The sequence below is a fragment of the Sciurus carolinensis genome, chromosome 5 (assembly GCF_902686445.1).
Source record: "Sciurus carolinensis chromosome 5, mSciCar1.2, whole genome shotgun sequence".
NCBI lineage: Eukaryota > Metazoa > Chordata > Mammalia > Rodentia > Sciuridae > Sciurus > Sciurus carolinensis.
Window position 1 is genome coordinate 161,009,448 of NC_062217.1, and position 66,470 is coordinate 161,075,917.

Consider the following 66,470-nt stretch of genomic DNA (forward strand, 5'->3'; position numbering starts at 1 on the left):
CAACACTCAGAAACTGCATAGTTGTTCACACCACCTAGTCCGTGGCATTTTGTTAGGGCAAGCCTTAGCAAACACATAAGCTCAAAGAGATCCGCAACTTACCTGCGGTCTCATACCCAGTGAGAGCTACAGTGAAGGTCAGTCCACGTGCCCCAGTTTGAAAATCCTTTGTCGAACAAAGCAATTTAACTTAGGAGGAAAACAAGGTTGTCTCATAGCTGCTAATGCATAGTTGGTCTTGATCCACTTACTTCCGCATTGTTTAATTGCCGAAGGGGTAACACACACACAAATACCAATTATTATGTTCCTGTGATTCCAGATGACTTTGATTCGATTAGTATTTATAGCAAAATGTTCCTAAGTAGCACTGGCAAATAATGCAGAGTTCCTTGTCCCTATTTCACGATCCCTGCACAGGAAAGCTACAACATCCCTCTAGCTGCCCTTATTTGTCTAATATCCATGCGCCCTCTTTGAGCAACAACGCCGGGAATGACAGTCATTCTGAGAAAAATTCGACTTTGTTAGGTAGATCTAATTCCAGCTAAAACCGCCCTTTGACCGGGACTTGTTTCCCCGAGATGACCGCAGTGCACGCCCCTCCCGCCCAGGCCGAAGGCTCGGCGCGCTGGGAGAGGCCCCTCCTGGCTCTGCGCTCTCCCTTCGCGGCCGCGCACTGGCGCTGCGGCGTTAGTGTGTGGCGCGGGGCTGTTCGGCTTTGCATCCTGACGCGGAACTGAAACTTGGGCGTGAGCGAGGTTTTGCATTGCGAACCCATTTCCCCTTTCCCTCCTTGCCTCCGGAGGGAAGGCTCGGGCCGTCCAAACTGGGCTTGACCTCTGGGGGAAAGTTCTTAAATCAAAGGGAACAAAAGTGCTTCCGTAGTCACGAAAATGGCCAAGGAGCCACCCTTTATTCTGGGCAGGTCACTCCCCCTACTGAAAGGGCTGGAAATGCATTTTGTCCCTGCTGAAGTGGGGCGGGGACAGGAGGTCGTGGCTGATTTTCTCAGCAGGCAGACATCGCAGCACGGTCCGGTTAAAATAGTAACTGCTGAAAGTGACAGTGACAGAGTCCAAACGTGCAGCCACCCGGGTGGTCACGTTCTCGGCTCTGGAGCCAGTCTCCGCCTAAGGACGGCTCTGGAAGACGGTTTTGCACCCTGCCCTGCTCCAGGACCTGAACTAAACCTTCCGAGAATTCAGGGTCCTGTTCCTTCATTTAGACAACGGATTGCATTCATTAAAAGTGTGCGTTGTGTCTTCATTATTGCCATCTTTGTAGTTTTCAGATGATCATTAGGTCCTTAAGAATCCCCGCACAATTGGCAACAGTTCCAGTCGTGTCAATAAAGGCCAACTTCAAATCTGTGATCTTCGTGCCAAGTGGAGGGGTTGGCGCCCCGCCCAGACTGTGGCATGGTGGCTCGGGAGGTGTGTGAATCTTAGGTATGTCTGGCTGCAAGTGATGCAGCCCCTACCTCTCTGCTAGTGACCTTCAAAGTAAGGCACGTTTAAATCTGCGGATCCCCAAGCAAGCATCCTAAAATGAGGCACAGGGATGGGGTGGCGGGTGACCGCCCTTCTTCCTACCCCAAAGGACAACTCAGTTCTGGTTCCCACTGCGCCACAACAGGGCCCTTACAGAAAAAGAAAAAAAAAAAAAAAAAAAAAAAAAAAAAAACTGAATTTTTCACTCAACATTAAAAGCAAGCCTGCAAATATCTATACGGATCCCTTGCTGCTGCTGCTGCTGCTGCTGCTGCTGATGATGATGATGATGATTGAATCCAGGGCAGCAGGCACATTAAGCATGCTCTCTCTGAGCCGCACTCCCAGTCCCCCAGACCGGTATTATTATTAGTAAAGCTACAGAAACTTACCCTGCTACCAAACCAAATATTCTCCTACAACACATTGCAATGGCTCCGTGAGAGAAATTGCCTGAGTATCAAGCCAGAAACCCATCTGGAGGGGGAGAGGACGAAACTGGGGGCGGTTTTCCTTCCTGGAGGGAAAAGCTTTGAGAAGGGACAAGTGTCCCCAGGCAGGCAGAGGAAGCCTGGCCCAGCCTCCCTGCAGGCTGCCAGGAACCCTGACTGGGCGAGGCGCGGGGAGGCAGGAGCGCCACCGAGAGAGGCGGTCCCCCGGAAAGTCCTCAAAGCAGGTGAAGTGTGAGCTCTGGAAGGAAAAAGGAGGGCAGCGCCGTGGGTCACGCCCGGGAATCAAAGTCGGCGGGGGAGGGGAGGGCGTGCCGCGCAGGGCAGAAAGCAGCGGCAGGAAGCTCCGAGGGGCCTGCTTCCAGCGCGCTCTCCACTTCGATGCACCTTTCAAAGCCGTGCCTGGACCCTGGGATAAAGGGATGAGAGGCCCCGCGACGAGGGTGCGCTCCTCCCCGCCTTTGAGCTCTGCGAAGCCCAGGCTCCCGCCCCGCGCCCCCGACCGCTGCAGGCTCCGCCGCCTCGCTGGCCGGCCGCTGTCGTTTGATTCATAGATGACTCGGGTTCCAACAACCCTTTCGAAGAAGCCAAAGGAACTCAGCTCCCAGCGTGCGAGGAAGTAAGAGCTCTTCATGAAGGTTTAAGTCAACTTAATTAATTCAATTTGACTTAATTCGGAAGCCGTGGAACCTGGAGAAAGCTGGATTTTCCCTCCCACTTGGTTCCCAAAGCCCTGGAACCCGCCCTTCGTGGAAAGCTCCCCTCCCAGGTGCGGCTGATGGCCCCGTGCCCATCACTAGCAGAAGGGCCGGATGCTGACATCCGAGGCCAGTGGTTCATCGTTGATAAAATCATACCCACGTCAGATGGAGACCTGAACAGCTGCCTGACTAGACAGTGCCTACGGCCCAGATGGGAGGAGAGGATCCCAGATAGGACAGTACCTCCCAAGGTTATCTGTAGGTGTCCCTTCAGACTGTGCAGTCCTTATCCTGGCTCCTTACTTGACTCTTTTCCAGGCCACAAGCCTGTGGTCACTCTTGACCCTGCCGTAATCTTCAGTCAGCATCTGTCACATGGGGATGGAAGGGGGACTTTGTTCTTAAGCCAAGGGCCTCAGCATTAGCTACCTTGGTTTTTCTAGAAATCAGAACCATTGGTTGGATGGTTACAAGTGATAGGGAAGAAAGGGAAGAGTTTTGTCATACTTAGCAAATTATATTAAATATGATAAAATTCTGAATCATAAAGCAAGCCTGCTGGATTTCTGCTTCATGTGGTGGTAATGTGACATCAAAGCAATTCTTTTTTCTAGGGGGACACTTCCTCTCTGTTTACTATACTGCTTGATCAATCCTATCCTGAATTCTCTCCAGATAGGAAACAGCCTAACCAGAACTCAGAAATAAAAACAGCAGCTTCCAGCTCAGACTCAGAACCTTGCCTTTTAAAAAATGAAAAATAAGACTTTTTGAGAAGATCACTCAAGTTCAATCCAAACTAGCATCCCAAATTTTGGAGGCCCAACAGATATACTCGATACCAAAGAATGATTTTTTCATAAGAAATGACCAATTTAATGACAATCACCTCAGACATCACAACATCCCCAAAAGGAACCTAAGATTTTCATTAATAAGTTATCTTCAGGCTTCTTTGATAAAATTCCCCCTACATTTTCAAAAGCAAACTCTTTAATTACTTCATATGATAAAGTTTGGGGAATTTATTCCATAAACAGAATAGAAAGATAATCTAGTCTTACCTCTACAATGACTGATTAAAATTTTTTTTTTTTTTAAACATTTTCCACACTGGGTGCAGTGGCACACGCCTATAATCCCAGAGGCTCAGGAGGCTGGGGCAGGAGGATTGTAAATTCAAAGCTAGCCTCAGCAACTTAGTGAGGCACTATGCATCTCAGCAAGACACTATCTCTAGATAAAATATTTAAAAAGGGCTGCGGGGGCAGGGGTTGTGGCTCAGTGGTAGAGCACTTGCCTGGCATGTGTGAGGCAGTGGGTTCAATCCTCAGCACCGCATAAAAATAATAAAGATTTAAAAAAAAAAAAAAAGGGGCTGAGGATGTGGCTCAGTGGTTAAGTGCCCCTGTTTTCAATCCCTGGTGCAACAACAACTACAATCACAAAAAATCTGCATCTTTTATTGGTGCATTATAGTTGTATCTGATGACTGGATTTGTTGCTACATATTCATACATGCATACAATATAACTATATAATTTGGAAAATATCACTCACCAGCACTTTTCAAAGACTGGGAAGCTCTTGATGTTTTCTGGGTTAGGGGTTTGGGCAATAGTGAAATCATACTAGGCCATGCTATTTTTTTGCTAGTGCCTGTAGCCAGGGTCAGACTCTTCTGGGGACAGAGTGTGTGCCTTTCACCTGGCACTGGAAAGGGGGCACAAGCTCAAGTCACAAGAAAATCTCTCAGGATCCTGAGGGCCAGTGGGCAGGAGGCTAAGAAGGAAAGGGCCATTTCTCAGGACTAGTCTGTGATGACTGGTTGGTTTAATAACATTCCTCTGCCATCTAGTGGCAATTAGAGCCTACACTTAAATCCCACCGAAGTTTCTAGGAGCTCCTTTGTAGGGGAGGATCAATCTCCAAGATTTAGGAATTATCTCTTTCACTCAAGCATTAAAAAAAAAAAAAAAAAAAAAAAAAAAAATCCATCATGAGGCTTATCAGAAAGAAGAATTTCAATGAGAACTGACTTGGAGTCTCCTGTGATGTTGGATGATGATAGGAAGCTGCTTTATGGAGGACACTTTGCTTGATGGTTTGTAGTAGGTGACAATTCGCTCCATCATACAAATGTGGTCCACAGCACAAAACATACACACACACACACACACACACACACACACACACGTAGAAGACATCCTTGCCATTTTCATTACTGGAGACAAAGAGTTCTACAATAACTCTATGCCTGTGTACTTACTCTTTATGCTGCTTTTGAAATTTTTTATAAGGAAGAGGTTAGATCTTTAATTACATCATGCCATTTGCACCTCTCATCTCTGCCAAGTGCCTGTGACCTTGAGCTGTCCTCAATTCTCGATCTGCCCTTATAATACCTATCACTTACTCAGAGCTTCCACTACGTGACAGGGACACCTACAGTGCCTTATGCTTATCCTCCCACTTGAACTTCACAATACCATGAGGACTGTCCCTATTGTCACTACCATTTAGCATATGAGGACAACAGGTCAAGCAATTTGATCAAGGGATGATGGTGTCAGGGCTCAAACCCAGGTATTCTGCTTCCAGAATATCACTCCTAGCTTCCTTCAAGTTCCTATTGTACCCTCGCCGCTGGAGTCTTGGGTGATCTGAAACATCTCCTCTCTGAATCTTCACTACATATAAAAATATGTACGGTCTCCCACCGTAGAATACACAAACGTACAAACGAAGTCCACCGGGCCTCACTCCAGGAAGGTGGGTGGCTGTCCCTTGCAAGTTGCCTTGTTCCATTGTGTCAAGGACTTCTCAGCAAAAAAGCAGAGGCCTGGAAGAGAGTGCCACACGTGACCTGTCGCACATCTCAACTAGCAAAATCCTGGTTGTCGTTTCCCAGAACCAGTCCAGAAAAAGAACTTGTCAGTGATAGATGGTGTAAGTGGAAACAAGCCCAGGTCCGGAGTCAAGCGCTGAGCCCCTTGGGTGCGATCAAACCAATTGGTAAATAACTAAAACCCATTCTTTTGACGACCCCTCCCAAATAGAAATAAACATCAAAACTTTAAAAAATCTTAAGCAAGAGGTGACAGCACAGGAAGAATGTTCCTATTTACATTTTCAAGGGAGCATAGAACGGTCTGTAAAGGATTAGACATGAATGCAGTTTTGTGGCTTCTGATTTTTAAAGCTACTTGAGGTTTTCACCGTGAGTGCTGATAACATCATGTCATCCCAGGGCGACCTTAAATCATTTGGTGTTGGTTTGCATTTAGAAAAATATGCCCTGCTGAGAACAGGATCATGAAAATCGAGAGTGTTAAGGGGATCATGCTCCTGCAAACCTTACATTCATGTCATTTGAGTTTATTTAAGGATTGTTTTCAATTTGTTTTTAATGATTATACACAAGGCAGTGATCGGTTACACCCAAAATGATTAATTCTACATAGCCCTACTTGAATATTTCTTTGTATCTTATGTATACATGTCTCTTTCTGACCCATGCCAATTAATTGGATTAGAATAAGAAATGTCAATAAGTCAATTGTACTTGGTCTTGAAATCTTGGATCTATGTGGGCAATATCTTTATTTTATAAGGTGTAATGGAATTTTAAAATGATAAACTATAATCCTTCCCCCTTCTAGACACTGAGGCTGGGAGAGCTTTTACACTGGCTTTTGGTACATTAGTTGCCAAGAAAGAAGTTAACTACAAACATCTCTTACATGTCATTGGATTTTTAGCAAAATTTCTGCCAAGGGAACCAAATTGTTAGTTCAGGTAATGAAATTTTTAAAAATAAAAAAATATGTTTATAAATACATTTAAATATACAATTTGAAATTGTCCAGTACAATATCTAAGCTCTGCTTCCTTTCAGTTAAAATGTGGCCCAATATCAAAGGGCAGCCCACTGCCGGACAGTTTTTGTCTTTGCTGAAGCTGAGGCCAACGTCTGCTCCCTTATCCTGCTTGTTAAAAAGCTGGCAAAGAGCAAAAAGCTTTCCTAGAGACTAACATGCTGGCAAGAAACACATGCCATTTTTGTACATTATAATAACCCAAGCCAGGAATATTTTTTTTTTCAGTGACCTGCAGAGTAAATTGTATCTTGGACTGCAAAATTAACCTTAACAACCCAGGGAAGATGTAATCAATAAAATATATTGTGACACTGCTTATTTGCACGTATTAATTTTTTTTGGCACTGTGTAATTTGGTCTTGCGACTCTTAGACAACACTTAGACAACTACTTAGGGAACACAGAAGTTTAGAACTTCATAAATGATGACCGTCCATTCTCTTAGTTATGCCTGGCACTGTGTTGGGGCTGAAGTTCCTGACGACTAAGAGCCTAAACCCCAGAGTCAGGTGACCTGGGTTCAAATTCTAACACTTCAACTAATAAACTAGATGCTTGTTAGTTGGTGACTGCAAGCACATTGCTCAACTTTGCTTAGATTGTTCATCTCTAAAACGGAGTTTTGTTTGCAAGAATCAAGTGAGTTAGCATGAGTCATCTAAAAGAGTGCCTGACTTACTAGGCATCCGCCATTTTTAGAATTACCTCTGTGGGTTAACACAGCTGAGCAAGGGGCATTGCCTCTGTCCTTATCACCGTCAATAAAGGAGACAGGTAAGTATGGAATTGCTCACAATCCATTGTCAGTGGTGGGCTAGGGTCGGGTTGTTTGCTAGTGTTGTCGTACTTTCTGCTTTTTAGAAAATTTCCCTCTCCAGAGCCATGATCAATGCCACTGAAATCCTGATCCACGTTAAGCCTCTGAGTGCCGCCCATGGACACTGCTATTATGTCCTCCTTGAACTGACCACCTTTTGCTTGCTGATAGGTGTTTTCTCAAGTTGGCCGACGGTGCCCTTGTTCTGACACCCCTTTCTGCCATTGCTTTGAGACACAGCAGTTGCCAGCTCTCTTCTGTCACCAGGTCTCCATTTAGCTCACTTGCTCTCTGGAATTATGGGATCTTCCATCATTCTCCTCATGGTCCTAGAGAAAACTGTGAGATTGAAGGGTGCTTCGTGGTAGATGGTCGGAGTTGAGATTTGCTAGCCAGCCCTCTGGAGTCTCTCACATGTCCATGTAGCTTAGGCCTGAGTTCCTTGGTCGCCATCTTGTCTGCTACCTTACTTATATTTTGTGCTCATTTTCCTCATTCCCACTCCCAACTATGTGCCGCTTAATTTATGTAATACACCAGGCATTCAGAGCTCAATATTTCTCGGTGTATTTGATAGTAACTGAAGGTAACTCACAGGAGCGCTCAACTTGACCTGGATGACAATTAGTTTGTCAACTCAATTCAGAAACACATTCCTCTCTTTTGGGAAAGACATTTCAAAGTGACTTCTCAACCTATTTTGAAGTTTACCATTGCTATTATGACTAGATTGTCACTACCCTGGTAGGGGCGAGACCCTCATCTATGGCCTTCTGTTGAAGTAGCTTTTCTGGAAAATCCAGCAGTTTAGTGTATGCAACATTCAAGGCTATTCACAGTCAATTTTTTCTTTTTTCATTGTGGGAGTGGGGATTGAACCCAGGGCCTCACACATGCTAGGCAAACATTCTACCATGAGCTACACCCTGGCCCTAATTAGTTAACTTCTGAAGTTCCCTCCATTCATACATGTCTTACCTTTCTTCCTGAAGACCATCAAGGTTGGCAATGGAAGAGGAGACGCAATCTTTTTGTGCCAAGTATGTGATCCAGATGAAGTTCTAGCCAAACAACCACTACTATACATTTCATGTTACCACCTCTGTACTGCCTTGAGCAAAGGCATCAAAATTTCTTCCGTCTGGACTTCCTCATTTTCCTCCTATATGTTCAATTTCTACCTATTTGTCAAGAGCCTGCTAAGATGCTGCTGTCTACTCTAAAATCCAGGTTCCTCCCACCTCATCACTGCTATCTTTGCACACGATTCTCTTCGCACCTCCTTCCAAGTTATGGATTACCGCACATAATGATGCTGTATGAACTGGTTCAATAATGGAATGTGAAGAATGTGATCTTTACAATTTTTAAACACTAAGCTTTTGAGTGTCAAATAGTAACCTCTTTTCAGAAGGCTGCCAAATGCTCTTTACACTTAACTCCAGCAGGAGAGAGAAAACACACAGTAGGTCAAAGAGAAGTTTAATATGAAGAATTGTTAACTATGATCCAGGATGTTCTATACAGTAGCTAAGGAAGCCCAACTTGGAGAGAGTCCAGCCCCCTGGATAAGTAGAGGTGCTGAGTTGGTCCAAGTTGCTAAATAAGCATAGGCTGTCTTCCAGAGCAGGGCGGCCACCATCAGTGTGGACATGCGAGGGCATCTAGACACATCAGGGCAGAGGTTTTCTGAGCACTGGGCTACTTGGAAACTTACAGATGGAGTGACTACTCTTTCTGTGAACCTCTGGAGCATAGGTAGCTGTGTGCCAGATGCTTTGGTTTGCATGGTTATCACCAGGTCGAGGCTGTGAGGTCTGTGAGGTTGCTGAAGGTGAGAGTTCTGGGTCATGGCTGGCCAGATGTCCTCAATGTACAAGGCTGATGTCCAGTCCCTACAGAAATTCCGGAAGCTTCTTCAACCTCTCATGTCCTCCATTGCCTTCTCCTGAGAAAGCTAAACATCAAGCTTTAATGGAGAAATGCTTACGGGAACTCTGGTCCCAGAGCAGACACTGAAGAGGGCATTTGGAGCTGGGAGGCAATAAATCCATAACCAACACACCTTCTGTCTTCAGAGAACCTTTAATCCACTTGGTTCCAAGGAAGGGTGCTGTGCTATAGACGCTATCAGGGTCCTCAGTGCCTACAGAGCCAGGAAAAGACTGGCCAGGTGTGATCTCAGGCAGATGGCTTCTTCCTGTAGGGCTTTTGCCTCCTCATATAAGGGCTGGGCAAGGTCAATGGTTTTCAATTATCAGGTCACAGTGAAGTGAGAAAAATACAGTATTTCCTAGAGCTAAACTCAGTTTAAAAAGTGAATCTCTGAACCTTTTCTCCTCCATAGTGCTAAAACATCCTGTCTTTTATGAGGTTATGGTGATAAGTGCTAATTCATTTCTTAAATCTTGCAAAATAAAAGCAAGTTCAGAATTTTGTTTTCAAAATTTTCCTCGTCTGTGAATCCCGAGAGTCTGATCACTCTGCAACTGTAAGTTCCCCCTTGAGGGCTCCTAAACTTGAGACTGGTCTATAGGACCTGTTGGTCTTTGTTTCTTGTCATCCAGCAAGAAAGCAGGTAGAAGATCTAGAATGAGGTCAGTTTGGGTCTGTCACAAAAGACCAGCATGGCCCCTTCCCTGTAGTGGCTCATAATGCATGATCCAGTTCAAATGATAAAGACATTTCGTAAACTCTAGGACAAACACTAAGGCAATTTCAAAAGAGACACAGCTCATAAGTCACAGTGGAAATAAAATCCAATTACATGAAATAATCCAAACAGAAAAATCTAGAAAAAAGATGGAAAAATTATCCTACCTGTGTATCCTACTTATTAGCATTATGACTGAGTTTTAGTGGAAGCAGCCACTCTAAATTCTATCAAAACAAAAATTGAGGTAGAAGCAACTTATCCATATTGCTTTGGAAGCAACGTAGAACCTAAGCAAAACATTGATGAGGAAGCTTTATGAAAAGTTAAGAGAACGGCAGCTAGCTGCACAGCAGGGGACAGGGCAGAGATGTCAGCTGCATGTCTGCTTTTCTCTGGTTGGAGAGGCAACACCTAGACCTCCTTCACCAAGGGAACTGGTAGGATGCAACTCATACCAACACCTCACTTTTCCTGGAATTAGTAGGAATCCCAATCCCTTCAGTGCTTTTCCCCCCTTTCCTGCCCCCTTTCTACAAAGGGGTAAAGCATTCCCAGTCTGTTTGCAAGTGACCCGGGCCCTGAGGACAGAGCTGTGGAGAACGTCCAACATTATTAACGTAAGAGCTCCAGCCATCTGAATGTGCGTCCTGCTACACCCGTAGTTATGCAGAGGGTGGGGTGGGGTTAGAAGTGAGTGGTGCGTGCATGCAGGGTGCTTTCATTCTTCTAGAGCATTCTCAGGACCAGCTGCTGCCCCCACCACTAGTTCACTGCAGAAACAGGAGTAGGCCACAGATGTCCTCAGATTACTGTTGGAAAACCAAACAATGGTCTGAGGCTAGGACTGGACCCTTGGTCTTTTCAGAGGATGCTGCTTAAAGGAGTGCTGCTCGCTTTCAGCAAGGGGCAGCACCTTCTCCTACTTTCCACTCAAGTCTCTGCCGAGGGAGTCAGAAAACTGAATGGGATCTTTTCAGAGGACAAATACACATGTAAAACATTCTCTCCCTCCCCCTTCCTTTTACTGTGCACTCCTAGGGTGCCAGGCACAGGGTATGATTCTTAGAGAAAAAGTTTCAAAGTTAACTATAACAAAAATAACTACTCATTGAAGAATGTGAGGTGTGAAAGTCTACCACTCTCCAGGAGAAAACACCGTTGCATCGGCATGTAGCCACCGAGAACTTTTTCTTTACATATTCACAAACAGCTGGGCTTGGTGGCACACACTTGTAATCCCAGTGACTTGGGAGGTCGAGGCAGGAGGATTGCAAATTTGAGACCAGCTTCAGCAATGTAGTGAGACCCTGTCTCAAAATATGAAATAAGAAGGACTAGGATGTAGCTCAGTGGTAATATGCCTCTGGATTGAATCCTCAGTACAAAAAAAATAATGTAGATACACACACACAAATATATATAAATGATATTTTTCACTTTGTCATAAAGGTTATGCTATTAAAGCAACAATTTTTAAAGTACACAGACATGTGCACCCTACATTTTAAATCATCTTTTAAAATTTGCAATGCTAGGGATCAAATCCAGACCCTCACATGTTATTCCCCTAGTCATATTTACCTACAGAATATATATCGCATTGTATAGATCTGCAGAACGGAAAACTAAAGCTCAAAGAAATGACTGTGTCGGGGGTCACAATAGTGGCAAGGTGGGGTCTTCCAAGTCCAGAACACTTTGCAGCCCTCTGTGTTCTCTGGCTGCCTTGGATGGAGTGGGCAGGACAGGGAGTCTCTGGGCATCCTCAACAGGGCAGGGCACAGAAAGTGTAGCCACACTGTATTCATTGGCCAGACTCTCAGGAAAATTATAATGTGATCTATTAATTGATTCCCCCTTCCAACATTTACTGGCTGGTTTTACTTCTCTGATTGCAGTAAGAGGAAGAGAGAAGTCGAAGGCAATCGGGAGGAAGAGAGGAAGCAAGTCTCCCGTCAAGAGATGGCTCACGTCCCACGCTCAGGGTGTACATCTTTAAACGATATCTTGGGCTGGGGACATGGCTCAGTGGTACAGGGCTTGCCTGGCATGCCTGACGCACTGGGTTCAATCTTTAGCACCACATACAAATTAAGTAAAATAAAGGTCCATTGACAACTAAAAAAATATACTTAAAAAATGGATATGTTATTGGGCTTTATCTTAAAACCATATTACTGCAAAGGAATCTAAATGTGTCTTTAACCCACTTACTGAGATAGTAGAACTTTTGACTTTGGGGAGGCAACAGAAACCAAGACCAAGTTCAAATTCCAGCTCAACAAACAACTAGCAATAAGATCCTGGGAGGATGACTGAGCTCTATCAGTTTTAGTTGTGGGGTTGTCTGAGTCTCAAAGCAGTTAATTAGGAGTTCTCTGTCCCTCTTGATAGGTTTGTCTTTTTAATTGTGCTCCTTAGCATCTCAAAGGGAAAGCAAACATTTTTAAAGTACAAAAGCAATAGTCTGCTGCATTTAATTTTTGACCAGAATAGCTCCTAAAAACTACTTTGCTTTCTAAGTAAATATAGCATTGAGTAAATTTATAAAACACATAATAGCATCTCCAAGGACATAGATGACCACAGATGTAGCTACATTTCTTATGCTGAGAACAATACCCAGAATTACTCAGGGTGCCTTTGAACTTCACTGGGGGACAGAATTAGGTAGACAGCTTTATTAGGAAGTGTGAACCACGGCTCTCTAGACCTCACCAGCATTTGAACTACGACCTTAGCCCACCTACCCCCAGAACAAAAACAAAAGAGGCCTCTGCTCCCATTTCCAGAAACTATGATACTCTTTGTTATGTATTTATCTGTTAATGAGTATCTGAAAACTGAGGTTAAACTGAAAAAAAGGAAAAAAAAAAACTCAGTATACTTTTAAGTAATGAGCTCCTAAAATGGTTTTTTTTTTTAGCTTTCAGAAGTCAACTTTATATTATGTAATGTGTGAATATACTCAAAAAATTAGAGCAACCATTGCATAAAAAAGCCCTGTCCCTCCTACCCCATCTACCCAACACTCCTCCACCACACACCAAGTTGACCACTGATGGGACTTCAGCATAGCAACCCTTTCCTTTTAAAAAGCTTTTACATACGCAAGCGTTTAAACTGCTATTTCTCTGGTTTAATTATACGAAGGTACAGAAGGAAATTGGAGTCCCCGTGGAACATCCTCTACGGAGCACTCCCCGTTGCCAGCTGCCAGCCCTGCCTCACGTGGCAGACAGCACGAGGCGGAGCGCTCACCGTCTAAACTGGAATTTGACAAAAGTGAACTTGACAAATGAGGATTTTTGTTAAGTTTGGTTCCTTTTCCATTTCATCTCTTCCTCACTTGTCTGACCTGGTAAAGCCCATTCACACGGGATAAGGAAGGAACTGGTAAACTCCGGGGACCCAACACAGCCAACCCTGCTGGAGACCGATGAAGTATTCTGATTGTTCCTTTGAGTGTTAAGTCTGTTGCAGGGGCACAGTTAGGTGGGTCAAAAGGAAAATGTGTCTTCCTATTATATACCAAGGTGTTGCTGGAACATGCTCATTGAAAACCACCAGCTCACATGCTTTGCAGCCATCCAAGTGCCTGGTGTTGACCACTTAAACCTAAGATCAGCTGTGAGAGTGGATCATTCAATTTCAGGAAAGGCACCTGGAACTTCTGTTTCAACTTTTTTTTTGAAAGTTGGTGCCCTGCCTGGGACTTAGAAGTCATTCAACTATATAAAGGAAAAAAGGAAATACATGTTTTCGAGCAACCACACAAAGCTTCGCGTGCACGCACAAGCATGTGTTTGTGTTGTGTGCTGTAGTGCTCGAAGTCAAACTCAGGACCTCATGCATGCCAAGCAAGCCCTCTATCACTCAGCAGCATCCTTGTCCCTGGAGAAGTCTTTTTTACATCCACAAACTGCAACTAATTCTTAAGAAAGCATCCGCTATATATAATGCTATTTCTATGAGTTCTGAATTTCAACTAGAGACACTAGGAATGGACCTTTCCAACAGCCTGTTCCACCCACAAGCTCTCCCTACAATCCTCTGCACCCTCGCCCAGATTAACACAAAGCACAAAATTCAGGAACAAAGTAGTTGAGACCCAGAGAAGCACCCTCCTTTGGCATGGACCCTTTAGACTTGGTTTCTGGGGAAGAGAAGGGATTTATTCCTCGGGTTCCACTGGGAGCCAAATGGACACTGACCAAGCTCTCCTATGGAGGTGGCCAGCGGTGCAGCTCCAGAACTACATCAAGGGCAGCAGGGCTGGGGGACTTGTGTTAGTGTTCATAACAAGAAAAGGAAACAAAATTAAGTAGCACGGCAGGTTTAATGGATGTTTATTTCTTGGGATAAGCAAGAGGTAGGGTCTGTAAACATTACAACTCACTTTCTGCCCTTGAAATTTTTACTAAAGACAAAAATTACAGTGAAGTATATGATATGGAAAGTCAGTCTAATATTGAATATACTGAGTTACTGTACCTAGAAATTGGCCATCCTAGAAACTTGACTATCCACAAGTGAGTCCTAAACTTTCAATAGAGCTACTTTTGCACCAGGTTAGATAGTAGAGACACTGTCTCTTGAATATAGCATCCCACAGCGTTCACTGGCATAGACTAGAGGCAGGCAGCCTTGCAAAAAGCATGGCTCTTAGGCAATGAAGAAAAAAAAAAAAAAAAAGGCCTGGAAATTGTTTGGAAATAGAATATTTCTTGAATGTATTCTTCTACCTCCAGTTTTGGGGAAAAAAAAAATATCAATCTAGTTTCTCAAATAAGCAATCAACAGAGCACCTCTACAGACATCATGTGTGGGGACATTGTTCTCAGAATCACTAAAACTCAGCAATCAGCACAGTCGGCCAGAGCAACCCTCCTGAGCTGCCCACCCTAAAGCAGCATGTACTCATTCTGCATTCATTAATTTAAGGTGACTCCATTAAGAAAAACCAGACTTGGATATAAGGAGCTCATTGGAGTGAGCTTCCAATTGCTTGACTTGAGCTTCTGCATACTATTTAATGGGACTCACATAGTTAGCAGAAGGGAGAGGCATTGGTAAAGTTTCCTTCCTTAACTACACCTCCAGTTCAAGTTTCCTCCTGCTCCATGGCTTAAATTACCACCCACAGGCCAGCAGCACCTTCCCCAACCAGTACTCCTTGCCTGGATATTCCTTTCTCTTGCAAGCAAATCCACAGGCTCCTGAATGTAAACTACCAGGATGTTAGGAAAGCCTCCTTCACTCTATTAACTTTGCTTGTATTCCAGATTCTGGTTTCTAAGAATGACCTCATTAAGGAATGTGGCATAACTGAAGTGTACCTAAACTGTTAGCAAAATGGAGACTAACACCCTGTGATGTGAAAAATACATCACACACCATCACACACATTAACTTGATTAAATTAATGCTGTTTTTTAGCACATAATTAATTCTTTATTATTAAAGCCAGACAACGTAGGCAAGTAAGTTCCATAGTTTTGTGGAAAATCTGAATATATCAAGTTATCAGGTTCAATAAGAAATGTTCACGCACCTGCAGGTCCAGAGTCTTAAAATGCCGAATTTTGCAATCAATGAACAAAAATTTAAAATATAACCTGTCATTTAACTTAATCCCTTTACTAACTTCTAATCATGATTTCAATCATATTGGAAGGACAAAGATAAATATTGAAAGTGAAAATTCCCAGTCTAGTTTAAAACAGAAAATTCAAGCAATTTGAATCAACCTTGCCAAGTCTGGAGAATCGGTCCATTTAGTAAGTGATGCATGTAAACAAATAATTAAAGATGCCATTAAAATACAACTTGGTAAACAGGCATTACCTATTTAATAAGTATAATATGTACATAATCTTATAAAGCTTCATTTTATACAGAAACATTTACAAAATGAACAGTGTAATTAAATTAAAGATTATCTATACAACGCACACACATACATGTCCTCTGGAAGATAAACAATTTCATCATCACAGTCAAAATGGACAGCCATATGCATTTAAAAAAAAAGAATTCCATTCAGAAGAAAAATACATTTTTAATATTCAATTATATTTTTGTTTTTCTGAAAATTCATGTTTGGATACTTTTTTCAATTATTCCTCTTGTTCAGCCTTTAAAATTTCAGGTTTCTAGTGCCACCAACTGGTGTTAGTTTAAAATTAACAATCTCAGTGTTAAAAAATAAATTTTTTGCTTAAAAAAAATCTTAACTGGAAAATAGGCCCCTAAAGTCAAAATTCATGAAATATGAATGACAACATCATTTATAAAAATATTTTCACCAGGGTAGCATATATAACATTTATAAAATTAGTGGTTGCTAATGGTTTTATTTTTTTCCTTCTTTCACTGGTAAGTAAATCTTGGTCTGTTTGTATATAAAAATCTTTATAAAATAATAGTATACCACAAAACAAAGTTTGGAAAAATGGATGACAACAATTAGATTCATCTTTAAGAACATCAAGTGGACATTAATAATTTACTACAATGGTAAAAACCTAATGTCATTGTATGGTGCTCAGATTTTTTTCCTTCTTCTTAAAGAATAATTAGTTCATCTTTATGAACATCAAGTAGGCATTAATAATTTACTACAATGGTAAAAACCATTTTATGGTGTTCAGATTTTTCTTCCTTTTTCTTAAAGAATAATTAAACATTAAACTGTGACAAAAGTCAGGAAATGTGCAGAACCACCCAAAAACAACAGTTTGCTCTCAGTATACCTCGGCAAGGATTCAGTTTCCCAAGTTTCATGCCTGAGTGAAATTTCTCAGTCAAGCAGGGGCTGGCATGAATGAAGAGGCCCCAAAACCAGCTCCTACTGCCTCCCCGCAATTTTCTTTAGATTGTAAGCTCTATGAGGATGGGAGGTGCCCTGCCTGCTCTGTTTACCAATTTAATCACAATACAATACCTACAAGGTAGGTTTAAAATGTGTTCATTAAATGAATAAATGTGTTTATTAAGTGAATAAATAACATGTTCGTTGCCTGAATCACTTTAAATGATAATTAGAACATAAAACCAAAAAAACACAAAAACTACTATCAAAGTTCAAATGAATTCTTCTCTTCAAACCTACCATTTTTGATCCTTACAACTTTTTTTTTTTTTTTTTTTTTTTAACAGACTAAGGTACGAACTGGGATGGGAGAAAGGGAGTCACAGCAAGTAGTCACTTTCAAATCAGAACCCATGAAGTGTACACAAGTACTAAAAATTTCCTGCTCAAAGATATCAAATTATTGCTAGCTAATCTAAAGAGCTATTGATGTGTACAATATCAAACATAAAACAAATTTCCCTGTAGGTCTCAGGTTTATTCTTCCCCAGACACCTCATTCTTCTCTTTCTCTATTCAACATAGTAACGAGTGGAATACCCTCCAAATCCTTACCATCAGGAGCTGTTTACAAATTAGGACAGAAATGGGTATCTCTAACACACGCACATTTTTATACAGTACGTTGCTCAGTCCTGATCTATATATAAAAGGGAGCAGTAGATACTGAAGAACAAAAAGAAAACAAAGCATTTCCTTCAAAAATTTTCCATAGTTTATCAGTAAAAATGACAATAATACCATCAAAATATGGCTTTTAATGATCTTCCTCTAAAATGGTGGCAGATGGTGGCACAAATATTAATACTGAATGCTCCATTTTTGTCTACAGTAAGAGAGTGTATGTGTGTGTGTATTTGAAAGTGTATAGGCATTGAAAACTATGGATCTGATCACTATTGGGTCTCCATTATACATTTTGTACCCTAGAGGGAAAAAATTCAAATCTTGTAGTTTATGAATCTACAGCACATGAGAAACCAGAAAAATTTAGATATGGTGCCTACTGTAAGTAGACTTTTGGAGTATCAACCATATGTCTAGAAACAAATGGGAAAATAATTCAGATTTTATTGCACTTACCCTCTTATTTTTTTATTTTGATAAATTATTATTGATAAAAAGAGCAAGACACATTAAGATAAAACTAACAATTTTTATAACTATTTTAAATAAAACACCTTTGAGTGTGTATTTTCATTTTGAAGTAAAAAGATATTTGTTTAGAATGACAACATATAACTTGATATGCACAAAAATTAAGACACTACAATGAATGACCTGATCTTTACTAAATTACCTTTTAAACAATATTAAGTTGATTTAAAAAAAAAAAGTCGAAACCCATTAAAAGGACATTGCCACAAGTCCAACTATGAAAGCCCATACAATTCTTTCAAGGCTTCTAATCTAGCACCCCAAAGTTTACTTCCTTTTGAGGGGAAAATAAGGTTGACAAAATCTAAAACAATGAGGTTTGTGACAACAAACCTGCAGATGAGCCAAGGTGTCCTACTATATAAAGGATCCAAATGTAATGCAAAGTCAAAGAAATTATAACAGATGAGAAATAAAAGGAGGTAAGAAAAAAATTCAATGACAGAAATATTGATATGATTGCAACACTTAAGTGTACATCCGAAATAAATATTGTAAAAATCCAACAAAATACAATAATTTGGCTTAAAAATTCCTTTGGTTTTAGATATGTAATTATTTTGTGTTTTAAATAAGTATACCAAAACACATTTGGGGGAACTGCATAATCACGCCAATTTGATATATATTTCATTGTATCAATAGTGAAGAATGGTGCTCAAATGGTTAACAGTGCCATATGCTGCTTACTCTTGGGAAACTGGTTCTTAGTGAGTACCTTAAAACATAGTCCATTTATCTTTAAATGATGCTAGTAAAATTAAAGTATTTCCATTTCTAAGAATCATTCATCTCTCTGTTCTAATGATGGGATCCACTTCACATTTTAAAATATAACTTAAGTCCATAGATAATTTTTCTATGAATATGTTATTTTAAACTGTATTTTAAGTAACTGAAGATTTTAATAATTCAACTATAAACTCAATCCAAATCTGAAAAAATGGACCTACGATAGACAAGGAAACCTGACAGAGACGTACAATGTCTAATCATTGCCACTTACCAATAACTGACTTTTCTATTACGTTCAGTTTTCATTAAAACTAAAACAAAGATTTAAGTACTCAAATGCACCCTTAAAACACAACCAAATATTATACTGGAGTGTCATAACATTTTTTAAAAAATATTTTTTGAGATGGATTTTGCTATGTTGCACAGGTTGGCCTCAAACTCCTGGTTTCGTGTGATCCTCCCCTCGGCCCCTGAATAGCTGGGACTCTAGGTACATACCACTGTGTCTAGTTCAAAACAAACACTTTTATGATGTCTTTACTTTTCTTGGTGTTGTGGACATAGTAAATCACTGAATGAGTAACACCTTCTGTCTTTTCATGGATAATTTTTAAAGCTGAATCATTTTTGACATATTTTAAAGGGAAAAACATGGAGAAGGGGTTTTTAAAAGCCCTCGTAGTAATGATCAGCACTTAACATGACTATGAGCAAATTCAGTTGTTTAGACTCAGTGACAGGCTGTTGTATTGCACCATATAAAAACAAATTTCATCAAAGCCTACGCTCTTACAGTATGCACAGCAATGCATCCATTTTTAAAAGGATACTTTTTTTTATACAGATGAAGCAAAACAAATTTTTGACTGGCTTATACACAAAGTAGGGAAATGTTTCCAACAACACTGGTCAGTGGCACCTGCTCCTGGGTGGCTTTTATCTGTTTACTGGGCAAGAACTTTGTATTAGGTTTTCTTTGTCCTCTGCTCTAGTTCATGCTGGTGTTTAATAAGACGTTCTATTTCTGTTCCAAGTGTTTGTAGATTTTCCTTTAGTAGTTAGGGGAAAAGAGAGAGAAAACAGAACTACTAAGTATAATAAATAAAAAGATTCAATTTGAACTATTATTGCCTAGATTTTGAAACTGAAGGTGTGGTATTTAGTTGAAAAATGCTAAGTGCATTAGTGAACTGAATTAGATACACAGCTGTTTTTATAAAGTAGACTTGTCTTTTTCAGTTGTATTTAATGTTTTTTTTTTTTTTAATGATAGTGGGGATTAAACCCAGGGCCTTGCACATGCTAGGCAAGTGCTCTATCCCTGAGCTACATCCCTTAGCTCACTTTTCAAAAAATTTTATTTTGAGACACAGTATCATTGAGTTGCCCAGGTTGGCCTTGAACTTGTAACCCTCCTCAACCTCCCAAGAAGCTGGAATTTCAGGTGTGTTCCATTATATCCAGCTCATATTTAACCTTTTTATTGCAGCTATAGCAATTCAATACATAAAGTGATTAATTACTAATTTAAAAATTATTTTTTAAATCCATTACTAACTATCAAAGCCTATATTCAATAAAAAGATAATAGCTGCAGAAAATAAAAGAAAGTTGCAAAACATATTAGAAACTCCACAATCTTAAAGTATTTCATCAATGACCTATAATTATAATGTATGTCAAAGGTCTTCCATTGCAAAATATATAATTCATCCTACTGTCCAATAACTAAACTGATTTAGTTTAAAATTATGCTTTCAAAAGAGAAAAACATGAAACTTTTATCTCTGAGTAACAGAAAATCGCATATCAGAATTAGCCCACCTAAGTGCCAAATGAGACTAAGAAAGAGGCACCATTTTACTTATTGGTAAGTGAATGAGAAACACAAATACCTTCAAAGTAATATTTTTTAGTAATGTATCCTCCAAAACAGCCTGCAATTTTCGGTTGATTTCCAAAGACAGTTCCAGTGTTAATCCACTATCAGCAGGATGAGATGTATATAAAGATGCCATGATGCCACCTCGTCTACTTAAATGAACTTTGTTAAAATCAGAAGCCTCTGAAGAAAGTGTGCCTGATTCTTCTCGTAAAATGTAACTCTGAATTATTCTGAAAAACAAAATGACACTATCAATTGTGTACCTGAGGAATTAAAAATACTGGAGTTTGCAAGAATCAACCAATCAGAAGCATAAAGAGGCCTAGTGTAAAATAAGTACCTATTAGAATAATAACCTAAGTGTATTAGAAAAGATTTTCCTTATTCAGATGGTTTCTTCAGCTATTTTATTTTTATTCTATCATGATTAAAGATATATATACTGCTTTTTAAATTTCCTTATTTATATAAGATATTTATGCAACTATTTTATTGCTATGATTTCTATTAATATTGTTTTCCTATTATTATACTTTCTTTTAAAAATCATAGGCAAACTTTTAGTAATATATTTAAAATATTTCAAAATTAAAAAGGGTTAGGAAAAAAGACCTGCAATACAGAAGCAACATCTCTTACTTAAACGAGTACAGTATCTTGAGAGGAATATGGCATAGGACAAGCTTTGGAGTCAGTCAGAGCTGGGTCTGGGTCTCCAGCTCTAGGTCTGCCCCTTACAAGAGGATAACCCTAACAGAGTGATTTCATCTAGGCCCCGGTTAACTTATCTGCAAAATCAAAGAACTCACTCTCACTCAATGGCTGTAAGAAATAAGTAAGATAATGCTAAGTCATAGGTATAATATAAGGAATTACCTAATTATGTCTTGCTCAACAGGAAAAAAAAATATACAAAACCTTAGATCTCTTGGAGTCATAATCATGAAAATAAAAAGCCAAGTAACACACTACTGAACTCTATTGTCATCTTCAAGGGTCTTGTGCATGCTATGCGAGCACTCTACCACTGAGTAACTCTCCCTGTCCTAGATCTGTGTTTTCTTTAATTTCTGTATTCCCAAAACCTAGAATCCAGTAGGTGATCATAAAATATTTGGAACTGAATGATTATAAGAATTATTAAGCTGGGCATGGTGGCACCCACCTGTAGTCCCAGCTACTTGGGAGGCTGAGAAGGAGAGATGCTTGAGCCCAGGAGTTTGATACCAGCCAGGGCAACATGTGAGTCCCTTTCTCAAGTTTAAAAAAAAGAAAGAATTATTTTTTGAAAGACAGGGTCTTGATATGATTCATTTTGAAAAGAGTACTTTTACCATGAGAATTGTAGCCTTTGGAACAGATTATGCTACCATAATAATACATACTTTGTTTTTTTCCTAATTTCTTCCACCAATTGTTTGATGTGGTCCTCCATAAATTCTATCTTTTCGTTTTTCCGGGCATGTGCTTTCTGCAACCTAACTATCCTTTCAATCAACATGGCCTTGTCCACTTCTGGGAAGTTATCCACAGCTACTGCTGACCCAGTATTTTCTGGAGATCGATCTTCTGCACTGCTTCGAGCATTAAGGGACCCTAAATGACATGCACGCAGAGGAAAAAAAAATCAGTTTAGATATTATATGTAGTCTAGCCTGCTAGACTCTCATCTCACATATCATTTATTTTGGTATCATTTTCAAATATTCACTCTAACATAGCTGGATGCAGAACACACAGGTCACTGGCTAACCAACTTCTTATTTCTGAATATACTGATAATAAAATACCAAAGTGTCTGTTTCTTATGTCTCTCAGGAACAGGATGAGGAAGTGGCAATAGAGAAACAAAAGAGCTTAAGAAAAAAGAATAACAAGTGTAAGTCAGACCAAAATTAAAGTATAAGAGAACAGAAAAAAAGCAGAGGGGAACAGAACGTGGGGTATAGGAGAGGAGGACAGAATACAGCAGATTATGCTCAGGAGTCAGCCTGTCTAGGTTCAAATCCTACACTTCCACTTCTTAATTGTGTGTCTTTGGAGAAATTATTATTTACCTCATAAGATTATTTAAATATTTACTTCATTTAGATGAGTTAATATATGTGAAGCACTCAGTGCATTACAGGAAGCATGATGGTTAGCTCTTACCAATATCAATGAAATGAATTTCTGGTCCTCTTTACCCTAAAAAAATCTATTTCTCAACTGCACTGTATAGACATAAGATAAGTAACATATCTTATCTAACATTATATAATAAATGGCAAAAACTGGGCATGATGGTGCATGCCTATAATCTCAGCATCTTGGGAGGCTGAGATAGGAGAATTGCAAGTTTGAGGTCAACCTCAGCAACTTAGTGAGAGAGTAGTAGAATGGAATATAAAGAAAATATTTTAAAAAATGGCAGAGGTGGGATCTCAATACATAAGAGTAATTTCCAATTCATGTTCATTCTACTACACATTTTTTTCACTATTTTAATAGCTGATAATGTTTTGCCTCTTAATGTGCAATTCCTAGGAGACAGTATAATGTAGTAGTTATAACAGAGAATCACATTTATTACAAAATAATTATATATAACTCTAATATTTTGTTTGAAAAGGAAACAAAGCATACCAAACTTTTTAAGACCCAAAATGTTATTTATTTTTATATTCAATAACTAAATAACAACTAAAACCATTTTTTTTTTACCTGATGAACTAGAACGACTTCCCATGCTGCTAACTTCTTTATCATAGCTTCCATTCTCAACCTGATCTAATTTTCTTCGTGCTAAAGGAAAAATAAATGGATTACTTGCAATAAGCATCATGACCATCCTGATCATCCCTGATTGTAGTTGCTAAATTCACTTAGTGAAAAATGGTATAGATAATAAGACAAAGTTCTTGAGTACCCGCCTTAGAAAGCTGTAGATGCCATTCATATAAAATGACATTTGGAAATGTATAGATCAAATACAAAATATATAAAAATGACAGCATGATAACTGACACTGGCATCACTTACTTTACTGAACTTAACTTTCAGGAGTACTGATAGGAGCTGGGGTTTTGGCTTAGTGATAGAGTGCTTGCCTAGCATGTGTGAGGCACTGGGTTCAATCCTCAGCACCGCATTGCATTATAAATAAATAAAATAAAGGTACTGTGTCCATCTACAACTAACAAAAGAAAGAAAGAAAAATGTCCTGACAGATTTAGAGGATCCTACCAGAAATTTCCCTTCAATTACAAGTATAAAAACAAACCAAATTCTTACAGCAAATAACTGAATATATTCATATTAAGTAATGCAAAGTCTCTTTTACCACTACATTTCACCCTATTTGAATATAAACAAAGTTGTGGAAAATGGAAGAGAATAGCCTGTTGGAATACTTCTCTTATTCATCTTTGTATTGCAAGCACATAGTACTGACACCCAATAACATGTATGCATTTTTAAATGAAAGAAACCTGGGTTTCAATTCTAGCTATCCATTGTCATGTTCAGGTAATTTATGAACTTTCTGGGTCTGTTTCCTGAGACCCAGATGAAGAGCTAGGTATCAACCATCTCTAAGTTAGAGGACTGCAAGATGTAGACCCAGGTACCTGAGATGCTGTGCAGATCAATTCATAGGCACATGTAGGTAGAAAATATTACAAATACTATTTATGCTTGAAGAGAAATCTTTTTAAATTTCTATTTTTATGTAATACATATCTAAAATGCACAAATAAACACATAAATTGGAGAAAACCAAATATTTTTTACTGATAAAAAAGTATGTAATCAAAAAAGTTTAGACACTATTGCCCTAAGGTACTACCTACCACCATTCTCCCATCTGTGGCTCTGTGAATAAATATCCTTTAGCATAGAAGACAGACAATTCATGGTATTGCAAGGTTAGTAATTTTGTCTATGAAAATAAATATGTTAAAAGGAATATACAGCTCCAATGAATGTGGTAGAACCTGAAATACATTTTCTCTATAAAATCTTTAAAGGTTAAAAGAAACAAACACATTCAAGGTATAAATGTGGAAGAATTTTATACCTTGCTGAAGTTGCTTGGTAAGATCCTTGACATTAGAGGCATGTTTACGTCTTTGGGTTACTAACTCATCTTTCAATTCTTCTACCTGGGTACTCAATGCTTTAACTTCTGTTTGTTTACATGTGAGGTCGGCCTGCAGAATGTGAACTTCCTCTTTTCGAAGTTCTTCCTCTTTTAACAATCTACTTTCCTGAATATTAAATAAGATAAAATGAAAAAAAATTAAATCATGTATTTGTTTCTATTGCTCAATTTACAACCTTAAAAATACATGGTCCTTGAAAGCAGCAATTCTTCTGTAACTATTCCTCAGGAGGTTTTGTTTACTGACTCCTTCAAGTTCTCATGTAATGAGGCAAAGGGATACACTAATGAGTATGCTGTTCTGCACATGCAAAACAACCTGTGACACAGGTCTCTGAATTTTTGAAATTTCAAAACCTCCAACTATTCTTTACGAGTAATTTGAAGACATTCTAATAACTTGGAAATATTAACCACTTTGAAACTATTTTAACAAACAGAAATTTAAAGCATGACCTTTTAAGAAATATATAGTGATTCTAGTTAGGAATGACAGAAACCATGGCTTTCTTATTTTTAAAAGTGAAATATTCTTTTTCATTTTAGGGAGAAATTTTATTACAAATACATAAGTTAAAAGGAAAAGCCAACATTTTTTTAAAGCATTTGAAATTACCAGAAAGTCAGTGCCAATAGAAAAGAACTTAAATTAACTACTACTACTTTCATGCTATATGGAAATTTTAATCTGTGCTTCTAACTATATTGTTTCAAGCATTAAATGTACATGTATACTTACCAAATTAAGATTTGTCTGTTTCATTTGTTCACATTGGCTTTGCAACTGACTTTCACTACAGGAAAGTTTATCATATTGTGACTGCAAAGAATTGGATTCAGACTGAAGCTGTGCATTCTTACTAGTGAGCTTTTCTGTGAATAGCAGTAGCTCAGATTCTCTTTTCCTACTGCCTTCGATGTCTTTTTGTAGGTCATTAATCAAAGAATTAAGACTTTCCACTTCTTCCTTCAAATTTTCAATTTCTTGTTTACCTCTAAAAAACAAAGTTTATATTTCAGAAAGTATAAAACTATTAAGAAACATTAAATTAATGGTTTGGGAATTTTCACTTAATGCAATGCTTTATATCGGTACTTTTGTTCATTCATCCAAATACTTATGTATCGCGTTCCCTCTGGCCGCAGAGAGAGACACGACAAACGTCTGAAGCTTTGGAAGTTTATTATGCACAGTCCCTCTCCTACACTTCTCTTACTCCCAGCTTCCGCGCATTCCCAGCTTCTCTTCTCTCAGCTTCTTCTCTCAGCTTCTGCGCACTCCCAGCTTCTTCCGCCCTCTGCTTCTTCCGCAGCCTGCTTCTTCCGCAGCCGCCGCTTCTTCCGCAGCCGCCGCTTCTTCCGCAGCCGCCCTTACTCTCCCACCCACCAGGCTTATATACACTTTAACCAATGGGGGGGGGCCACTCGAGGTAAACCGCGGACAGCTGCAGGCATAGAATAGGTACACGAGGGGGGCATGCTCTAATCACATCGTTAACTAGCCAATCATTGGAATTCGCTGGTTGTTTACTGTATAGCTGGCCGCTTTTGGCTCAGCGTCAGGCGCCATCTTGACCGTGCCCAAGGCTGGGGGTCCTGGAAACCCCGACATTTATGAATGAATAAATTGATAGGAACTAAGAGCTAAGAATGTAAGTGAACAGGACTATATGCTTCTGCTTTTAAGAGCTTTTAATCAAGTAGGGAAATTACAAGAGTATGTTAACTGTTTTTGATGAAAACAGAGCAAGTTGCCTAAACTCATATAAGTGATGCTCAAACTAATATTTAAAGTACCACTTACTGTCTGCTTAAGTCCAGACAGTAAATAAGTAGGTGTCTGGGCATCTGGATTTTGTTGCAATAGTTCCACTTTGCCACTATAGTATGAAAGCAGCCACAGACAATATGGATTTGAATGAGTGTGGCTATATTCTCAAAAAACCACACTTACAAAATGAGGTGGTAGGCTAGACTTGGCTTGTGGGCCATAATTTGTTGATCCCTGACCTAAAAGAAAAGCAGGAATTTGTGGGAAAACAAAATGAGTTTCGGGAAGAGGAGAAGGGCTTCTTGTTGGTACCAACATCAGTTCAGCACTGATGACATCAACATCCTTAGCACTTGACATGGGTTGACACAGTCCTCAAATATCCATTAACAAAGTACAGCTGAAATTCAAGAGTGAAAAAGAGGAAGGCACAGAAAAAGCAAGGAACAGGTCATGAACCTTACAAGCATGCGAAGGCATCTGAACTACCTAGGCAGTCTCTGAGGCAAAGAGAAATCACTGAAAGGTTTTGAGAAAACGTTTTTTTAAAAAGGTTAATGCTAATGATAGTGTAGAAATGTCATGGAAAAAAAATAAACAGAAAAGTCAGTTTATGAGCTACAGAGTTTTCCAGATGAGAGCTGACAATGGCTTAGACTATGGTGGCAGGAGATGGGATATAAAAAAGTCAATGTGCTTGAATGATATTAAACAGTTGACATCACTAAGACTTTGGGACTGGCTAGGTATGTGAGAGGAAGGAGAGAAGAGTCAAGCATGGTCCCCAGGTTTCTGGGTTAGACAGTCATTTGGATGCTCTACATTCATCACTTATCCACAGAACATGAAAGGAGAAGCACATTTGTGGACAAGAGAAAGGAATCAATTTTGGATATGTTAAAGTTTGAAGTGTTTTAGGTACTTGTGTGCCTACAGCTAAGCAGATAATGATTCAAACGACCTGCTGCACACTAGAGGAACAATTAGGATCACCCAGGTGTATGATAAAATTTGAACACAAGAGGGTTTTCTGACAGAAAGAAAAGTCTGCTAAGAAAACTAAGAAAGCATAGCCCAAAAGGCAGCGACACCAGAGGAGCATGATAAAAACAGAGCCAAAGTAACAGAGCATTTCAAGAAAGGTGAGTTCAGGACTGTTAAAAGATACTAAGAATTCAAGCCAAGCTGGGTCTGAGCTATGTCCATCATAGTTAAGGAGATATTAGTTTTTACGGAATGCTGAGGTTAAAGCTAGAATAAAGTAGAGAGAAATCCAGCAAAGGAAGTAAAGAAACAGGGAATGAGTAAGTATAGCTAATTCTATAAGAAGTTTGATTGTGAAAAGTAGGGGAAAGTCCTAAGAGTTTTGATTTTTTAAAAATATGATCACTTTCTAAATATAGAAAGAAAAGGAAAGTTAGCAAAAGAAGTGGGTGGGATAAAAAGGGAATAATCCAGAAAGGTCAGAGAAGGCAGAAGAACATGGATCCACAACAGAAATAGAAAAAATAATTAGATCAGAGAGGAGCATTTCTTCCAAGATAACAGAAACAAAGGAAAGAATAAATGCAGATGTGGGAAGTTCAAAGGACTAATAGCAACATGCTGAGAATATTATCATCTGACAGTTTATCTTTTTCCCTAAATAAGTAATCATCTGCCAGGGGCAGAGAGGTAAAGGGAAAACCTGAAGTGTGAGGAAAATGATCAGGTTTCGAAGAGATGCTAAGAGGATCGGGTAGAAGCTCTGATCAAGGACATGTAGTAGGATCAGAAGTGCATGAATACTCCTAGTTGAGGTCAACTCATGAACTCAGAAGGTCATGAACTTCTGCAGTGTCAATCTGGATGATGGTTGAGATTATTTCAGCACCTTGGGTGTTGGTAAGATGCAGAAAAGAAGACACTATTTGAATTCAACCTGAATCAAGGCTCTGCCAGGTAATACCAGAAATGGAGCTTAGATACATAGTTTCATGAGAGGAAAAGGAATAATGTCAACTCATGACATTACAAGCAATACACATTCAAAAATCTAGATTTTAGATAACCTTCTAGATTTACCATTTAGAAGGAAAAAAAAGTATTCTGCATAAGTAATGGAATTTCAAAGCTGTTGGAACTAAATAAAACCTATCTGTCTTATAAATTGTTATTGCACATGTCTTATAAATTGCTATAGAAAATTATACTAGGGAATATAAACTTTGATTTTTAGAAGCCATGGTGGGAGCTCAAAGTCAGTCCAAAAACGTTCAAGTGAAGAGAGAAAATTTAAAAATTTTAGCTATTAAAACTGTAAAAATTGTTCTTAACACAATAATTCCATTTAAAAATAGAATCCTGAAACAGAAGTAAAAAGCTTATTTATTAACACAAAGAGATGTTGTTAATTTTGTACCTTTGAAGCTGATCCTGTATCTGATCTGCAATTTTCACTTTATCCAATAAATTCTGAATTTCGGCTTTTTGGCGATTAATAATTTCCTTGTATTTCGATAATTCATCTTCTGTTCTTAATCGTTCATCTTCTAGACATTTTGCCTATCAAATGATCGTAACCAATTTAAACTACAAACAGTATTTTCTTGTTCCTTATAAACTATTTCAGATAGTGGTTACATATTAGAAATCTAGGCTTAATTCTAAAGTAGTATTAGTTCGTGTGAATAAAATACAATGGGAAGTTAAAGTCATGGATTTTAGTTGCAGATTTCTTATGTAATCATGAGAGTTTAAGCATGTCACTTTATTTTTTACTGGATTTTCATTTCCTCATTTAAAAAAAAAAAAAAAAAAAAAAGGATATATCTTCCCTAACTACCTCAAATAACTGACATGGAGAACAAATAGGAAGGTATATGAAAAGCGCTTTGAAAATTATTAGGTGATCTCAAATTCAAAGTGGTAAATAAAAGGCCTATTTCTAAATAAATGATACCTGTGATAATATACAATATTCATAATCATATTAAAAGGTACATTACTGTGGCAAAGACTTCAAATACTGGAAGAGATTTAACAGACTTTAGAAATTAAAACTGTACCCATTTAACAGACTGTTAGAAATTAAAACTGTACCCATCTAGAACTATTAAACATACTCAAGGAGAAACGGAAAGATAGTTTTCTTATTATTTTCTGGCACTCACAGTTCTTAAGATTCAGTTTCTCCAAATGATTTGCTAAAACAACTATCTTCAGATGAAAGGCCCAAGGATAAGTTATAATTAGAGCAAATATGCTATGGAATATAAACGTTGGAAAATACTTCAAAGGGACTAACATGGGATATTTTCATTTCAACGAAAGTTGATTATGTTACCAGGGAATTGCTATTCTATTCTTCTGATTTCTTTTATTTTTTAGAATTTCTTTCTCTCCCTCCCTCTCTCTCTCCCCTTCCTCCCTCCCTTCCTTCATTCCTTCCTTGCAGTACTGAGAATTGAACCCTTTGAGACAGGGTCTCACTAAGTTGCCCGGACTAGCCTTGAATTTGCGATCCTCTTGCCTAGTCTCTCAAGTAGTTAGAATTATAGGTGTGTGCCACTGCGCCCAGCTATTTTGGAAAATTTCTATGTAACTATCTTTTCCCTACCCCTTACAAAATCAGAGTAAATCCAAAGTTAAAGTTATTTACCCTTCTTCCTTTGGAGTCATAACTAAAGATTTGATTACCTTTGTCCTTAGTGTTCGCAGTTCATCCATACCCTCCTTAAAGGTCCTCTTCAGATCTTCTAGTTCCTTAATTTTGGCATGATGCATCTTTAAAAGAAATCACAAATCATAATGCACTAAACTACATCTAAAATGTACTGCGTACTTGTTCCAAAAGGCTTTAAAACCAGATGACAACACCTACTCTATCTCTCTTTCTGTATTTACTACATAGTCTAGGATATACAAAGAGCAAAAGTATTCACCTCGAGCTGGTCAGATTTTTCTTGCATTTGTTTTTCAAGTTCTCCTTTTGTGACTCTAAGCTTTGCATCAAGCTCATTTGATTTAATTTCTTCAGACTCCTAATGGAAGGAAAACAAAAAAAAAATGACAATTTTTCAAGTTTTATACTTTGAAAACCTAAGCAAGTTTTGCAGCTGAGTTTACTAATAGTGAAAATATATAGCTTATGTATCTAAAATTGAACAATGCATTGAATTTTAAATGTCAATTTTGCATGAACAAGAATAGCATATTACATAACATAATAGAAGTTAGTTTCTTTTTTAAAGTTCTAAATTTCTTTGCATTCTTTGTCCTTCTGACATTCTTTAGGAATTTCATTTGGTTAAAAACTGCTCTAAAAAGATCCATTTGGGCTGTATGTAGTTTGAGAAATAACCTGCAATTTATTTAACTGTTCTATCAAATCCATTCTATACTTCAGATATTGACAATACAGAAATTGAAAGAAACCAGAATACTGATATTTGGTATAATTTGTTACCAACTTATTTGAAAAGCTAAGCATACCTGATATGTTTTTATCATATCCTGACAGTTTTGTCGTATCTGATCTGCTTCTTCCTTTGCTTGTGTTAACTTTGTTGTTGTTTCTTTGAGTTTATCTTTGGTTTCCTGCATTGACAAAGAAAGAAAAGTTGGCCACAGTGATATGAAGAATAGGGAAGAGTAACCATAGAGTAGGAAAGTTCCTGTCCTAGAACTGCATCAAGGGATGGCACACTATTTTTGCAATAATATTTTGTGTTTCTACCAGAAAGTTAAATGGCCTACACAGTGAACTGATAGCCATTAAACAAAGTTAAGTACTTTTCAAAAAATTAACAGAAGTTATTAACCTGAGAAGAAGAGCAAAGTGTCAAACAGTTCTTTGCACATCCTTACATGAAAGACAGTATTTTGGTTTATGGCCAAAATACTATTTTATCTACTCAGAACTGCATTTTAATTAATTGATGCTGCAATATGGTTTCATTCCTCACCATTCTTCTAAAATGGCAATTATGAAGATTTTTTCTGTACTACTCTCATCAAATTCAATTACTTTTTCTCATTTATATTCTTTTCTTACCTGCTCCCTGGCCACCCCTGACTCTTTAAATATCCTAATTTTGTTTCCATTACAAGACAATATCTCCTCCTTTTCTTCTTTCTTCACTCTTCCTTGACTGGCTTTCTATTCTTTGGTGATTTTCAAAGATATAACTCCTGCTCTTCAGCTCTTTGTAATTCTCCTGCACAGAACTGATTCAGTGCCATCGTTTGGGCTATGGTGGAATTTCCAAAGAGAGTTTAGGTATCATCTTCTAGTAGCTTCACTTCCCACAGGTGGAATCCAGGGGTGCCTTGGATTCTAACAACTGATACACTGTACTGAAGCTTATGTTTACCCAATTGAGTATACAGCTTCTGGACAGCAACTCACTGAGTATTTATGTATTACTTGCTCAATGTATATTTACAGAACTAATGAAGGAATTCCTAATATAGACCTTTTGTTTTACTTAGTTTGGTTTTCCCCAACAGCAAATACTAATTTTTCTTTATTCCTTTTTCCTGCTGTTCCAGTTGGAATAACTTTTCCATCATTTCTTGAACCCTTGAACTTGCATCTCTGCTTTACACACTGCTTTCTATATGTCATTTAAAATTTTTTTTTAATTTTTACAGACTGCATTTTGACTCATTGTACACAAATGGGGTACTTCTTTTTGTTTCTATGGTTGTGCACAATGTAGATTCATACCATTTGTGTAATCATACATTTACATAGGGTAATGACATCGGTCTCATTCTTTATATGTCATTTTTAAGAAACATATCTACCATATAGTTAAGAACTCAGTTATAATACTTTGAGTTGCTGGTCTTTAATTCATCAACAACTAAAGCAGAGTTGACTCATGGTAGGTGCTTGCTTCATCTACTTAAAAAATAGCAATAAAGAGGTTCCTATATGCCAACAATATTTATTAAATAAATGTTTGAACAAAGAAAAGAATCACAGTAAATATGTTTAGGCTAAGGTATCGACTATTTCATTTGTTCATTTGTTATTAACTGAGCAACTACTATGTACCAGGTACTGTTCTATGCTCTGGGGAAATAGTTGTGCAAAAAAATGGACAAATCCCTGCTCTCCTGAAGCTGACATTCTAAAGTCAGCTTTTTAATTTTTTTAAATTTTAGAGTTAAATAAATTTCTTTTCCTGTTATTTAAGAGTTAAATAAAAAATAAAATACATATGTAAATGATATATTAGTGAGAAGTGCTAAGGAATAAAAATAAAGTAAGGACATGAGAAATCTGGGGGGAGGTGCTGAAAGTTTAGACAGTTAGAGGCTTTCTGAGAAGCTGACAGGTAAAGACTTGAAGGACATGAACAGAGGGGATTTGCTAGGGATTGGATACTGTGACTGGGAATAAACAAGGATAAATTCAAGGACTTTGGCCTGAGCAATTACAAGGATGAATTGCAATTTATTGAGATAGGCAAGCAATGGCGGGAAGTGCCATTAGTTCAGGTTTCGAAGTGTTAAGTTTAAGATGCCTCTAAGTTATCTAAGATGTCAGGTGTGAAGTACTGTCAGTTGAATTCGTGAATCTGGAGTTCTGGGGAGAAGTTACAAATGTGGTATTCACTGGCACGCAGTTCTCTACTGCTGTTTTCAAGTACACTGATCTTGTCTTCTGCAGTGCTATCTGTTGTTAAGCCCATCCAGAGTATTTTTCATCTCAGATATGGCAATTTGGTCTTTTTACTGTCTTCCATGTCTCTCCTTATCATACTCATGCTTTTATTTATCTTCTTCAACATACAAGAGTATATTTATAGTAGCTGTTTTAACATCCTTATGTATTTTCCTATAATGTGTATCATTTATAGATCTGTTCCTTTATTCTCATTATAGGCTATATTTTCTTGCATGCTGGTAATTTTTCATTGGCTAAACAGTGAATTTTATATTCTTAGGTCAAGATTTTTATTAAATACTTTTGGATTTTGTTTTAGGGCATAGCTAGTTTACTTGAAATAAAATTGCTTTTAAAGCTTTATAAGGTGGGTCCACAAGAAACTTTAGTGTAGGACTAACGGGTCTCCACAACTAAAACAGTATCTTTTTGCGGGGTACTTGCTGCCCTGGGTGTGGAGAGCTTTTCTCTCTGGTTGGTGGAAACACGAACAGTTCCCAGCCCTGAGTAGCTCTAGGGATCACTGGCCTACTCCTTTCTCATCTCTGCAACTCTGTCCTCCCTGTTCCCCACACTTTCAACTCTGTCTCTTTTATTCAGGGTGACTGCTGGCCTCTGTTCAGGTTCCTCTCATTGTGCTGCAGCCTGAAAATCTCCTGGCACTGTACATTTGTTTCCCTTCATTCAAGGGTCATTGTCTCATGCTGCCTGTTGTCTCAAGTCTAAAAACCTTCACTTCATATATTTTGTCTTTTTTATTCAATGCTTGAATTTTTTCATTTTAGAAGATGGGAGGATAAATCTGGATCTTATTATTCCATAATGCAATAGAATATTGTCAAAAAAATAGGGTTATAGTACAGAATAATAATAGAACAGAACACAGAATACAGTTTAGTAGGGGGATGAAATGGCAAAGCTAATTTAAAGTGAGATCTAGCTTCCATTAGTGGGCTTTATGAGAAAATACACCTTTTAGGAATAAGACTATCACAGACAATACAACCACCTCAGACGAGCACATTAAATAGCAGAGTCTTGCTTTAGGTGACCCTGTGGAAGGAACATGTCATAAAATGTATCAATCCTGGTCACATATTAGATCTCTTGCATCCTTTTGGTCTAGGTACTGCATCAATACCAGATTCCATTATTCTAGCTTTCTCTGAAGCAGAATTGTCTGGCAAGTACCCAGAACTGCCAAATCATGTTGCCAAAGAACTACTGCCATATTTATTGCCAGTCACATCTATGCTTTGGTGAGATCATCTTATTCTGAGACTAGGCTGGTGAAAAGGTAGCCACCGGGTAGATGATCAAGTATGTGAGATACATTGATCATCTTCTTTTATTCTTTATTCACTACACTCAAAATAAAAAGCTTTTCTTATAAGAGGTAAAGCATTAAAAATAATTTTGGCTAAACCCCAAAGGAATCTAAGGGAAGGGAACAAATACTTTCTATTGTTTGATCTGATGATCTGGGTGTCCAGATACCTAGGCTACACTTTAATTCTGGTAGTATGTCCTAGAAATTTGTATGCTTTGACACAGAGATTCTCTCTCACATCTATTAGGTAAACACATAAAATATGTAAGCAGGGGTCTATCCCAGACCCTCTCTGAAAGCAATGACTGTGTACAGAGTTAAATGCTTGCTGGTTAAGAAAAGCCTTTACTTAAAAAAAAAAAAATAGGTAAATATCAATTTTCACATACCAGGCCAGTATGGTTGTTATTTTCACTTTCTGGTAATCCACACCATGTTACCTTACAGAAGTCTGCCAAAACCCACTTTTCCAATGTAATTACAGAGTATCTGGTTTCATCTAACCTCAAAGCTGCCAGTAAGAATCTCTTATCATCCATTCTTTAAACACACAGGCCTTACACGCCTTTAAAGTTTTTCACTCTTCAGTGCTATTGTTTCAATAAGTTTCAGGATCTTGTCTCTTATGACAATAGATGAAAATAAAGAAAGTACCTCAAATATCAGATATTAGTCCTAGTACATGTTCAGATCTTAAAGCAATTCAGGCAGTTAGAAACCATTATTGTCCATGTGGATTTGGAATTCTAATTCCTCATTCTGCAACCCAAACTGAAGGGAAACTTTAAATGGCTCAGCCCTGAAGAGCTCGAGGGATGGCTACCCTACTCCGTTCCGGCATTTCTTTCTCAGCCTTGGCACGTTCCTCACATACCCATGCAGACTCAAGGGGAGAACACTGTTCTCTGACCCTTCTGTGACTACTGTCATGATAGATTACTCTCCCAAAGTTTTCTCTGATGATACTAACATATAAATACCCAAACACTATTAAAACTACTGATTTGGAATTATTTAATACAGTAATCCAGGACTGTGATTTTAAAAGATATCATTAGGCTTATTTTTGAAAGCCTTAAAGTTGATATATGTCCATATTACTCTTCTATTCAAGTCACATTTTAAAGTTGTTCTTTTACTTAATATTCTATCAACTGCAGACTTGTACTACTTTGAATATCAGCTCATTTAGTGCTTAAAATTATGGCATCGGGTACCAATTTTTATAATTATTTTTCATTATATTTATTTTTTATTAAAATGATATTTGCAGCTGGGCATTGTGGCGCATGCCTGTAATCCTAGCAAGGGAGGCGGAAGCAGGAGGATCACAAGTTCAAGGGCAGCCTGAGTAATTTAGCAAGATCCTGTCTCAAAATAAAATTTAAAAAGGATGGGGTATGTAGTTCAGTGGAAGAGCACTTGCCCCCATATGCCAGGTTCGATCCCTAATAACACCAAAAAAAACCCCCAAAACAAAAAATCAGTTAAGAGAACTTATTATATTCATTCTATTCTATTAAATAAGAATTTATATTTCTCAATTATAAGAATATTAGCATCACTGATATTTCCTGAGTTTACTTTTGATTTTGATAACTTACACATACTCCCACCAGCCCCCTCTCCCCCATTTTGCATACCAAAAAAATGCAATACGGCAAATTTAGGTGTTGTAAACTACAAATAATAAAATTTAACATTTCAACCCATTTAATAAGTAAATCATACAAGAAAACCTCTTTTTCATAGTCCCCAAATATTCGGGTCCAAACTATCCTGTAGGAGTCACTAAAGCAAACTCCATGCCTCATTAACTGCTATTGCATTCACTCTGAATTTACTTCTAATTTCTATTTCATGGCATTACAGTACTCACCTTGTGTGAATCCATTTCAGCTTTCAATTTGTTTTGGGCCCACTTTACTTTAATGATTTGAGAGTTGATGTCTTCCTTTAATTTTTCTATTTCTCTGATGAGTCTAGTTGTTTCGCCTTCCTAAAATAATATCACTAGGTCATATTTTTCACTTAATCAATCATCTGTGCAACATTTATATCCCCTCAAAGTAATCAGTGAAACATCACCATAATTTAAAGGTTAACATGTTATGATCCTTAGGCCATAAAACTGATTAAAGGTTCAAATGATTAGAAGACAGAAAATCCTAAATTCAATTAATAGACATGAAGATGATTAACACCTATATTTTAACCAGGTGGATGGGTTGTGAGCACAAGCACATCCGTATGATTCTTCTTAAATGGCTGGCATTAAGTAAAATATTAAATTGGTTTTTCTAGAATTTCTGAAGATTGATAACAAAATTTCTGAATTAAAAGAAATATTAATTACTTAGCTAACTCAGTAATTAAATCTCCTGGGATAGCATCTAAGAAGGATGTGTTTTTCTGTAAGAAAAGCATAATTCTATAGTGAATAAGTGCTACATATATATATATATAAATATATATATATATTTCTGGCTGTAAAACTATTCACATGTGACATAATTATGTACATATTTTACCAAAACACAGTCTTCCTTCCAAATTAATTTTTCCAATATATACATTTTAAAAGGAAGATCTAGTTTTAAAAAGTTATCCAAAATTTTAAAAGATCAAAAGAAAGGATCTAATAAACATGTGCCAATACTTCATCTTTTCCCAGCAAACCTTTTGCAGGCAGGCAATGAGATAATTTCTAAACATTCATGTTCTTAGAAGGTCAGTTAATAACAGTAACTTTGAGGGTTTTGGTGTGCTGTCATCATTTGACTGGAAAAGCAAAGAACGAATCTCAAGTACAGTATGTTGGCACAGTCATACCTTTGCTTCATACAGCTGCTGCAATCGTCCTTTCTCCTGAGAAAGCTGCTTAATTTTGTTAGTGTTTTTCTCAAACTCCTTATTTGCATCTCTAAGTTTCTTCTCAAGAATCTCTTTTTCCTTTCGAAGGTCTAAAGATTCCTTCTCACCTCTTACATACTTCATTACCATTGCTTCTTTCTCTTGGCGTGCCTCTTCACATTTCTTGTTGGCCTTTAAAAAAATATTATCTAGCATTAATAAAAAGATATTAAAATAAAATAAATTAAAATAAATAATGTTTTCCTATATCACCAATGTATTTTTTGGTTCTTGCACAACATTCTAAGCACTTCTGTCATAAAATTTTGAGATAAAGGAAAATAATTCAAAATTATACAAAAACAATACAGCACTAGTATTTGCTTTTATTCTTTCCTATTCCTTTTACTTTTGCTGATATGGTTGCTACTTTCCATTTACACTCCCAGACCTGCTTTCCCACCCTTTTTTGTCCCATCCTGTGCCCCAGGAAGATGACATATCAAGAGGTTCCCTTACCCTCAAACTTCCAGTGCGGTTCTGCCAGTAGGAGACACTAGGCAAAAGCTAAGCTATAAAGGCAGCATGAGGTCTGACTTCTCTAGAATCACCAGAGGTAGCCTGAGGGCACTGCTTTTGCCAGGTAGTCGCTATACAACTACTCTCTCTCTGGGTGGCCCCGCTTTTGGAGCTCCAGAAGTGTAAGTTACATAAGCTTCTTTTCTTTCTGGAGTACCCAGACGCAGGTAGTTTTTTATAGCAACACAAAACAGACTATACTAAATAAGTACACACAAGCACATGTGATTTGTGCATGCACAGGAGGTATGAAAACTAACCAAAAAGTCAATAATTAGCTATGGAACAAGGAATGGGATAAAAACAAATTCAAGGCAGGGGAAAAAATTATAGATAAAGGAGGGCTTTTATTTTTTGTTCTGTATACTTCTTTAACTTATTTTTAAATAATTAGCAGGCATTTACGTATTGTTTTAGTATTTTTGCCTTTTTTTTTTTTTTTTTTTTTTTGAGAAAATGCTAGGGATTGAACCCAGGGTCTTATGTATTCTAGATAAGTATTTCACCACTGAACTATACCCCAGTCCTATTTTAGGGTTTTTTGTTGTTGTTTTGTTGTTGTTGTTGTTGTTGTTGTTTTGGTACCAGGAATTGGAACCTCAAGGTACTTAACCACCTCACCATCACTTTTACTTTTTATTTAGAGACAGGGTCTCACTAAGTTACTTAAATTGCTGAGACTGGCTTTGAACTTGCAATCCTCCTGCCGCAACCTCCTGAGCCACTAGGATTATAGTCCTGTGCCACTGTGCACAGCCCTGCTTTAATATTTTTTTAAAAGGCTGATTTTATATAAATAAAATTAATATTCTTAATGCACCACTGATATCAAAATAGCCTAAGAGAGTTAGTTTATTTTAATAAACAATAGAGTCACCAGACTATCAAGTTAATAATGATAATAACATAAAAATACCTGTTCCATCCGCTGGGTCATCTCTTTGTGTAATTGCTGAACTGCATTTTTAGCTGCAATGTCTTGAGCTACTAGTTTATCTTTGGAAGCTTTAACTTCTTTATTAAGTTCCTCTATTCTTGATTCTAACTATAAAGAAAATTATTCTTAGATCATTTTCATTGTTATGCCAAACAGACCACTAATACCTCAATAAACAATATATAATATAAAGAATGTAATGAATATGCTTTAATCATAGGAATCAATAACAATGCTTCTATATTTCACTGGAATTATTAGTACAAATCTGATGAGACTGATACATTAAAGTATATATATGGTAACCCTGGAGCATCCACTAAAGAATAACAAAGTATAGTGAAAATATTATAAAAGAAATTTAAATATTAGATTAGAAAATATTCAATTAGTTGAAAAGAAAGTAGAGGAGGAGAAGAGGGGAGAAATAAGACAAAGGAAACAGAAAGCAAAATGAGAGACATAAATCAAACTGTCAAAACTCACATTAAATGAAAATGAATTCTATAATCATATCAAAAGGTATAGACTGAAATAAAAAAAAGGATTCAATCATATATTGTCTACAGGAGACAATTTAGGTACAAAGATAAACCGAAAAGAGTGCAATCATAAAAAAGTAGGAGTGATCTATGACTATCAGATAAAATTAAATAAAACAAAAAGCATTACAAGAGATACAAAAGGACACTTTATAATGATAAAAGGATCAATCCATTAAAAAATCAAAAAGATCTAACATATATCTAATAACAGTACCAACAAACTTGAAATAAAATCTGAACAGAAATGAAGGGAGAAACAGATAAGTCAACAACAGATGGAACTTCAATATGCTATTTCAAAAGACAGACTCAACTAGGTAGAAGCTTAATGAGGAAATAAGAGAATTCAACTAACTAAAGAATAACTGTGTCTAATACAATACTCCAACCAGCAACAGTGGAATATACATCTTCATCGAGTATACAAGGAATGTTCCCCAGGGTAGAAGAGGTGCTGGCTTTACAAATAAACCTCAGTAAATTTAAAAGATGGAAATCATACAAAATATGTTCTCCAACCACAATGGAATGAAATGAAATGAGAACTCAGTAACAGAAATAAATTTGGGAAATTCACAAATTTATCAAAATTAAATAACATACTCACAAATAATCAATAGGAGAAAATCACAAAGGAAATTGAGACTAGTTAATGAATGAAAATGAATACAGAACACAAAAAAAGATCTCAATTTCTGGCATAAGGCACTGGAAGAACTAATTAAACCAAAAGAAGAAATAATATAGAGTGGAACTTAACAAAATAAAGAATTAAAAAACAGGAACAATCAACAAAATTAGAAGTTGGTGCTTTGAAAAGATTGACAAAATTGACAAACTTTAAGCTAGATTGAGAGAAGACTCAAATTACTAGAATTTAAAGATGGGACATTACTACTGACCTTAGAGAAATAAAAAGGATTGTGAATGAATACTACAAACATTTAACTTAGAAGAAATGGAGAATTTCCAGAAAAAACATCAACTACCAAACTAGCTCAAGAAGAAATACAGAATCTGAATAGACCTGTAACAAGTGATTAAATAACCAGAACAACAACAATAAAAAACTATCCACACCAAGAAAAATTCAAGTTTAGATGGCTAACAGGTAAAATTTTACCAAATATTTAAAGAATACCAACTCTTCCAAAAAAAAAAAAAAAAAAGGAACACTTTACAACTCATTCCATTCACTCCTAAGTATACGCCAAAAAACTTGTGTACAAATGCTCACGGAGGCATTATTCATTATATTCAAATGGAAACAATCCAAATGTCCATCAGTTGATGAAAGGATAAATGAAATATATATCTATACAATGGAATACTATTCAGTCATTTAAAATAACAAAGTATTGATGCATACTACAACTTGAAAGAAACTCTGAAAACACTGTTACTTAATACACGATTCCATTTATATGAAGTGTCCAGAATAGGCCAATATACAAAGACAAGAGCAGTTGTTCTCTAGGTCTAGGGGTGAGGGTGGTGTTGGAGGCAAATAAGGAATGACAACTAATAATGGTGGGATTTGTTTTTAGGATAATAAATGTTCTAAAACTGTGGTGAAGGTTGCACAAAATTAAAAACCAATGAATCACACACTTGAAATGAGTGGACTATGAGGTATATGAATTTTATCTAAAAAACTATTTAAAAAGACCTAAACATTACATGTGTGCTAATTTTCCTTATAAAAAATTATCTGGAGAAACACTGCCCAACAGAAATATAAACCACAGCTGGGTTTCCCAAATTTATTCTTGTTACTGAGTTCTCATTTCATTCCATTGTGGTTGGAGAACATATTTTGTATTATTTCCATCTTTTAAATTTACTGAGGTTTACTGGCACAAGCCAATAATCTCAGCTATTTATGAGGGTGAGGCAGGAGAATCACAAGTTCAAGGTCAGAATGGGCAACTTAACAAGACCCTGATTTAAAAGGGCTGGGGATATACCACATGCTTGCCCATCATGCTCAAGACCCTGGGTTCAATCCCTGATGTAGCAATGCTCAGGGTTGGACTTTTGGGAAGTGAATGGATAATAACGACTCTGACTTCATCACTGGATTAATCCACCATAGTTCAAAGGACAAATGGGAGGTGGTGGAAACTGTAGGTGGTGGGACATGGTTGGAGGAAGTAGGTCACTGGGGGTGTATATGTTTCTTGTCCCAGGCTCCTTCCTCTTTCTCTTCTTTCTGGCTGCCATAAGCTGAGAAGCTTTCCTCTACCATGTTCTTCCACCACGATGTTTTGCCTCATCTCAGGTGTAAAGCAATGGAGACAACTGACCATGGATTTGAACCCTCTGAAACTGTGAGCCAAAAAAGACTTTTCTTTCTTTTGTCAGTTATTTTGGTAGCAGACGAAAACTGACTATCAAAACAGTATGTGCAACTTAAATTTTTTTTAACTTATATTTTGGTTCTGGGAATTGAATCCAAGGTGCTTTACCACTGAACGGCATCCCTACCCCTTTTTATTTTTCTCAGACAGGGTCTTGCTAAGTTGTTGAGGATAGCCTTGAATTTGTGATCTCCTGCCTCAGTCTCCCAAGTCACTAGAATTACAGGTGTGTGCCACCGTATTTGGCTGTAACTTAAATTTTCTAGTAGTCACACTTCAAAGAGCAAAGTGAAACAGATGTAATAATTTAAACCCAGTATACCTAAAATAATACCTTTTCAATATATAAAAAAGAAAAAATGAGCTATTTTATAATTTTTTGTACTAAGTCTTCTAAATTAGCTGTGCATTTTATGCTTATAGCACCTCTCAATTTGGACCAATCACCTTTCATGCTCTTTTTTTTTTTAATATTTTTAGATGTTGACAGACCTTTATTTTATTCATTTATTTCTATGTGGTGCTGAGAATCAAACTCAGTGCTTCATACATGCTAGGCAAGCGCTCTACCCCTGAGCCACAACCCAAGCCCACCCTTTCATGTTCTTAATAGCCAAATGTGGCTATCATACTGGACAGTACAGATCTAGAGACAAAATTAAGAATATTGTGCTAGACTTGTTTTCTATTTAAAAGTATAAAATTCTTTAAATGCTAACAAGAGAAAGATGAATCCAACAATCCAACTTTTTTTTTTTTTTTTTTTTAAGAAGGTACAACCTTTTAATATACTTGTGAAAGAAAGCTCTGGTTTTATCCCATCTATTTAGTCTGAAGTTTCCGGTCATCAGCAGTTACCTAACTAATGGATGCAGACTATTAAGTCTCCCTTATACATTAACCTTCTAAGTTTGGTTTACAAAAGGTGACCCTACAGCAAAAGTGGTATTAAATACCATACATAAAATCTTACAAATATATTCACCTTCAACTGTGAAAAGATGCATTAAGTGTATACCAAAGCATAAACAAGTGAAACTTGCATAATTTATTATATTGTTATCAAATATTTTCTCCTATTTTCATTATACAGCTTTCTGTAAAAGATGAAACAAAAGGAAATAACAGTCATACATAATGACTATGCTACATAATGTTTCTGTCAATGATGAATAACACAAATAATTCAACATGGTTATATCACCTAGTGATGTTGTAACCATCTTAGTTTAGTAGGCCGTATAGATGGTCACATAGTGACAAAATTGCCTAATGATATATTTTCTCAGAACTGTCCTCATAACTAAGTTACTATACTTTAAAGGCTAGAATGCTTCTAATACTGCCTGCAGAAGAAAACACAGCTCAGAAAGATAAAGAGCAGCTCAGTTTTGTTATCAAGTCTAAGTGGTCACTTTGTTGATTAGACGAGTTCACTAAAAAAAGAAGAAAGAAAAGGACAGGCTAGGAGAGTCAGCCTGACATAATCACAAGTATAAGAATCAATCTTCACAGTGAAGTTTATGAAAATAGTGAAAATGGAACCATACTAGATTGTACAGATAAAATCCTAATGCCAGATATAAACTTTTAAGTATGTATAGCTTCTTACCTTAATTGATAAAAACGGTCTAGTGACTGTCAAATCAGATTGTCTTTTTTATTATTTTGAACATAATGTAACATATTCTATTATACTTAGCAGAGTAATCACACATAACATAAAAATAAGAATTTACATAAAAGAAAATAATTCAGGCTATGATTCCTACTTCATAAGAGAATGCTTTAAATATGAAGCAATTATCTGCATTTAAAACATGACAATTAACAGAATTTCAATTTATATATAAATTCTTAAGAATGTGTTTATTTTATAAATTATCAATTAAAAATTTTTAAGTATGATATTTAAAATTTTTTATCTTTTTTACCTGTTTAATTGTGTTCACATGCTGCTTCTCTGTTTCTGTTCTTTTTTTTAACTCTTCTCTTAAACTGTCTTTTTCTGAACAAATGTCTAAGATGAGCTCCTGATGCTTCTTATTTTCTTTAATTAACCTAAATATAAAAGGGTAATATAGGTAAAACATAATTAAAAATGGAGATATAAAGAAATGTGGGGTATGTTTACAAATCAGAGTATAGATACCTATGATTATATTAGGTTAACATTCCTAAGTAATCCTATTATCATTAAGTATTATGTTTACACAAGGATGAAATTCCCTAATGATGCATTTCTCAGAACTCTCCTTGTAATTTTTTTTTTTTTTCAATGCTAGGGATTGAACCCAGGGCCTCAAGCATGCCAAGAAAGCACTCTACCATTGAGCCACATCCCCAGGCCAAGTGACTATACTTTTAAGGCTAGAATTCTTCTAATCCTATCCACAGAAGAAAAAGCAGCTCAGGAAAATAAAGAGCAACTCAGCTTTGTTATCAAGCCTAAATATTCACATTGTTGATCTATGTATCAGATATTTTGCAAAACATTCTTTGACCAATCAGGTTGTTAACATTTTCCTAGATATTTCAAATCAAGTGAGATATAATCAGATAAAGAAGATCACACCCTGTTATAACTAGGCCTTTGGCCGTCTCAACTATGAACAACTATCCTTCAGCATAGAAGCCCCTGCAATAAGTAGTTTGTAATTAAGAACAATTTTATCCCTTCAGGCATTTGTAGACATTCTGGGTTGTCACAACAAGGACAGAGGCTGCTACTGATTGTTGAATGGGTAGAGACCTGGAAAGCTACTATGCACCCTACAATTCAAAAGACATCTCTATCTACAACCAAGAATTATCCGGGCCAAAATGACAACAGGGCTGAGATTGAGGTATCTTTCTTTACATTTTAAAAATATTTTATTGATATACTAATAGTTGTATAAGTGGCCAGCATGGGCTACTTAATGAGTTCCTGTTTCAAAATAAAAAGTAAAAAGGGGATGCAGCACAGTGATAGAGCACCCCTGGGTTCAATCCCTAGAACAGCAGAATAAAAATGTTTTTATTTCATCTTATCCAAAATAAGACAGTAAAATTATCATCACTTGTGTTTTATGAATTTAAAATAATCAAGACGTAACTGAAATCCAGGACTTACTCCAGGTTGCACAGCTAGTAAGTGGCTGAACTGAGTTTTAAATCCTGGTTTCATTGCAAAACCCAGGTCTTTCTACCTACTACTTGGAAGATCACTCATTCACTGAACTGATACTGGGTACCTACTATGTGCCTTGCCCTGCCTTCATGGAGTTTATATTCTAGGGGAGAAAATAAAAAGACATAATTTTAAAAGAGATAAGTATATATAACAAAATGTCAGACAATGACTGACTCCTATTAGGAAACATTAACATTGCTTTACTTAGCCAAAGGACAGAAAGGACTTGAGCTGTGATTTTAGATAAGGTCGGCCTCCCTGAGAGGAATGCAGTGAGGATGCAAGCACGCAACTGTTTGGGAAAGACTCAAATGCTGCATGCAGGTTTATTCAAGCCTTCTACAGCACAGTAGTTTAGAAAATATAATCAGCACACATGCACCCATATGTATTCAATTTGTTACAGAAAACTACCTGAGAGACAAGAATTCTAACTACAGTTCACAAGTAAAGAGAGGAGGAGGGGGGAGTGAAGAACAACAAATATTATAATTCTTCTTCCTTTATATTTTTGTGGTGTTTAGGATGGAACCCAAGACCTTGGATGTGCTTGGCAAAGGCTTTACCATTGAGCTACAACCCAGGTCCAAAACTGTTATTCTTATTTGCCAAGCACTCATACAAACAGATAACTGTTCTTAATTAATTAATTAAGAATTTTGTTGGGGCCTTGGACAACAACAATTATGTGTTAAAAAACAGAGGAATAAAATAAGTGAAATGGTGGTTGCCAGAAGCCAGGAAGTAGAGGAAATGGAGATGTCAGTCAAAGGTTACAAACTTTGGGATGAAAGATGATTAAGTTCTGGGGATCTAACGTACACCATAGTGACAACAATTAACAATACCATATTGTATACTTGAAATTTGCTAAAGGAGTAGATTTTGAGGGTCCATACCACATACACATACTCCCAAAAGTATATTTGTTAGGTGATGGATGTATTAACTAAGTTCATTATGGAAACCATTTCACAATGCATATCAAATCATCATGTGATACACCTTAAATATTTATAATTTTGTCAATTATACCTCAAATTTGGGAGAAAAAGAAAACAGGAATGGATGTATAAACAAAGACATTTGAAAACAAATGCATTTGTGAAAATTTCTATCAAAGGAACTGAAAAGTAGTTTTCTTCAGAGAAAATTAAATGAAGGCAAAAGAAGAAAAATTTTAGTTGTTTCAGAGCTGACCTGAATCAACAAAGCTTTTACTTGGAATCAAAAATATTTTGTGTATAATGAAAAGATCAACCTGGCTTTAAAATAACATAAATGACATTTGTGTAATGACTAATGCCCACAAAAGTCCCATCTGGTAGTTACTGTCCCCCTCATTGAGATGAAAAATATTTGACACAGAAGAGTAGTTGATATGGCCATTGTAACAGCTTGAAACAGCAGTGGGAATTTTCCAATTCCAGGTTTAGAATCATACTCACCCCTCCGCTCTGACAGGCTGAAGCAAAAAAAGAACTCAACTTTTTGCTGTATTCCTAATATTTGTAGATAAATTCAACAATTTATAACTAGTTACTTTCTATAACCACATTTATAAAACCTCTGTAGTCAAACTAACAAGGCTCAGATTTTAACCTTGCTTTGACTGCATGTGACCCTGAACAAGTCACTTTTTGTTTCAGGTACCTCATCTGTAAAACAGGGATAATAACAGTACATGCCAGAGTTATTATGAAGATTCCATGAGTTTATTATTAAGAGCATGTGTTTTCTGTAATTATTACTAAATGCACATATCTTACAATTTATAAGAGATGTATAAAAGTAATTAGTCCACATCTAAGAAAAGTGGAAAGAGGTATTAGAGATAATCTCAAGTGAAAGGTCTAAAAGAAAGCTGCAGAGAACAAAGATATGAGGAAGTTACCCTGAAAAAAATTTAAAGTGGCAGAAGCACCAAAGATTCAAATACATAAAACATATAGTTTATTCATAAAATAGCATTTTTAAGGATATAAATAGGAGTATGCAATAGTTTTAAGGTAGTACCAAGAAGGATGTTGGAATCTTGAAGATATTTGTAAACTCACAGAAACATTATTTATAACAGCCAGAATGTAGAAGAAACTCCAATGTTCATGAAGGAATAAATGAAATGTGGTACACACATAAAATGGAAAATATTCAGTCTTAAAAAGTATGGAAATTCTGACACATGCTATAACTGGATAAACCTTGAGGACCTGATATGAAGTGAAATAAGCCAATCACAAAGAGACAATACTGATTGATTTTACTTACATGAAGTATTAAGAGTAATCATACTCACAAAAAGAGAAAGTAGAATGGTGGCTTCCACCAGGGACTGGGAGGTAGGATTAGGGACTTGTCATTTAATGGGTATAGAGTTTCAGATTTGCAAGACAAAAGTTCTGCAGGTTGGTTGTACAAAGGTATAAGTTTTATGTTTTGTGTATTTTATCACAAATAAACTCAAAAATAGAAAAATACAAAAGGGATAAGCCTGGATAATAAGAGACTGAAGCTCACTGGGTAAACCAATGAAGAATTAGTTGATTTGGGGAAGAATGACCCACTGAATAGGATATTCTGAAAGAATGAAAATCAGAAGAAGGATATCAAGAAAAGCCAATTTGATATCAAATAATATTTGGATTAAGGTATACTGTCTTCTATCACCCTCCTCTGGCAGGTGGACCTTCTCTTTCTCTTTCTCCATATACATTCTTTTGATTAAAAAAAAAAAGTTTTTGAGTATCCTATTTAAAAGAAATCACTATATATTTTAGTGAAGGCTAATATGCTTTACTTTCTTAAATGTTACAAGAATACCTAAATAATGCATCACTTAGCTATATAAATCAAGTATAAAAATATAAGGTAATATAATACTATTAGGAAAAAGACTAAACAATTTATCATTAAAACAGAATTAACTACACAATTCTAAGAGAAGTCTAAAACATAAGTTTATGATCTTATTTACTGAAGAAAAATCAACTAATTCTTAAGTCCTTTAGATTTTAATTTTCAAACTAATGTATTTACATTGGGGATTTTAAGAAAAATTGAATTTTATGACTCTTAATTTCCTTTAGAATTTCTCTTATATTCAACATAATTCTACTTTCTATACTTTCAAAAATGAAAAACTTGGGTGGGGGAATACCAGCTCAGTGGTAGAGTGCTTGCAAGTATTAGCACTCTACCAAAAGGTCCCAAGTTTAATACCTAGTCCTGCTAAAAAAAAAAAAAAAAAAAAAAAAAAAGTGTCTTTATAAGTTGTTTTTTTCAATGAACTTATACTATTTACCATAATATTTAATACTTTAGCATATTAAATAATTAGAAAAACTTGGCACTCAGTAAATATACCTTTATTGATCAACTATGAGTATGGCTTGACTGTGAAATTATAAGTAGATCAGATGATAAAGAAATTATATTTAAAAATATCTCTAGTCCTAGAGATAAAAATCACCTAAAGGAATTTTAAAAACTTACTTTTTTATAATATGTTCCTGCTGTAAATACTTATCTTGCACACACTTTTCAAACAGAACTAATGCATGTTCTCCTTTATTCATGCCATTTGGTACTCGGTGTTCTTCTGCAAACTCTGTAGACAACAGCTCAGATTCTATTTCTTCCAACAAATCCTCTGATGTTGAAACATTCTTTATTTTTGAAATAAGTTTCTTGGTGCAGTCTGTATCATAGGGACTTTCTGAATAAGTCTTTTGATGAGCTGCTTCTGTAAACGTAGATGACCTTAATTCTGCCAGTATTTGTGTTACTGTCTGTTCCGTTTCACTTGTTTTTGACCCCTGCTTTGCAAAATCTCCACTAGGAAAGTTAGATATTTGTTCAGAATTTTCTGGGCATATGTCTTTTCTGGCAGAAGAATCCTCACATTCATCACAATCTGGAACATAATTTTTGTGTGCTTCAACATGACTACTGTGTTCATTAGGCTGACATAAATTTTTTTCAAAATTTAATGACAATAGTTTAGATTCATTTTCTAATCTGTTGCTTTCATCACCAGAAAATGAGCTGCATGAATCTTCCTTTAATTCAGGTATTTTCCCAATATTTTTATCGGAGGAAATGAAGGCTTCGTGCTCTGTCTCTGACATGTTGACCAGCACCAATTCACTTTGCATTTCTTCAAATCTGCTCCTGATCTTTGTTTTACATCTAAGAAATCAAAACATCAAAATTAAAAAAAATTCAAACCAAGACCTCATACATCTTTGCCCAAACTCCATGATATGAAATAACCAAAGAATACCAATTTTCTCAAGAATAATTCTTTAATAAATATCTCTCCTTGAGAAAAAAAAGAATAGGAAAACCAATCCAAATTATCTACAATCGGTAAAGTTTCACTGTCTTTCCTCCTTCCATTCAGTCATCTAACTTCACTAATTACTTTGTTGCAGTTGACATTTTCCAATCATTCCAGTAAGATGTTAGGTAGGGAATTACAGTTACAACTGGAGGATTAGTGCCTAGGATGTTTAGATTTTCTTCAGCTGAGGGGAAGACTACCACAATATCTATAAGAAAATATTAGAGAGGGAAGGCAGCAATGAAAACACTAGAAGAGAAATCACAAACCAAGATAATAATATAATGCACGTTGATAATGATAAAAAATTTACAAGAGCAGCTTGGGAGGCTGAGTCAGGTGGATCATGAGTTCAAAGCCAGCCTCAGAAAAGTGAGGAGCTAAGCAACTCAGTGAAACCCTGTCTCTAAATAAAATACAAAAGAGGGCAGAGGATGTGGCTCAGTAAACAAGTTCCCCTGAGTTCAATCCCTGAAACCTATCCCCCAAAAAAATTTACCAAGAAGGAAAACTAAACAATAACAAGTCACAGTGACCTATAGCCCAGAGACCTAGCTCTGAAATAAAAGAAGTAGGCACAAAGGATTCCCTGACAGAAATTAGTTTTTCACCCTGGCAGGGATCCAGGAAGTACCATGATGATTTTTGAAAATTTTCATCAAGAATAAAACAATATTTGAGCAAACCAAATGGAGCCCATATCATGACCTAGATGAATAGAAGCAATATTTAAAAATTAATTTGACAAGGTTGGAATGCATTTTGCTATTATTTAAAAAGATTACTATCCTGGCTACTTTATGAATATTCCTCAGCTTCAAAGACTGCCTTAGATGGATAAATATAAAATCTCTCAGTGATTTTAATGAAAAAAGCACTGTCAACTTCTTTTGTCAGGTATCAAGAAAGCATATATAGAGCAGATGAGCTACCAAAGGCATATGTCGTTAGATTAAAAAGTAGGCAGATGATGTTCTGACAGAACTAGGAAAGAAATAATTTCAGATGAGTGCTATACCAATGGAAAACAAAACATAAAAGTTAAGTTTTTTAATAACAATGATGCGTGTTTATATGAGGTATGATGGAAGTGGTGGGTCACAGGATGTTGAAACAGGGTAAGAGAAGACTAGTAAGGTAGACCCCTCAGAAAACCAAGCAGGAATGAATTTTGTTAATAAAGACAAATCGGGAGCCAAGCATGGTGGCACACATCTATCTACATCCTGGCAACTCAGGAGGCTGAGGCACAAGGATAGCAAGTTCAAGGCCAGACTCAGCAACTTAGCAAGACTGTCTCAAAATTAAGAAGGACTGGGGATAAAGTTCAGTGCACCTTGGTTCAATCCCCAGTGTAACAACAACAACAACAAAAAAAAAAAAAAAGAGAGAGAGAGAGAGAGAGAGAGAAGGAGAAATTGTAATACATCACAAGACTTGACTATATACATGACTATTCTGTAGTTTTTAGTGTAAAGTAAGTTCTCAAATATTTGTTGAATTAAAGTCTATATGCTCAAAAAATGTTAAAACTAGTAAAACTAGTATTCAGTGAACCTCATCTTAGGAACACATAAAATTGGAGGAATAATTGAAAGGAAAGAAAAGAAGATCAGCTTCTTTGTTAAATAAATGCTGCCTATTAGACTGCTTTTGGGGGCAGCCACTAATATAGCCATTGACTTTGGTGCTCTAAACTATCTGTATAACATTTATTTTCAAATAACCAAACAGAAAGCATGAATATCTTGCTGTATATATTTGATAATCAAACCAAAACCCACACTGATGTTAAACACTTTGTTTAGAAAATGCAAATAGTGCAGTAAGTAAATGAAAAGCCTCATAAGTATTTTATATTCCAAAACTAGAACAAAGTAAAATTATTTTCCAATGGGGGCACTGGCCACTTACATTATCTCACTCAAGGTAACTCACTTTAAGATATAACTTGTAAATGTGTTGCTGTTGAATTTAAAATCTTATCAATTTAGAAGTCAATTTAAAAATGAACTTGTTTTAAGTATTGTTAATCTAAGAGAAACTGAACCCAAAGCCAACCAAGACATAATAGGTAGCACATAAAAAAAATCTATTTAAGAGCGAATAAGAATGAATATAAAGGTGCTGTCCTCCTCAACATACGAAAAGTGAGAAGGAATTTATCAGCAACTTTATGACTCTTCTCTATGTGCCATGATTTGTCAACAGAAAAACACTAAGCAAAAATTGGTTTATTATCCTTTTACCCAGCTTTTGTTCTTCTCAGAGTTCAGTCCCCAAGTCTTCTCCCCTCTTAGAATTCATTCACCTAGATAATCTGAAGTCACAACTCATAGCTGATGTCTACATGTTTCAGTGTTATTCTTGAGTTACAGAGATCAAATTATCTATCTCCTCTTCTTCACTGTGTCTGTCTCAGTATTAAATACTCTACCTGAACACAGGCATTTCCACTGGAAGTTTCTCCACCACCTCAAACTCAAAATGACCAAATTCAAAACCATATTTATAGTTTCTATAACTGAGAACCACTGCTAATCTTTTCTGTCAATATCATTTTTACTAGTCATCTGACCCCTTCCTCTCCTTTGTCCTTGTATTCTTTTTAACAGTTTCAGGTCTCCTATATTTCGACGGTCATTATCCCCAATCTGCAACCCAGCTAGGTCTCTGATTCCTGAATACCCAGAACACTTAACTGTTGGTTTCTCAATCTCACTCCTTTCCTCCCCTCTGGCTCCTCTTCCTGCAATTCCAAATGAAGAATCAAGGCTAACAGAAGCACAAGGTGCTTGGGAAAGCCCAGGGATGAAACAGCATCAAGGCAAGAGACAGGTCACCCAATCCGGAGAAGGGGCTGAAGTGTGTATCATACTGGCTTGGTCAAACAGGAACAGGAATGGCTCTCTAAAGTGGGTCTTCAGTGACCAAAGGGGTCAGGGATCTCTAACACTGCCCCTACAACATCCACATGTATCACCCACCTCCTCAGAGACTACCATCAAATACAGCCAGATGAACCAGAGTGCAGCCAAGGCTTTCTCTTCTCTCTTTAGAGGTTCAGGTAATGAAAACTGCCTCCATTAGCTGGTTTCTTCACCCAACTCCAAAGGTGCTAGGGTAAAGAAAGAAGAGAAAGCCTACCTTGGAGTCAGATTACACCTCTTCTTCAAGTCTAGCACCTGGAACTAAACAGCTTCAACTTTCTTCATGGAGAATAAGTTTGTGATTTCATTTTATTGTTGTAGTTGTTTGTTTTTTAATTGACTGAGGTCTGTCTTAATTCCTGGAATAACCAAAATTGACAGTAATGTCAGACCAAGACATTACTGAGAGACTGCCCTTTCAGAGGAAAGTTGCAGGGCTGGGAGTGTTTTACTGTATGAATAGGGACCCATTTGAAAAAAAAAAAAGGGCTGAAGAGACAGCTCAATAATAGGGTATTTACTTGTATGTGTGATCATGGCCCTGATTTGAGCCCCAACACTGCAGAATAAACAAACTTTTTCATGTTTAAATCCCAGAGTTGCGATTCCTCACTAAACCAGTTACATTACTTTTCCAATCTTAACTCTCAACGCATTCCTAAAATCCTACTGCTTTAGTATACAAGTCTCACCAGGATTCCCCCAACATACACATTAACATTTCCATGGTTTTGTTCCCATCCACACTGTTCTCTCCTTCAGTCTATCTGGAGACTAATTATGTTTAAAGGACTGATTCTAAAGGTATATCTTCCTCCAAATTTTCCCTCATCGCAAGTACAAAATAATCTCTTACCTAAAATAAAACACACTGCATTTATGCTCATCAAGCAGATAGAGCTTTTCTTATGATATTTTTGAGCAAATGTCCTTCCACCTTTTAAATGAGCTTTGTTTCTGCAAGAAGGAACCTCACTCTGAATTCCAAGTCAAAGTTATTAAGTCTCAAGCAGTATAGTAATAAATAGATAAATCTGTTCTCTACTACATTTATGCTCATTTTTGCAAATGTGTGTAGTAGTTCTCAATGATGGGTGAAACCCACTGGGTTTACACAATGCTCTGGCATCCACACAGCATTTAGCAGGCAGTAACAAGCTGCAAGATAGCACAAAACAACAAAAATTTTCCTTACATCCCACTGCATATGCACCTAGGAGGCAAAATAATCAACTGTTTTTATAATTTCCTAAGCTTAGAATTAGTTTTACATCTTGTTCAAATTAAGGAAGACTAAATTTAATCTCAAAAAACAGTATTTCCTATAATTCTCTCAGTAATATGCCTATGCCTCTGAAAAAGTCATCATTTAAGCTGACAACTGGTAATCACTTAGAATTTTCAAACTTTGTATTCTAATGATCAAATGAATACTGACTGAAGACCAAGGGAAACAGATGATTAAAGGAAAAGGAGAGGGTTAATAAAGATCTTTGTGTATCTACGTAACAAAGCCACTACCAAAGATCAAATAACTGCACAAGAGTGGAAGCAGACAAAAACAAACAAAAAACATGATAAGCTTTGATTCCGTCCACAATCAACCAAGGGAAAAAAACTAGTCAGCTGAGTCCTCCCACAGGCCTCTCCAGTTGGCAATGCAGACCAATTTGGATGCTCTTCAAGTTTTTTCTTTTGGGATGTGAGTTATCACCAAAGCTACTAAGGATAGAATAGCCTAGAAATAGACTGAATGGGGAGGATGCAAAATAGACACTGTTGACAAGATTATTTTAAGAAGAGTGTACAAATTGCATTCACATTCATAGATAAATATAGTAATTACAACTATAGATTACAATATAGGTTGCTTTTTCAATGTAAAAAGTAACACAAGATATTTCAACTCTTTATTAACTCTTACTTATTAGGGGAAATACTCTATTTAAAACATTATAGTAACAAAACTCCTCCTCTTAATTCAAGAATTTGTTTTTCCCAGAGTTGTTTCTCTTTCTGACACAGTACTACAGGACCAATTCACACTTCAAAATTGTTTCAGTAGGTGAGAACTGGTTTCGCTCTTGCTGGAGCTCATCAGCTGTAGGCAACTGGTCAAGAAGCAACTTTTATGTGTCTTAAAGCAATGCATGATCCACCTTGAATTTATTTCTTCATGAAGGAACGAGAGTTTTGAAAAGTTATTTGCATACAAAAATTATATAAATAAAACCACTTTTTAACAGTTTTGGGTTCTCTTCCTGTTTTTTCCACTAATTAGTATTATAAACAAAAACTTAGGTTTACTCAAGAAATTACAAATACAAATTAATCCAATCTATAGATGTTTGGTAACAGAGTATCAAATAAACGTGCCTCACACAAAGGTGCCAAGTTGGAAATAATTTCCAGAGTAGATATTAATTAATCCATTTGTTAAATATGTATTGAGAATCTACCTGTCTCAGGTGTTGGGAACATGACAGGGAATAAAACACATTCCTCATCCCTCAAGGTGCAAACCTGAGGTGAGAAGCAATGGAACAATACATAAAGACTATGCTGTCTTGTACTCTTGTGTTTTGTTGCCAATAAACACTAAAGTATTACAGATCATAGAGCACTTATTTTAACATTAAAGTATTTTAAAATCTGCCAGTGTTTCATCAGCAAAAAATATATATACATATATAAATGTATAAATATTTTAAATCCAGAACCTTAGTTCAGTCTAAATACTTTACAACAAACTACAAACTTTGATAGTACAAATTGCACCATTTAAACTTCAAATACCATTAAATAATATACATTAAGATAAGCAAACTGAGCCTTTAGATCACTCCTTTCAACATAATGCTTTACTGCCCTTTAAAGTAAAAGGCTAAGTACAGCAAGAGGTTTTTGGTTTCTTTCTTTCTTTTAACCTGTTCCCCCAAAAAATACTTTGAAAGAAGTATAAACAAAACTTACCATTCAGTTTTAGCAAGATTGTAAAATGGCAATTAAAATCGGAAGCAAAGAGCAGATGAAAAGAGCATCCACATAGTTCAATATCATCTGCTTCACCACCAAACAACTGATTTTCACATATATTAACTTGAAAAGACACACTTTCCTGGACAAAGTTTTTAAAAATAAAATAACAGTACAGAAACAAACCTAAGAAACATGAATACCTTGTTTTCCAGAATGAATATGTCTATTGTTTAAGTTTTATATAAGGTGAATTTACACAGATCAAATTCTACTCTTAAAACATAAAACTCTGCTATTTCAGAGAACTTTTGATGAATTTTTTTTCTGTCCTGGGCACCAAACCCACTGCCTCATATAGTACATGCTAGGCAAGCACTCTACTATTGAGCTACACCCCCAGCACTTTTATTTTTTATTTTGAGACAGGGTCTCACTAAGTTGTCCAGGCTAGCCTTGAACTTGCAATCCTCTTGTCTCAGCCTCCCAAGACACTGGGATCACAGATGTGCACCACCATACACAACCAGGAAGATTCGTTTTTAAGGAAGAATAACTATTCTACATCCTAAGTTTTGAAGTAAAATTTAATATATTGGGTTTTCTTGAAGAGAAACACAGTCCTAGAATTTAAAAATTCCTTTTAGCTCATACGCGCGTGCGCACACACATACACACACACACACACACACACACACACACAAAATGTTTTTAAAAGGGATTAGGGTAGGACACCCCAAAATAGTACCAAATCCTATGACAAGATAACAGGAGCAAGAGAAACTATGATCCATCATGAATCCAAAAAAAAAAAAAAAGGCCCAGTGATAACATCATATTTCACATTATTGTTATATATTGTTATATTATCAGTTTGGTATCTTAGATCCATGCAATTTTAGATATCTCTAATAATTTTTAAAACATTAAGACAGTAAATTAGTAATATAGAAATCTTAATTTGAAGCTACTTTTATAGTTATCACTACTTGTACTTTAATTAGTCTACGAAAACATGAAAAGTTTTTCAAATCCAAAAACTAAAAGAAGGATAAAAAGGAAAGCTAAGAGTTAAAATAAATAAATAATAACTGCAAGTTTTAAGTCTGCTTTATGTTAAAGAGTTTTGGCTAATATTTAAATTTTGAATTCACCTTTGGTTTAGTTAATTTAATATGGTATAGCTTACAAAAATAATTATTCACTTGCACTTAGTACACAATCCCACAGTAGACTATCAGCTCATGTGTTTTAATGACAGATAAATGTAAATAAATAGACTCAATCCATTCAATAGTCTGTTGGAGTTGATTAGTCCAAATTTTCCATTTATTAGCCAAAATAAAAATTTTAGATCTTAGTAGCTAATAAAATTCAAAGGAAAAGTTTAAAACAACTTAAGATTAACAGATAATTTGTAGGGTTGGGGTTGTAGCTCAGTGGTAGAGAGAGCTTGTGTAGCACTCGTGAGGCACTGGGTTCAATCCTCAGCACCACAAAAAATGAATAAGTAAAATAAAGGTATTGTGTCCATCTACAACTAAAAATATTTTTTTTACAAAAGGATCATTTATAGACTTAAATTATCTATGATCCCACTGCTGCCTCTAAAATGATTACTAAATATAACATAACATTGTAAACCCAGTGATATGTTTATATGAAATTCAAGAACTAGTTTTGGTTATTTAAAGGTAGAGATAAGAAACAAATGAGAAACCTAAGTTTTACTAAAAGAAACTTTAAAAAACAGAACTTCAGGTTAAGGATTCTGACTTTAACCTGATACAGTTAGGTGACTTAGGAAACTAGGGAAGATTTACTATTAGTAAGTACTTTGAAGGAAAAGATGGTTTTCTAAATCCCTAAATAAGACTGTTTTCGTGCTTCAACCTATCATCCCTTCTATAAAAAGTTTAGTATACTGCACTGTTTTGAAATGCTAGCATGTAGCTGTAAACATGTTTTTAAAATGAATATGCAAGCCAATTTGTTACTGTATAGTATCAAAAGACAACTCTGGTTTAGGGATCAGGGAACTAAAAGGTTGGAATGGTGACTGTACTGCATATTAGCCATTCCTCTCAGCAAAAATAAGACCCTAAAACGTCAATGACTTTCTATGGACTCTCCACCATTTAAAGAAAATTAAAAGTTTGTATACAACTACTATGAATTAGATGAGGCCTAAAAAATTTAACATAATCCATGCATCTTCTGGGAGACTCTTCAATAATCATACATATTTTCCTATTATACTGCAAGATTTACGAACTACCCAATATCTACTCTGAATGTGGCTTAATTTAAAATAACAAAAAACCAAAAGGAAAGGAAAAAAAAAAAAAAAAAACCTTGGCTTATCTAGCATCACTGTTTTTCATTTGTGTAATGAAGGGTAAAGAAAGAACTGAAAAGTAATGCGCACGCAACAGTGTACTTTATACAGATACTTCAGTTTCACTATCAATGTCTCTAGAAGCTTAATCTTTTCTGAAAGATCACTCTGCAAATACAAAGGTGTAATTAATAGCTGAGAAGGCCACACCCACAACCTACATACCTAAACACTTAATTTTTCTTTTAATGACTACTAGTACTCCTCTTGAAACATTGTTCCACTAATTTTCTGTACAATTTCCTTAGACAAATATCTGATTTATTGTTTTGGAAGAAATTTTAAAAACTGGGCATCAAAGGAACATGAAACATATGCAGAGAAAAATGCCGGGTACAAGGCACACAGTACAGCATCTTTTTACTATACTGTCTCTTCTGATTCCCACAGGTAGCAAGGATTGTTACTTGGAGACATGTCCAAGAGATTTTTTTTTTTTTTTTTTTTTTTACCATTTTACATGTTTGATGGAGACATAGATTTGAAATTCCTTCCTTACCAAGTAAGGTTTAAGAATGCCTGAAGTCCTTGTTTAAAAAGACAACATAAACCCGGCGCGGTGGAGAACGCCTGTCATCCCACCTACATGGGAGGATGAGGCAAGAGGACTGTAAATTGGAGGCAGGCCTAGGCAATTTAGCGAGCCGTGTATTAAAATTAGAAAATAAAAAATAAAATAAAACGGCTGGGGATGTAGCTCAGTGGTACCCCGCCCCTGGGTTCGATCCCCAGAGGGGGCAATATAAAAACAAAGAACAGTATCGCTCTTATTCGACTTTAAAGAATCATTTCTACGTAACTTAAAATCACGGTCATGGAAGTGTTTGGAAAGGGGTGAAAAGTCGCCACAACAGTAAACACCAAACACACGAAACTTGGAGGCGAACAGCGAGATGGGTGAATGACTGTGAAAGATCTCCGAGCAGGTGGAGCTCAGTTGCAGTTTCCACTTGCAGCCCAGGCAATCCGCCCAAATTCGGTCGCTCTCGAGGCACAACTCTCGAGGCACAGCCCCGAGGCCCCGCCGACCCGTCCCCGCCGCCCGCTCCCCGGGCTCCGGGGCCCCAGGGGAGGCGGCGGGGAGAAGGGGCTCCGAACCCCGGCGCCCAGCGCCCGCCTCCGTCCTCGCGCAGGAGAGAGGCCAAACCCGGAGGCCGGGAGCCGGCTCGCCCCCGTCCCGGGGCTGCCCGACCGTGCGAGAGGTTCGCAGCCCCGCCGCGCCGCGCCGCCCCAGTCCGTCCCGGACGCCCCTCGGCACTCACCCCACTTCTCCAAGCCTCAGGCCGCACCCTAACGAGGCCGCTGGAGGTCCGACTCAGGGGCCAACCTCTCCATGGCGGGATCCGGCAGACAAGAAGTGGGCGGGGGAGACAGCGGCGGGGATCGGGGCTGACCCCTCACTCTCTCCGCCGCCGCTTCCCCAAACCCCCGCGGAGCTGACACATCAACAAAGATGGCGGCGACACTGAGGCCGGCCCGGCTACAGCTGAGGGGGCGGGGCTTCCTGAAAGAGCCAATCAGCGCGGCGCGGGCGGCGTGACGCCGCTCACCTTGAGGTGCGGGGTAACCTGTCTGCAGTGGGCGGGGCCAGCGCAGAGTCGCCTCCCGCCTGGCGACCCCGGAGGGGTCTAGCCTGACTGGGCATCCACGCCCCCGCCATCCCCGGGAGCCGGCTCTCCAGCCCTTAGACCTGTCCCGCCGCTCACACCCCTCCCCAACCCAACAGGGTGGTTTCTTTCAGTAGGAAGCGCACCCTTGGGTATTACCCCTCCTCACCCTTTGGCCCGTCCTCGTATGAGTCAGAGGCATAAAACAATAAAGAAAATTCGAAATTGTGCTTTCCCGATTCTGATGCTCAAACTTTGCACCTCACATGGGTGGGCGGAGACAGCAGTAGCAGTCTACCTGCCGGTTTGACAATTTGTCCCTGGAAGAGACCCGCGGGGGGGTTTCCATAACACCCGAGTTCGGATTTTCAGACTACTGCCATTGTTTAATAATAAACTGTTGGCGCGTTCGTCTTCCGAAAAGGACTGGACGCCTGTAGGGCAGGGAGTAGCTTCTCCAGGCTGAGTGTCCCAGCATGCTGTAGGGCCACAAAAAGGGCATGGAACCCAGATGCCAAGCCAGGTCCGCAGAAGTTAAGTGAAGTTTTAGTCTGCGGAGATTTGCAAACCTCCTCTCTCCAGCAAGGCGGTGTTCTCTGGTTTAAGACCTCTTGGCACAACTCAGGGGTGCACGCAGTTAACCCAGACGACTGCGAAGCAAAACTTACTGCAGTTCTATTAAACTTTTTTCATACTACTTGAAAAAATACCACGCTAACTATTCCGTCCTTTTCAACAGAAAATGGCACCTCCCTCCCAGAAGGTACTGTATTAAAACACATTTTGCAGATAGAATTTTAGGATGGTGAAGAAATGATTTGAATTTAAAGCAATAAATCAGAAAACATATTTAGTGCTACAAGTGGGCGGGGGGATGGAAGAACCTGAGCTATTTCAGTACTTCTATTGCCAGTAATGACACTGGCATTTGTTATTCCTGAAATTTGTTTCTGGACTTCTAACTAGTATAAAACATATGTATGTGTCTTTGAGAACCAAGTTTTTCACAATAAAAGAAATACAAATACAAAATAAAATGAAGTAATGAAATTATGCTTGTACTAGAATATTTAGAAATATGAGAATGAACTCAATGCATTTTTTCATTAAGAAGTTGGGACTGGGGATGTTACTCAGTGGTAAAAGACTTGCCTAACATGTGCCAGGCCCTGGGTTCAAACCCCAGCACTGAAGGGAAAAAAAAATAAAAATCTGCTCACTGCAAAGGCCTAGAACAGTAACCAACCTAATGCATACCCCTATTCTGCAGACTATGAACTCTAAATATAATTTCCCACTGAAAATTACCTGGACTGAAAAAGTTACAAGTTTTGATTCCAGGTTTGGGGCAAAAATGTACAAGATAGTCCTAGGGAATGTTAGTTATATGCTACTCAGATATGGGCTTCACATAATGGCTTCCTTCAGAAGTATTTAGCGTGTGTGTGTGGATGGGGGACTTCAGAGTGGAAAAAATCTAACAAACATACTTCAGCAAGAGAAACAAGTCCAACATCAGTTGTCCAAAAATCATGTTCAGACCAGACCTGGTGGCACAGGCCTGTAATATCATTAACTTGGGAGGTTGAGGCAGGAGGATTGCAACTGCGAGGCCAGCCTCACCAACTTAGCAAGATGCCTGTCTCGAATAAAAAATAAAAAGAGCTGGAGATACAGCTCAGTTGTAGAGAGCCTCTGAACTCAATCCATACTGCCAGAAAAATAAGTAATAATAAAATAGAATAATATTTGTAGGATATGCAATTGATGTGATCAATGAAAATGGCACTTTACCCCTGTCATCTTCCAATAACTCATAACTCCACTTTTATCATAAGGATATCAACAATGGGGCTGGCATCCTGCAAAAAGCCTGACTCGTGGTCATCAAAGAAAAATTTGAGAAACTGCCACAGCCAAGGAGAGCCTAAGGAGAATAACTAAATTAATGTTGTGCCCTGATTGAGATCCTGGCTCACAAAAGGGACAATAGCTTGGGTGGGAGAGAACCTAAGGAAATCTGAATAGACTAATTAGTTAATATATCAAGATTGATCCTTAAGTGTAAGAAATGTATCATACCAATACAACACTTTAACAATAAGGAAAACTCTGTACTTTCTTTTTTATTTATCCTAAACATCTCCAACTTTTCTTAAAATACACAAAATATTAAAAAAAGATACAAGTTTGATTTTTTTTTTTTTTTTTTTTTTTGCTTCAAAACCTTGTAGGAAGAGTGCCTGGGATGCAGATGTAGACAAAACTGACCATAAATTGATAATGTTGAAATTAGGTGAAGGGTGCGTTGGAAGTAACATTCCTCTGAATTTGTTATAAAAGTTTTACACACACACAGAAAGATAATATTTGAGCAACACCAACAAATGAAATCATATGCCCTTAATCAGACACGCACGCACACACAACAGGTGAATTTACTCTCCAAGACCAGGCGGAAGTGGCGCCTCAAAAGACTTTTAAGTGGCTGAAGCTATCCAAATGATTTTCACAAAGGAACTAGGACAACTTTCCCACGTTTCGGCAGGGGAACCTCGGGATCCCGCAGCCTGAGCCCACCCCTGATGCACCAGACCCGCAGAACGCTCTGAGCAGCACAGCAAGGGAGCACGTGGGGCGTGGCGGGCGCACGTGGGGCGTGGCGGGCGCACGTGGGCGCCGACTGCGCAGGCGCCACGCTAGAAGCGCGAGGCCCGGCTGGACACAGAGGGTGAGAGGAGCGCGGGGAGAGCGCCTGGGCTGCGGAGCTCCCGGCACTGGCAGCCTCCACCACGGCCAGGCTTCAGAGACAGGTTGGGGTCAGCGGCCCTTTCACCTCGTTCCAGGTCAGGGTTCCTAGGCGCCAGGGTGAGGGAGAGGGGCTGCTTGAGGGTGACGGGACTTCCTTCAGTCGTTGGAGGCCGGACGTTGGGCGCTGGACGTTGAGGTTGGGCGTTGAAGTTGGGCGTTGAGCGGGTACAAGGCCTGGAAGTGGAAAGAGGATGGAAGGGTAGAGGAGACCGTGGAACTCTGGCTGAGAAGGGCAGGTCGAGGATAAGAGGTTGGGTGTGGGTGGACTCTGTGCTGGTTGGAAGGACCGGATGCTCAGGTATTGGGGTGCCGGCAAGCAGGGCCGGGCCCTGCCACGGTTTTGGAAATAGTACTTCCAGGCATGAATCCACAAGATATAAACATTCCTCTTCTGTCCGAAAGAAATTTGTGATAGCAGTGCTTTTCTTAAATTCAAAGCTCAAGTGCAAACAATACTAATTGATTCTTCCCCCAACACCTGTAGGAGAGAAAGTTGCACCACCGCATTCACTGAGTTGTGAGCGAGCCGGCGCTGGTTTGCCTAACGGGTGTTTGTAGCGTCTGCTGTGTACCAGTCGCTTTTCTGGGTAGTGAACTTTTCTGGGGCCCCAGCTGTAAATAGTTTTCTCGGTTGGTCTTCGGGAGTTAGAGCGGGTGCTTTAATTCCCTCGATGAGGCACCACGGTACTGCATACGAAATTGCACAGCTCAGGGTGGCCTGCATTTTCATCTCAACTGGGTAAGGTGCGGGCCAGGGAGGTGGGGTGAGGGTGGGGATGGGGAAGTGACAGGTTATTCAACTTCCCTTTACTCGTTTTGAGGAACAAATAGACATTAATGCCCAAATTTTCATTTTAAACGTGCGAGCTCGTTCCTCAAGAGAAGGCACTTGTTTGTGGGAGTGGATATGAGAGCAGAGGGCTGGGGTTGTAGCTCAGTTGTAGAACGCTTACCCATCCAGTGCAGGCCCTGTGTTCCCATCCCCAGCAGGAGGCGGAAGTTCTTGAGCCGCAGCCGCCACTCGGGGCAGTTTCGGTACAGTGTCCTTTAATCTTCGTGATTAGGTCTTAAGAGGAAGTTACTACTGCTATCCTCATTTTACAGCCTTCGAATACTAAACAGATGCAGTGATTTGTCCAAGACAGCAAAGTTAAGTGATGACGCCGGGACTTGGATCTGACTTAAAAACTTTTTATCTACTAAACTACTGAATTTTGTAGCTTTAAGACAATGCTTCCTTTGGGTGGAATGGTTCTCCTTGAAGTTTGGGGTTACCAGGAAGACAAAAGCAAACTTTAAAGAAGGAAAACCATTACATCTAAGTATTTCTGCATGTACTTCATGTACTTTCCTTATTGAAAGAATCAATAAGTGTTGACTTTAGCTCTAGGCTCTGATCTCCTAGGGGAAAGAGGGCTTACTTCACTGTTTGCAGTGTATCCTGGGAGGATCCTAGCACCTTGGGGGTGGGTGAGGGGAGAGTAGTCCAAGGGGGTAAAAGAAGGGACCCTTCCTTATGGAGCTTGGCATCTTACTGGTGTCAAAGCAGGAAACACTAAACAAAGATATGCAAAGCTGAGGCTTCATTTTTTTGTCAGAACTGTAGAAATCAGTCACTACCAGTCTTAAATCAGTGATTCCCAATCCTAAAAATATAAAGATCTTTTTTGATAAATATATTTAGGGACTCTCTGAATTAACCGCTTGTATTAGCTAAGGAAACAATTCCTGTGAATTCTGGGATGATTAAATACATTTTTATTTATCACTGAGAGGTAACATTATAAATATGGGTTTTATATTGGGGAAAATTGTTTTGTTTTAGTATTAGGTGAAGTTATCCTATGGAGTATCTTGACCCTTGCATCATTATCTGTCACATCTCTTTACCTATGTTTATCAGGAATCTGTCATGAGAGGTTGAAAATCACAGCATTATGCCATAGGGTCTTAAGATTAAATATGCCCCATGGTTGTCACTAAATTAAGTAAATATAAATGCAAAGTCTTATGGGTGTTTTTTTAATGTAAACTCAATCTTAAAAGCCTGATATGTCCCAAAAGCTATGTTAAAGTTCATAGAACTGTAAATCAAAAGTAAAATGTCAACTGAATGGTACAATAAATACATATTTTTTAAAAATTCAAAAAATTTTAGGTGATGGATTCACAGCAGTTCTGACTACCTGTTCCACAAGCTAATGCATGCATGGAAGTAGAGGGTTCAAAGTCAGGGATGTCATGACTTACCTGTGTACCTGCTGTCAGGACACATCTGCAATACTGTGCTCAGCTGCGAGAGTCAGATCTGATTAACTAGAGAAAGTCTGGAATCTTGAGGAATCTGAAAGGTGTTGCATGAGCAGGTGAAGGACCTGGGAGAAAGGGAAATTGATGACTGTCTCAGATGTTTGAAGTGTTGTCACAGGCAGCAGAAGTCAGTCAGTTGCGAAGAGAACCATTTTATAAAAAAAAATATAGTACCATTGACTGCCCCCCAAATAAAGTATGACGCTTCTGATCCTGGAATGCATTGCATGTTCTGGGAAATTCCTGAATAGGGAGAAGCAGTGAGGTATCCTTCAAACCTAAATATAACATGATATGTGGACCTACCTTTAAACTTAAAACCTCTACTTGCCTCTTTAAGTTTACAGTAAGTGAAAGATTGGTGTTATTCTTAAAGTCAAATATATTTACAGAATTTAGATTTGGAAGTGTGAGGCATGATGTTCTGCTGTTAAATTTCAGTAAGCCTCATAGTATCTAGTTCTCCATTTAATACTGCTGGGTGTCTTTTCATCTGTGAGTTTCATTTTCCTTGTCCAGGTTGTCATGAAAACCATAGTAGGGCACATAAAATAGTTTTTTCTCATATGAATATCTTCTGAATGCCTTATTGTACAAAGTACCTTGCTGGGTGCTGTGGGGGAAATCAGAGATTTTTGTTTATTTATTTCTAATATGACATGGTCCCTCTACTCAATTTAAAATAACTTAGAAGACCGAACTGTCTGTAGGGACTGAGGCATGGTGGCAAGGAACTGACTGGATTAACTGTCACCTTAATAAATTAAGGCAGGTTATGAAAGGCTGTCTCAGGAGCACTGTGCAGTGTACCAAAGTGGTCCCACTAGGCAAGATGATGACTGTATCCCAACTATATGGTTTAAATATTACTGTGATCTGTTTACTGGGCTTAGAATTAAGTAAACACACTTTTGGAAAAAGGTTTATTATTAAATGGTGCTTCAGTCTTTAAAATGACTTTTTCTCTGAAAGCAATTCATTCTTGAAAAAGAAGTGAAAAAGAGTCCCTCATTAACCCCTACCCTATTAGTGAATTTCATTCATTTTGCAACATGGATTTTTTTTTTTTTTTTTTTTTTGCAGTTGTGATTATATTGAATATGCAGGAGTTTTCTTGATTTTTCACTTGCATTCTAATGGGCAACTTACAATGTGTTTGGAAACTAGTATTCTAGACGATAGGTAGTAGAAGCATTATCTAGCAGAAGCATTACGGTTAACTCCTTACCCCACCCCCACCTTTTGCTCCCTATTTTATGTGTACAGGATTTTTTGGGTATTTAGGATTATTTTAATGGGAAGATTTCTAGAAGTTACTAAGTGAGTGACTAGGAATACTTTTAAGACCCCATATACAAATACACACATCCAAATTGCTTCGCAGAAAGAGCATACTAATTCATATCCTTCAGTAATGATCTTTTTCCCCCATATTTTTATTGGTGCATTATAGTTGTACATAATGGTAGGATTTGCTGTTACGTATTCATATATGAACACAATATAACAATATAATTTGACCCATATCATTCCCCAGTATTTCTTCTTTCCCTCCCTTCCCTTCTTTTCCCCTCCCTATCCCCTTCCTCTACTAATTTCCTTTCGAATTTCATGAGAACCCCCACACACCTTTTTTTTACTTTTTTCTCTCTACCTTCCACATATGAGAATGAGGGACCTTTTTAAATGTAGCCATTCTGGGCAGAAATAACAGTTATGTTAATTTGAATTTTTTAAAAATGATGAGGTTTAATGTTTTCCCCCTTATGTCCATCAACTAATCATCCTTTTTACATGACATTCATGCCTTCTGTCGAATTTATTTTATTAGCATGTATATTGATTGTGCTGCAAAGAATAGAAAACCCTTAGACTTATTTGTGTGCCACTGCAACTCTGCGCAGGAGCACACTGAGCTCCTCTGGTGACCCGGATGCCACTGGAGGCTTGGGCTCTTTACATTTTATACTCTGCTCTCCTGAGTGTGTGCTTACTGGTTTTTTCATAGTAAGATGAGTGATTTGTGTTCAGTCCTCAGATTCATGTTGCAGGAAGAAAGGGATGAAAGACTTTCAGTCAAATCAATCCCTGTTCA

At 37.5% G+C, this 66,470-nt stretch overlaps 1 protein-coding gene across 1 annotated transcript; it reads right to left on the minus strand.

Annotated features, from left to right (window-relative positions):
* Nucleotides 1-17,583: 17,583 nt before the first annotated feature.
* On the minus strand, nt 17,584-59,111 carry Ccdc186 (coiled-coil domain containing 186). Its single transcript, XM_047553480.1, has 16 exons — nt 58,910-59,111; nt 48,494-49,189; nt 43,761-43,887; nt 38,901-39,029; nt 37,385-37,597; nt 36,432-36,551; nt 31,038-31,142; nt 30,488-30,586; nt 30,243-30,329; nt 28,966-29,108; nt 25,533-25,788; nt 24,710-24,899; nt 23,356-23,436; nt 22,038-22,248; nt 20,663-20,882; nt 17,584-19,816 (listed from the first exon to the last, which is right to left on the minus strand). Exons 2-16 carry the CDS (start codon nt 49,153-49,155, stop codon nt 19,733-19,735), a joined length of 2,727 nt encoding a protein of 908 aa, XP_047409436.1. The 5' UTR covers nt 49,156-49,189; nt 58,910-59,111; the 3' UTR covers nt 17,584-19,732.
* Between the last annotated feature and the right edge of the window lie 7,359 nt (nt 59,112-66,470).

Bases quoted from the DNA above. Each gene is read 5' to 3' on its own strand.
- Ccdc186 (XM_047553480.1), bottom strand. From the start codon at position 49,155: ATGCAAAGTGAATTGGTGCTGGTCAACATGTCAGAGACAGAGCACGAA. The intron at 39,030-43,760 runs GTAAAAAAGATA...TTTTCTTTATAG, and splicing joins ATGTGAACACAATTAAACAG to TTAGAATCAAGAATAGAGGA. The intron at 30,330-30,487 runs GTGAATACTTTT...TTTCTTTTAAAG, and splicing joins AAAAATCTGACCAGCTCGAG to ATGCATCATGCCAAAATTAA.